Raw genomic sequence first — 72089 nt, forward strand, 5'->3', positions numbered from 1 at the left:
TAAGTTTCTTGTTTCTTGGAACATCTAAATGAACTCAACACCCGATTCATTAGTTCTTTGCTTTATAGTTGTCAAATCTATGATCTTTCTTTCCACTGTCCCAGTGTAGATCACTCCAATTGGTAATAGAATTAACCGCTAGTGATGAAAACCAAGTGAAAGCTGGTCCTGACAGGGACAAAGAGAAAAACAAACTCGATGCGCTTCTTCAATAGAGGCTTCACCCAACTGAGTAAGATATCGACTGACATGTTCTATTGTACTACTTATGATATATTGACCAGTGAACTTAGCAAATTCTGGAAGCTTGTAGTTCATAGGAAGGGCCACTAAATCATACCACTCTAGATATGAACGTTTATTCAAAAAGGTCTACCCTTTTGGTTTTAAACTAAACTTATGTTCATCTTTTCTGTTACTTTGAGCAACAATTCATCAGCATTTGAGTTTGGATTTCTTAACAATTGCTGACCCATCTGCAGATTAAAATTCTAAGTGCCTTGATATCTTGGATTTGAAATCATATTGAGGGTATTATAATATGAACCATAATGATATCCTTTTGGAATATCTACCTATCGAGCCCCTTGCTTGATTTACAGTTTGAAATCTCTGATTAAAAACATTAAGATCTATATTTCTATGAATCCTTTGAACCGATGGTGCTATTTTTTGAGCCGACGGTGGTATTTGGCCTGATGTACCAAAATTAACCATCTGATTCTGAACTTGCCCTATCGGTTGTTGCACATGCTGCACTGATGATCTAGGATTATATTGCATTTGATTAGTAGTAGCACCTTGAATTTGCTCAGATAGATTCTAAATTGTCTGGGCATCATTACTCTTAGCTAGTGCTGCTTCTTGATGGCTAGTACCAGCTTGATTAGTCCCCTGGGTCAACAGATGCAGAATATTGTAATAAGCCAATCCAACCTAATCAAGTGGAAATCCATAAAACACCTACTTCATGGTATTATAGGAATATATTCAAGAAAGTTGTATTTTGATTCAGCATTGCATCATGAACAGATTTGTTGATAGCTTCTACAAAGAAACATCTATCATTAGCTTCAGTCTATATCTGACTGTCCATGCATCAAAACTCTTGGTAGTGGATATTTCTAAACAACTTTATTGTCATGTATTTTGGTGTATGACAACAAGCACTTGTTCTAAAACTCCTCTATAGCCTTACTAATGACATCTTTATCCTCATCAGGTAAGTCTTCATAAGGTACCATAAGAAAGTCCTTGTTGTTGTAAACCGCCATGACGATTGTGGTCCCATTGAATGTGCCAAAAAGTGTGTTGACACAAAAATATGGCTGATATGATCAACACACAGCAAGCCAGATGATCTGAGTAGAACAAGACCAGAGATCTACTTGGCTTCAACACAGAACCAGCCGATTCTGAAAACCCAACAACATGTCAGTCAATTTGACCTGCAATTGACAAGGAAAGAAAAATCTTATCAGTAATTTAAGGTGGAACATGTCGGTGTTGCACCAGACCATTCCAAATGTATGGCTAGATAGCCGATTCAATAAGGCTATCGACTAAATAGTCGATATCTGACGTATCCATGAAATGAAGATATTTAAATCAAGGATTATTGGCTAATATTAAATAATAATGATATGAATCAGAATAACCGATGCTCATGGAACATCAGAAAGCATCATCGGCTAAATGGAATATGATCGATATAAAGCGTCGAGCCAATAAGTTTGCTAAAAAGAGTATAACATGCGAACAAATCGACTGTCTAATATAAATAAATCTATAAACAGTTCGAATCTAATCTATTATTATCACAAGTGATGTTCGATCGGATCGATGCAGCTATGATAATGATAACAAACTAAAGCCAAAGAATCTATAAAACCATCTATATGTTAACAGATTCATGAAAACATGCTATTTGCATGAGAGTATAGGTAAATTGGCTAAAATAGCTGATGGAGTCATAGCAAACAAACTGAGTACATATCTTGATCATGAACAAGATCACTAATTAATAATTTCTAATCTAAAGTCTTACCAGTGAGGTTCAACCGGATCGATGCAACTATGGTAGTGTCATTAGATTAGATCTCATTAACTAGTGAGTTTTATTCAAGATTGAAACATGTCTTTTGATGCATGCTATGTTTGATTGGAATAGGGATAAAATAGCCTATCTAGCAGAATTAAGTTATCGATTATAAGATTTAAAGCGTGACCAGATCGAAGGACGACCAATTAATATGATATGATGTTGATCTATCTTTATCTCAATCAGGTGATTTGTTATAATTAATAAAACATTAATTATAACAAGATAACTGGTGAATCAATGAAAAACAGCAAGGAAAACCTTACTAATCTTAGCAGATTCAATAACTGGTGATATTGTATTAAATAATAAGTTATTTAACACAACATCGATAACTTTAATCTATATTATGATTCAGTAAGAGATCAATCAGCTGATGTAGCCTTACAAGCTACGATACAGATCGATAACTAACTTATATTATGGCTCATAAAAGATCAATCAGCTGATGCAGTCCTTACAAACTACGATACAGATCGATAACTAACTTATATTATGGCTCATAAAAGATCATTCGGCTGATGCAGCTTTACAAGTACATACAAGTCATGACGGTACTCACAAGCAAGCTGGAGGTCGATCAGTCAATGCAACCCTGTTTACTGAAGAAACTCACCGAGACTTATAGTACTCCTACTCCTAATGCGATGGCGAAAGCCAAAAAGAATATATTGATTGAGTGTTCATCTTTTTTTGGTACAATAACTAGGGTCTAATATTTATACCCTGGAATCCAAATATGAATCCTACTCAAATACGACTCATTACAATTCTTAGAATAAAAAAAATTCCTAACTTAAAAATAACTTGGACCCTAATTTTCCTTATCTGTAGAGTCCAACACACCTTCCTGGCGCCATTCAAGCATAGCCCATTGATGCCGTCTTCTGACATCATCTATAAAATAGCCAATTCTAACATCGCATCTAAATCAGTTGATACTGATTCACATCTAATCGATTCCTTGATGGCACAATTCTAGAAGCTTTGAATTCCCACGTTCTTCTTCCTAAATTTTGGTGTAAACTGTATTTTTATATTTTTATGCCTCCACAGTAAATATTTCTTACGAGGTTTTTACGTTCCATAAAAATTATTTACATGGGGCTTGAATTTTTAATATGCCATGATGAGAATTGTTTATTTCATTTTTCTAATATAAGTTTTAAGAAGTAAATATGCCGAAGTAAAAATATAATGCAAAAAGTAAATATGGATAACTACCAAGTTACCTCTAGGCTAGGGTTCGGAATTTTAAGTCCACCGAACCGGACTTCTCCATTTGGGTTTTATTCTTTGGGTGTATCCCATGGTCCCGGAGATGGAGACCTCGATACTTGCTTCTCATGCCACTCCAAATTAGAGCATTGTTTCGATGTTGGCATGAAAGTGAACTGCTCTTCCTTTCATTAATGTGGAATTTAATTTCTCCGGCTCCGACATCAATGTGTGCATTCATAGTACTTAGGAAGGGTCTCCCAAGGATAAGGGGTGTCTTCATGTCCTCCTACATGTCAAGTACCACAAAATCTACATGAATGAAAAAGTTTCATATTTTTACCGTAATATTCTCAGCGATTCCTGTAGGGTAGCGGACCGATTGGTCGGCTAGTTGTGAGCACATCGACGTTGGTGTGAGTGTTGAATAGATGAGCTTGTCGAAGACCTTCTTGGGCATAACATTGACACTTGCTTCAAGATCGCATAATGCATTCTCAAAGTTCTGGCTCTCGATCGAACAATCGATAGTGGGACATCTTGGATCCTTCTTCTTGACAGGTGAAGTGTTTAGGGTGGCCGCACTGCACTCTCCATTAACTTAATTACCTTAGTGGAGGGCAGTGGTCTCTTATTGTTGAGGATGTCTTGGAGATACTTCACATAGGTAGGTACCTATATGGCATCTAGCAACGGAATATTGATATATAACTTTTGTATTACCTCTACAAACTTACCAAACTGCTCATCCATTTTGGCTTTTTGATTTCTGTGTGGAAACAGTAGGAGGGTCGTGTCATGGAAATCTTGTTGTAACTCTCGCTCTTATGGCCCAACTTCTTCAACTTCATCATTTCTCTTCTCCTCCTACACTACCACTAGTGTCTTACCTATCCTTGTCGGATATGGTAGATCATGAGTAGACTTGCCACCTCTTGTGGTTATGGCGTTGACCTTTTCAAGGTTAGTGGCAAAAGGCAGAGCAACAGCCAACTGGGCTAACTGAGATTCTATCTTTTTATTATAGCTAAGTTGGTCTTTTATGGCAGAAGAAAAATTATTCAATTTAATGCTTATGTTTTCTAGGACCTTATCATTAAAAGCAAGCTTTTTTAGAAATATTCTCATTAATCCTGGCTTGTTCTAAGATTAAGTCTCTTAAGGATGGTTGTTTGGAAGAATTGTAGTAATTACCTAGGTACTTACCTTGGTAATTTGACCGTTGTTAATTCCATCCTTGTTTCTATTGTTGTGAACCTGATTGTTGCTAATGATGTTTACATCCTCTTGTGATTTAGGGAGTTCAATCCCCAAATACTCTCCACATATATTTTGAGCATTGAAAGCATCTTGAATGGCCTGACGATCTTTCTTGTAATTATCTCGTTGTTCGAGCCAATTCAACAGTACGTTCATCTTGGTTGACAGTGCACACACCTCTTCTGGTACTTCTTCACTCTTATTGCATGAATATTGCATGATGACCAGCCTTGATTAGAGGCTATCTTTTCTATAAGAGTTTTAGCTTTTCCAAGGGTGAGTGACATAAATGATCCTCTAGCAGTGGCTTCGAGTTGTTCATGGGCTTTTTGAGTTAATCCATGGTAAAAATTTTGCATGAGCAATCAATCTTCCATTCCATGATGAGGGCAATCTGAAACATATTCTTGAAAATATTTCCATGCTTTTGGAATGGTCTCTCCTTTCTGTTGTTGGAAGTTTGAAATCTTTTCTCTTAAGGCATTGGTCTTGCCTATAGGGAAAAACTTTTCTAGGAAGGCCTTTGAACACTTTACCCATGTATTGATGTTATCCTTGTTGGTGTAGAACCATTGCTTCGCTCTTCCCACAAGTGAGAATGGAAAGAGGTGGAGTAGTACGATGTCTTGAGCAACGTCCATGATGACGACCATTCTACTTATCTCCATGAAATTCTGAAGATGAGCACTAGCATCTTCATGTGCCTTTCTGCTGAATGGGGTAGCTTGCACCATGTTGACAAGGCTTGACTTGAGCTTGAACTCAAGATTATCAGTTTTGAGTGTTGGTCCTATGCGAATGTTCTCGGTGCTTGGAGCAGAGAATTCATGTAGAGTCTTGTCAGTCATGGCTTCAGAAACTAGTGTTAAGCTTCCTCTTACTGTGGTCAGTTTTGATTGATGGAATTTGTTGAATCACAACCAATCCTGCAATACCCTATGTAAGATATGAACAAAGACAAACAAGGGTAAGCCTGCTAAAGCAAAGGTTATGATTTTATCAATAAGTATTTATTTGGTCAATTCTCTTAGCCATGTGCCCCTCCCGGCAACGGCGCTAGAAATGCTTGTTGACATTTCTTAGCATCACTCTTAACTAAGTTGTCATCCCTAGCATGATGCCAAAATGTATTGTTGGTAATTATGAGAACACTTGTAAATTATATATATCTAAGGTATCTGCAAGCGCATAGATAATATACCATTGTAGAATTTCACCCGAGAGTATACCGAGTATCGTTATTTATATTTTATCCACAGGGAGGAGCTATGGGGTTGTGTTGTCATGGAGATATTAACAAATATGTATACTTATGATAAAACCACTCTCATGCTATGGCAGGGGTAAGTCAAGTAATAAATAAATGATAAGAGTAAGGTAATGATGGTATTCCAGAGATAGAAATAGATACTCATAAAATGTAGTAAGGCTAAGCAGGAGATTTGTTAAGAGTAAAAGATTCCTAAGTCATTACTTATCTACTAACTTTAGATCTATGCATAAGAAACATTACTAAGGAAGATTAAGAACAGAGTTTGTCTTCCTTCGCAATCACGTTCTACATGCTCTACAAAGGACTCAATGGGAGTGTCACATCCGTGATCTACCACATGACCTAGAGTGCAGAATGCATCCATAGGCAAACAATATCTAACCACCATACTTACATAATGTCAACCACTTAACTCTCTCGAGAACTAAGCTAAGAGCTTTACGAACATATGTATATATTCATCATCAATCAAAACTATATCAAGAATATTACTAGAGCAAACAAAAAACATAATAAATAGCAACATAATATTGAATTAGCACAAAGTCATAAATAAAGAGATACAATGGCTATACCAGTCTCCAGACAGCAGATCCGAAATCCTGAGCGACAGCCCAAACTCGACTTGAACCTTGCTAGCTAGCCTATAATAGAAACTTGAACAATTGGAGCTCTATTCTCTTCTCTCTAAAAACCCTAATTTCTAGTCTACTCTTGACTTGTGGCAGCATGCTCTTGAGGGGGGTAGGGGCAGGTTATATAGGCCAGAGCGTCAATCCTGAGCCCTCAGACCAAACTAACTTGAAAGAACGGCATGGATGCAATCTAGGAGGCGGTGGGGGAACCGACGTCGAAGCGAAGGATGACATGTGGGCCTAGGGGGCTGGGTGGCCTGTAGGTGAGCATCTTGCTCTCTACTTTGATGGCGTGGCTTCTAGTGTCCTCTGGAACCTTCTAGAGCAGTTTTTGCTACGGATAATTGTGATTTAATTTGGTGATTTGATCCTCCTTAACGGTTTTCTGAAATAACCCTGCTGAAAACATAGATTCACCAAAACTCGTGAAAATTGTTAGTTTAAACCCCTACATCTATGTTGGTGATCCTTTTTGTGCATTTATACAAGTAAAGTTGATGGTTTATGCTGGATGATAACTACCGTCAACATTATGAAAATATATTCTATCATTAATATGTTGATATTTGTTTTGGATTATAAATGTTAGTATTTTCTATGTAATTTTGGTCAAAGTTGAAATCCCTTGACTCCTCTGGAAGCGAGAATTGCATTCTTTTTGGGATGGAGGGAGTAACAAATTTTGGCGTGAACACATGCCCCCAATCTCGCGCGTAACTCGATGAACCCACTATAGAGGTCCCCTAGGGCTATAAATTTGGAGGCAAGGCAAAGTAGAAGGAATACTACTTATGTTCATTTGTTGTGCTGTGACTTTCTTCTTCGTTTTCTCCTTCCAATCTTCTTCTGAACAATGGCTCATGGCAAGCGTCCAAGGGAGGAAACTCTAGAAGCCGCGGGTCCACCTCCATGCCTTCGTGTCCCTCTTCATCACCAGGGGTGAGAGGGAATGACTTCTTATCTCTATGGTTGCCTTGCATTAATCCTTTGAATATGCAGGGCTACCTCTCATGCTGCGGTACATCGGACAACTCTGGTGGAGGTTGGACAACAATCGATTGTGAGTGCTATCGAAGCACATCTTGTTGGGTCCATGGTATCTTCATCTTCATCTTCATTTTTATCATCCGAGTCGTGTCAGGATATCTGGAATCTTATCCGTGAAAGGAGGGAGACCAAAAACCTATATTCTGAAGCCATGCTTGAGGTAGGTCGGCTCGAGCAATGTCTCAATGCTGTTAAAACAGCCCTCTTTGCATCTAAAGAAGAGACCAATGTTGCTCAGATGAGGGCTGATGAAGCTCATGCTAGGGCAGCAGGTCAAATTTCTTTGAATAGTCTTTGCTTTTATATTCGTGACTTTATCTGGTAACCCTTCATTTTCATTAGATCTTGAGGAACAACTGGCTGCTTCTCGTCGCGAGATCGAGGAGGCTCATCATCGAGAGATCGACCTGGAGAATCACCAAGAGACCCTCCAACGTGCAGCATTTGGGGAAGTTGCAGCGGTCAACGCCAGAGGTGTTTCTCTTAAAGATCGCCTGCAGGATATCCTGGTTCATGTTAGAGAAGTGGCAACTCATGGGGTCCGCTATGGTTCCAGTGCCGCTCTGGCTACAGCGCAATTGCGTTCAGGGCACGAGCTACGTCACCTGGAACCTAGTTTTTTGAACACTGATCGACTGGAAGATCAAGAGGACCTAATTGGAGACTTCACTGATGCTGTTGAGGCTATCATAGTTATCATCCATGTAGAAGATGTTGTAAACAATGTTTTTCCAAGACCATAGATTATATCTAGGGTCTTATAAGTAAAGAATATACTGTTTGAATGTCACTTTTGATCCTATGTCTTTATTTTTAGTTTTTGTTCTAAATTCGATACTCTAGGTGTCAGCTATTTTGAGCCGATGAGACTCAGCTATCAAGCATCGACCCAAATACTTGGATAGTACTTCTTTACGTATTTTCCATTAAGACCTACGCGATAACAGATCCATATCATATGGTGGTTTGCACATACAAAGCAACAGATCTGCATCTCGATCCTCTAAAGTACAAAGATCATGGAATCTAAAGAACGACGCAGCACATCGCAAAACTTCACCCTTAGTGAGGTGCTCTACCTTCCATCTTGCAACGCTCATGGTCAAGGGATGTGATCTGCTTCTTGACCGTGAGAGCTGCAAGATGTTATATAAGCACCCAATCTTGAAGAACGAGCACCTCACAAACTTGAAGCACCCCAATCGAGTTTGGAGCCCTTGAATAGGAGAGAACCAAATGATCGCAGATCTTCTGTTAACATAAGATCTACAAGAAGATATGCAATCATCAAGGTCAAGCTCCTGTTCAACGGCAGCACCTCGCAAAGGATTGAGAAGGAGCACCTCGCAAAACTTGCACCAGCATCTCAGTGAGGTGCTTTATATTCCATAATCTTACTACCTCTAAGGATCAAGGAAAGTAAATCTGCATCTCGGTCAAAGGCAGCAGGGTTATGGAATCTAAAGCACCTAATCTTGAAGGCCTTCTCCAAACACCCTGTGAGGTGCTTTATCTCCATCTTGCACCTCTCATGGCCATGAGGACGGAGGCCATGAGAGGTGCAAGGATAAAGACAAAGCACTTCTTGGCGATGAGGAAAGATATAGTAGCTCACGAGTGTGTGGATTCAAGAGTGTGTGGATTGAGCCCAAGAGGTGCATCCAAACCCTGTTAAATAAGCCAACCTTGAAGATGGAGAAGTGCAAGTAATGATGATGCAACTGTGTTGTGGGTAGTTGGGAAATAACTCACGTTGACTTTACCGCTGGAAGACCAAACAGTCGTATAGGGCCGGCGGCCATAACACGTATCCCAGTCAGCTTGGCTTTTCATATGACTGAGAAAATACCACTGTCGCATCTATTGTTAACCTGTCGATGGTAGAAGTTTCAATTGTCGGTTTCCTTCCTCAAGAGGCCTCGCTATCGGTCCAACCGGCGGTGGAAGCATAACACAATCGCTTCTATTGCTACGGCAGTGAATGCGGTGATAGTGATAAGTTAATCTGTAGTAGTGAACACCCGATCTACTTTTAAAATATCTAGATAAAACATTTGCAACATACGTCTAAAGAAAGATAAAATACTTTAAACATGCGCATGAAATATTTGCAAAACACCAAAAACACTTGAAAAAACTATTGTAAAACATATGCAATATATAGACAAAACACCTGCAATATATGTGTGAAACATATGCAATATCCAAATAAATACACTTGCAACATACGTTTGAAAAAATAGATGAAAATTTCCGAACAGACGCTTGCAACATATGTATAGCCACTGCAACATATACAACATCCTGATCTACTTTTGCAACATCCATATGAAACAGTTGCAACATACCCTCTGAAAAATTTAAAACACTTGAAACATATACTTGCAACATGCGCTTTCAGCAAAACCCTAGCAGGCGTAGTACTCCACAACAGGATCTGGCTGTGCGGTCGCGGTGGAGAAGGAAGATGGCAACGAGCAGGCGGCTGCGCGAGCAGCGGCGGCTATCCATGCTAGCCGGGGTGTGGCGTGGCATGGTTGGCCCGACGCACAGCTGTAGCACGCGTGGCCAGCGCGGCCCGCCCGACGACTGCCCGGTCAGGGGCGCGGCTGGAGCGAGCAGCGAGAGGCGTGGATGGACCACGCGACGACTGGGGCGAGGAGCAAGCGACGCGAGATGGGTCGCGCGGTAGGGAAGCGAGGCGGGCGTGCAGCGGGAGAAGTGCGGCAAAGTGAGGCGGAGTTGCCGCGTGGTGTCCGGATGGGACAGACGCCCGTGGCCTGTCATTATCGTTTAAGGCGACGTGCCCGTCGACAGCGAGACGTCTGTGGTGACTTCGTCAAACTTAAGATTTGCCGGTCCAACTCAGTTCTTCGGTGGTGTTCATAGGGGTATGGTGTGCGTGCGTCGCTCGTGTATGTGAGTGTTGGTGTCTATAACTGGGTCTCGCAAAAAAAAATGCAACAATTTGTATTCAGCCATTTAATGCGCCACGACATCATATTTTTGGTCGTGCATTGCACCACGGCGTTTATAACTTTGTGGCAGAGTATCAACACTAGACAAGCAGGTCGTGTCAAACTTAGGCAATCAAGTTCATCTCTGACTTAATTGATGGAACATGTGAATTAACGAGTTGAACTATCTCTCCGTGATGGCTCACAAACGGACTATTGTTGCCTTCAATTAATTTCTTGGTCGAAGATGTACTAGTATCTTGCAAGCGGTCAAGGTCAGAATGCCCGCCAACTAAGCGTAGCACGAATCATGCACGGCGCCATGTTTGAACGGTGGTGGTCTTGGTCGTGTGATCGTGTCGCACACATGGTCTGACCCATTTATTTAGCAGTCGTTGATTTGAATCACCAAACGAAAACTCGGCCCGTCAAACGCCCCCGCAGAGACCCAGGAGGAGGACATGTTCCGTGCTTTGAGAAGTCAGGGAGAGGCCTGTGTGCGTGGGGTATTTCGGCCCTGTAGGGAGGACGGCGGCCTGGACAGGGGGCACGGCGTGGGTCGGGCCTGGCTTGTGGGCCGCCAGGCGGGACAGATTCTCGGCGGGGCGATCCGATGCGCCGGCGTGGTCGGCTGCTCGATCAGGTGGCAGCGGCGATGTGGCCACACAGGTCCACGCGGTCGGTGCCTGCCCGCGTGCCGCGTGAGGTCTGCCGACCGGCGACCACCAGTCCACCGGGCGGGCGGTGGTCTTGGTCTCGAGTCGAGTCGAGTCGTCGCTGCAATTGCTTGCTTCGTTTTGTGGGACGGTGACATGCATGGTGCACGTGGGGAGGGGCGTCGCGAAAGCTTTTGGATAGGCTCGGACGTGGAACTGGAATGATTATGAAGCCACGCCAACATTAGGGTGGATGGAATCCGTGTGCGTAGACTTGCAAGTCTAGAGGGATAATTAAGGCAAATAATATAGAGTTATTATTCATGATGTCGTTAATAGACGAAGCATACAGTATAGCCTTATTATTATCTATGCATGGTTACACCATGTTCGCTTGATCGTATGAGCCATGATACAGTGTTTTTCTCTCACAATAAAACAATATTAGTTGGCTTATAAGCCACACGGTGTTAACCATCGGAGCTGAGTGTGGACTCTAGCTAGCTGGCCAGGACGACCAGAAGTCCAGAGCAGAACGCGATGAGCACGGGACGCCGCGCCGGGCCGTGGAGACGACTTGGGCTTGACCAGAACCAGAATAATGCGATGCGCCGGCCGGGCCGTGGCCGTGGCCCGTGGGGCGGCGGCGCTGCAGGTCGGTCGGTGTGCGTCGTCGCCTATCCTCAACAGTCAACATGATGGATGCTGGCATGCAGCATGCATGCTGCTCGCCATGTCGCCCTGATGTCAAAAGCGAAGTCGAGTCCATCGTGTCTCTTGACGATCATGCACCACCCCTGCTGCTGCCGATCACGTACGCCCTCATGCCCTTATCCTTGGGCCTAGCTAGCCTGCATGCCCTCCAGGCTCCAGCAGCCCATAATCAGCCTAGCAGCAGCACCAGGGACGACGTGTCGTCAGTCGTCACCGTGCGTCCGGACCGGCCGGACGCCATGCCCGGGTTCCTCCTGGCCTCCCCGATCGCTAGGGCCACGGACAAGAAGAACCTGGGCATGTTCGATCAGCTCAGCGCCCAGGGAGACACGATTGGAGACCTAGCTAGCTACTCGACCGATCTACTACATCTACTCTTACAAACATAAATAGCCGGTGCCCGTAGGGTAGCAAATTAAAGCATCGATGCCCGCCCCCCTGCAGGCTACCCGGCCACCCTTTCGATTCGTCGTCCTAGTGTCCTACAAGGCTACAAGTCAAAATCCCGGCCCCTCACGGCCTCACCCACTCTAATCCTTCTGGGGAAGGGATTAACTGAAATCTTATTTTTTGTGAAGAAAACGAAAATAAAGGGCTTCCTTCCTGTGTCTCTGACTTGCTTCAAAACCGGAACAAACATCCGGACATCCTAATTCTAAGAGTAAGTACAGGCGACGTGGGCCCACGTGACGAGCGTAGTTCAGAGCCTCAGGTATCTATTTTTTTCCTCGAATAGACAAAAGATTTACGCATCATTATAATTAAGGTAGAATAGTTTGACCATACAAACAACGCACTTTTGGTGAGCGTCCTACAAAGTCTACAAAATTACAGCTGAGGACATACAGATTCAAATTTTGATCGATATTATATAACACAAATGGTAGAAAACCGAGATAATGACAGCTGACACATCCTAGGAAGTGGGCTTGCGCCTCCGCTGTTGCTAGCGCAACTCATTTCTGATGTCTGGAAAGAGCGCTCCTAGCGCTTTGACGTTGGAAGGGTTCGGCGCCCCAGCCTCGTGCAAGAGTGAACGACGGACGACAGTAATCTTCAAGCGTCAGGCGTCAGGTGAACAAAGCTGATCAAAGGGGGCAACGTCCTTTTAGTTAGTTTCCTCGCTCAGGCAGGCTCAGGCTCAGCTCACCCTCTCTTTCTCCCGCAACATGCCGATTGCCGACGCTTTCCAGGATTCCGTGGACAACAGCTTGAGACCACTGCAAGTCTAGCCTAATGCTCCAGTTGGTTCGATTCACTGGCCGCACCCAGTGCAAGTTCCCTGCGACGGTGGCCTGCTGGTCGCTTCTCCCCATATAGCTAAGCTGGCTTCCGCCTGAAGATCTTCAGTTACAAGACAATTATTGTATATAGCTAGCTAGTGTGATGTGCATTGCATGCATTTGTGCTTTCCGGCTGGCTAGCTATGGGGTTACAACTTAGGCCAGTCTCAATGGGGATTTCATAGAGTTTTATGGGCATTAAATATGCTGACATGGTACTGTCTTGATGAAGAGAGAGAAGATAAAAGTTTCATGAGAGTAGAGAGAATTTCATGGGGATAAAACTCTTCTGCACTGTTTCCAAAATATGGTGTGTTGAAAACTGGGAGATGAAACCCCCACTGAAACTGGCCTTAGAAAACGAGCACTACTGCTTACTACTCTTCTATGAATGACCAAGGTAAAAGCAGATCGACACAACAACTTGATGATTTGTTTTGCCCCAAACAACTAAAGGCCTATCGCTATGGTGTGCCTTCCGGTCTTATCTTCTTCTCCGTACAGTGGGCCGGATTCTGTTTCTCATAAGTTAGGGCCTGTTTAGTTTCTAAAATTTTTCATCCCAAAGTGTCATATCGAATCTTGCGGCACATGCATGGAGTACTAAATGTAGATGAAAAAAAATTAATTGTACAGTTGGGTGAGAAATCACGAGACGAAACTTTCGAACCTAATTAGTTCATAATTAGACACTAATTGCCAAATACAAACGAACGTGCTACATTAGCCAAAACCAAAAAATTTCGTCATCTAAACGCGGCCTCAGTAGATATTACAATTTGACAGCCATGATCGCAGATTGCTAGGTTGGTGGTAGCGTACAGTTCGTACAACCCACAATGGTTTGTCCACGTGCACGGTGGCCATTTTTCAGGGGACAGAAAGAAACTGCCAGTACTTTCTAAAGTGCAGAAAAAAGGACTCTCCCCCGTCCACTGCCATCCAAGGCATCCACACAATGGACAATTCCCTGGAAAAGAGAGAGAGAGCGCCCCGAAAGGACGACGCAGCGGCTGTCTGAAACTGAGCCATGGAAAATCTGTCGCCAAGAACGGGGCCCCGGCCCTGCATATTGTGATTATTCTCAAGTCAGGAGCACCAAACATTCCGTGACTAATTAGCTCGCCAGATTCCATAAGCCAAGTTCTACTACTACTAACAGAAGTTACTGGGAAGTTGAGCCTGTAAAAAGTGACAGGGCTTGCCTGAACTATATAAAGCAATATTGCAAGTTGTTGATCAAATAGCATGTGCGTAGCAGGAGAACTATTGAAAATCTTGCATGTAAAATATTCGAAGACCTGGATGATGCTTCTACATACAGCTCTCGGGAAATAAGATGGAATTATTTACGCTTATGTATGTAAAGTAGCATCATTGGGTGAGAGTATCTTATGCAGTAACGCATTGTATTCGCTGGTCGAAAACACTTGCCACTTTGGCCACAATTAGGGTTGAGGAATCACCAGGCCACATGGTCTGCAAAATCCTTCCATATAGTTGCATGCGTTCCTGTGTGCTAGCACTATGCTGTTCGTTTTATTCAGATGCATTCAGAAGCTTGCAGACAAAATATTTTGCACCTATGTTTTACTTGAGAGTCAGAAGAGGAAATAAAGGCACGGCACCAGCATATGCTCCAGATAGAACAGCATTTCAGCAATCTCTCGCAGAACATTTGGATTCGCTAGCTAGCCTTCACTCTTTGGTAAAAACCATGGATTGGGCAGTCAGAAAAACGTATACAAATCAACCTGAGCAAATAATATCTATGCTTCCACTAGTGAGGGCTATCTGCTATGAATCCATCCAATCAGTTAACGGGTGTTCATTTTTTAGAGCGTATTATTCCAAGCATTTGTTTTTTTTTTTCTTTATGTAAACACCAACAGGTCCGGTGAATCTGTGTCACATTGAACGATCGATCGCGCCTTGTTCTTATCTACCAAAAGTGTCATTTGCCATGAAGGAAAAGGAATGAAAGGAAAGGCTCGTTCGCCAGGAGGATTTGATGCTCTACTCTCAGTCCCCCTCAGGGAGTTCTTTTCCACAGAACAAAGAAAGAAAGGACGAGAGTTGAGAGACAAGTTTACGTGACCTGTATAATCTGCCTGGAAAATTGAATCTTGCAGGTCACATTTGGTCACATTTTAGGGATTCATTTCCTTGTAAAAAAAGATTGGGGACTGGGATTCCTTGATGCCAGTGTGGCCGTGTGGAACAAGAATTGTAGGTCTTTTACAGCCTTATGTTTTCAAATTAAAATATGAATTTAAAAAGATAAGCATATTCGAGAAAAAATTTAAAAGAGAAATAGATCAGAGTTCTGAAAAATACATGTAACTCACTAACTAGCTGAAATTAGCAACACATGGGCCAAAATTTACATTTTTATTTGGATGAAATTTGAATGTTTGTTTGTCTGGTAGTAAGGTTTCATTTCACAGGTACACCCTATAAAACAGTTATGGGTGGTAATCTGCAGAAAAATGATGATTAGAAAACTTCCTGCTTCTTTCTATTCTATTGAGATGACAAAGAAGATTGTTGGTTTCTCAGCCATATGTGTTGCTACTTTGAAAAAGAAAATGGCAACTAGGCATCACAACATTAATTAGTTGGCAATTTGGCATGATGATAGTATGAAGCTGCATATATATAGTAAAACTAATGGTGCCATCGCTCTAAGAAACTAAGCAAGATTACTTCAGCATATTTCTGATACGTGGCATTTGTTATATGTATGCCAAGTTGGCGTTAGATACCGGTTGTTTGCCTTTTCTTTCTTATTTTTCTCAAAAGAAATCAAGTTAGATAACAGTTGTTTGCTTTCTTATTAAAAAGAACTAAGAAAGATGTGCCAAACTGTTGATAACTATGCATGAGAACAAAAGTGATATATCAAGTGATGTGCACACAGCACTTGCTTTCTGTTTGTATGTGCAATTAAAATTAGGGTGCCTGAATTTTAGCTTTCTTTCATATGACGGTTCTGAGAATAGGCACAATTTATACTAAAATTTCAGATTTAGTTCATTGCAATTTATATAGGTTCCGAGAATAAAAAAACCGTTTAGACAAAACCGCTACTCGACAAAATCTAATCTATGTTGGCACATAAACAATTAACAATTTACAATTCTTGCTATAGTCAGACATGGACAAAAATTTGATATATCATGATACAAAAGCAAATAACAAATCAGAAAATTAACAATTTATTTTTAGTGTACAAGAGTGTTACTTGGAATCATCTTGAAATTCAGACATGTGAAATATATGAGTGTACAAGAGTGTTAAAATTAAGTATACTTGGGCTAGAAATTCTTGTTTTCATTCCTTTGTCTTGAAAAAAAAGAGAAATTCTCATATATGAGGGGTAGCAATAACTTTTTTTTCTTGAGAAAGAAAAATATCTGCAGACTGATCTAGCTAGGTAGGTATAGCTTGCTATCGATCAGCAGCGAATCATGATCTTCCAGCATAGCCAGCGACTCGAGCGGTAGCATGGCATAGGAGGACAGGAAAGGACTGATAGAAAGCAGGAAATGACACTCGTTGGCTTTTGCACAAGGTTGAAAGTTGAAATGACTCATAATCAGCTCTAGGAATGAGATTTGTGAAAGGATTTGCATTGAACTGTCGGATGCATGCCGTGGAGCTTTCACTGCACAAGCAGGAAAGCAGCTAGAGAACTGTACAAGAAGGCCGAGATGATGCATGGTGCGCAAGTCGGTCGGATCCACTCATCGGCTTCTTTCATTCTCATCGATTTCCAAATTAAAGTGCCGCTCATGTGGCATGCACTTTGCTTGGATCCAACAAATCCACACCGTGCTTCGTACGTGGAAAGGAAAAGTGCTTGTTAGGAAGGCCACATGTAGCTCACATATGAAGTGTGAATTATTATTGTATCATCATCATCTTGTTTCGTTAATTATTAGAGTTTCATGTTGATTCATGTCCTGGTCTGAAACACATATCACAAGTGTAGTAGTGGAGTACCATGCAACAACAAACATGTAGTGGGAGACTTGGAGATGAGAGGATTATTGTTTGAATTGGAGGAAGCATTGCAAGAGAGAATTCGAAAAGCAAGCGCATATCGTCTCTTCACATATGTGTATATATGGAACAAATTTACATGCATACTACACAATCTAGACTAATCCGTCGATATGATTATTCATTAGCAGCTATCTCGATAATCCTACAGAGAAACCAAAGGGAGAAGAAGAAGAAGAAAGAACTGGAAGCGATGGCGGCAGGCAGGCATAACCGATGGGATCGGAATTGGATCCACCAAAACAAGACATCACTACTGAACTCCTTCATCGATCCATCTCAGTCTCAGCTCATGATATATAGGCGGCCGGCCAGCTATCTAGTCGTCACTGGGCGGCAGCCGGTGTCTGCTGCTGCTGGTCGGCGGCGCAGTCGGAGCAGACGACTCCGGACTGGTGGCGGTGGAACTTGTCGATGTAGATGGCGGCCCTGTTGTCGACGTCCCACTCGCCGTCGTCGTCGCTGGGCCACACCTTCCTGACCCTCCCCTCGTCGCCGTAGACGGCCGCGTCGTCGCCCGCCGACCCCGAAGAAGAGAAGCAGCTGCCCATCTCGCTCCTCGCTGGCTCGTGTACTTCTTGGCACGTACGCCCCTGGGCCGACCTGTCGAGCTAGCGCGAGGACCACGGAGAAGCCGGAGCTGATGATGAGCTGCTGCTGGTGTTGCTTGGTTTGGTTGGCTGGCAGCTGGCTTGGCTTCCGATCGATATGTATGATGCCGGGGGTGGGTTGGCGCGAGCGCAATTTATAGCGGGGGCCGGCCTTGGCTGGCGAGGGACGAAGGTGCGGTGCAGTTCAGTGGGCACTGGGCAGTGGCTCATTGGCTCTCAGTCTCAGCGCAGCGGGTGGCGTGGCAGCTCCGACGACGGAGCGCGCGGAACGGAATCGGGAAGGATTCCCGCCCGCGCAAGTTGGCGGGCGGTTTGGACGGTGGGGATGGGCCGAGACCGAGGCCCAGTGGCCCACGCCGCACCCGCACCGCACGCGCCATGGGAACGGGGTGGGATGGGACTGTGGCGCACAGCAACTGCATGCACCTGAGCACGCGTGCGGCCAGACTTCACTCACACTCGCCGCTCACCGCTGGATTCTGCAGGACGGCGGCTGATGAGCAGCAGCTGGTGTCTGGTGGAGCAGCATGCAGCGTTGCTGCCACAGCCGTTCTTTTCTATAGTACTCGCATTAGTGGAGCTGTTCCCTGCTGTTTGACCTTTTATTAAGGATTTCTGCAGTGAAATCCCTGAGTTTGCTGGGTGCTGCTCAAATGATGGTTTCTCATGAATGAATCCTGTTGGTGACCCAGAGTTTTCTAGACTCTTTGTGCATGTTGTGTGGCTCTGATGCTTTGCTTATTATTTGATTTGAATGAATCACACTGGCCGGGGAGGGCAGCCACAAGCCCACAGCCAGTTCAATCTGTTCACTCAGCCTCGGCCCCAGGTGTTTCAACTTTTTTTTTCACCACAGAAGCTACCAGATGCATGCATGAATCTTTTTCTGAACCTCCAGCTCCAAGTGGGAGATTTGTCGGAGAGGAAAACATTGGATGATCGAATCCATCCCTACCTACTACTACTCCGTAGCTTCAAAGAGGGGAGGGAGGCATGCACACAGCCTGGTCCTGACAGGCTACTCACATGCACACAATTTTCAACCCCCCCCCCCCCCTAATCCCTATTACCTACCGGTCTATTAACACCCTCGGTGTTACACCGTAAATCATTTACTAAAACATTTCATGAGCATCATGTTTATGTGTTAATGCATGTAATAAGGTGTGTAGATCAATTTCCGTAACTCGAAACGATCAACTAGAATGCGAAACGAAAGTTAATTCAACAGTAGGGTTTAAAACCAATTTTTATTAAGCAAAAATGTTATAGAACATGTATGTGATACTTAAATAAAGTTTGAAGTACAAACTTTATAGATGACAATGAAATACTTGCGGTCGAAAAATGATACTACTAGCTAATATTTCCACTAGCTTAGAAATCACGAATGGAAATCAAATCCAGCTCAAAAACTTAGAAATTTTCCAGTCTGCCGACAGCTAGACATTGCTATGTTTAGCAATTTATCGTGAGAGATTGGGTTAAAGGGGGGTGTAGTGTTATAGCTCGATTTGGTAGTCTCATGTGCCATCTTGAGCACGATGAAGACGGTTTAGGTTTAGGAGCAACCGTCTGGTCGTGTTGAAGGCTTTAAAATTCGTGTGTGTCACGGTTTCGGGTCGGTTGGCCACGTGGCCACGATCACCATGCTCGGGCGCTCGGCATCGCTATGTTGGTCACGCGTGTGCCTGCGCGCACTGCTGCGCGCAGCCGACCGTAGACGCCTCTGGCCTGGCCATGTCTCGGTTGCCGCTGGCCCTGCCGCGCGAAGCCGCCGCCGCTGCTGCCGACTGCCCCGCACGTGCCGCGATGGAGCCGCTGCCGGCGCCATCAACTCGCCGTCGCGTCCGCACTGCCGACCCGCCTCGCGTCGCGACGCTGCCGCTACCGATGCCACTGCGACGTTGTGCTGCTGCCGCTTGCCTTGTCCTAGTTCGCACGTGGGCTACGGCCGTGCATGCCGCGCCCCCACTTGCCCCCGCACGCGCATGTGGTTTGGCCGCAGTGTCGTGTAGCGGGTGCGCAGATGAAAGCTCTAGTTTGATTTTGGTGAATTGATGAAACCCTAAGTGCTAACCTAGTTTATCAAAGTGATCATGAGATAGGTAGCATATTCCAAGTCGTGAAGCAAATGAAGATCATCACATGATGTTGATGCCATGTTGATGATCGAGTGCTTGGACTTGAAAAGAAGAAAGAGAAAAACAAAAGGCTCAAGGCAAAGGTATAAGTGGTAGGAGCCATTTCGTTTCGGTGATCAAGACACTTAGCAAGTGTGATCATATTTAGGATCGATAGCCGTACTATTAAGAGGGGTGAAACTCGTATCGAAATACAGTTATCAAAGTACCACTAGATGCTCTAACTCATTGCATATGGATTTAGGATCTAGTGGAGTGCTAACACCCTTGAAAATATTTGTGAAAATATGCTAACACACATGCACAAAGGTGATACACATTGTGTTTAGCACTTGGGAGCAAGGGTTCAAAACTTCACCGACGGAGTGTCCGACGGTGCCACCGACGCCCTATACAGAAAAGATAGGGTTTCACAGACTGCACCGGACGCTAGTCACGCAGTGACCGGACGCTGGGGTCCTATGTCCGATCAGTGGCGCATAGTGAAGGCCGCCCTCAGTCTCTTGACCAAATACATGTGACCGGACTCTGGCTGAACACTGTTCAATGTCCGGTCGTGCTGATGTGGCGGCGCACAGAGGAGACGGTGAGTGACCGGACACTGGGCGAGTCCGGTCGGGCATGACCGGACGTGTCTGGTCGGAAATTTCTGCCTCTAGAACCTTACTAGAAGTGACCGGACGCTAGGGTCCTACGTCCGGTCGTGATCGAACTCACACGTCCGATCGAGAGTAGAACCTTACTGGAAGTGATCGGACGCTGGGGTCCTGCGTCCGGTCATACACTGTAGAGCGTCCGGTCACAACTTAAATGTACTGATGACTGTTGAGATCGGGCGATTAGTATTTGAAGTAGGTGCCACGTGGCGTGTATCGCGCGACTAGACGTTGGGGTCCTGCATCCTGTCAATACGACCGGCTGTAACATCCTAATGGGCCAAAGTGGGCCCAATCCAATCCAGTTATGGGACAGTGCTACCACAGCAGAGAAGTGGGCGGGTACTGTAGCTTCCGGGCTTCGGGCTACTGTATACATGACACTGTTCACCCGAAAATAGGCCGGCCAAATTCGGGGGTAATGTTCACTGTTACTGTAACACCGCGAAAAACACTGTGCAACCAGGTTTAGTACCATACTGGAAACTCAGGGATCGCCAGATCAACTTAAATATCAGGGCCAGGGACGCGTAGTAACCTTCGGTTAACCGTTTTGAACGAAGCGAGGACGAAAGTTCAAGCGGGTTGCTACGCGGGTCGGACCACTCCTCAGAAGAGTGGGCTTGGGCCATGTATGTCGGGACTAGTTGTTACACCGGCTCGTCCGATCACCTCAATTTTTAGTGGACTGAGGAGTCAATGGCTCTATTTTGTGGGGGCTTCTATTTAAGCCCCATGGTCGGCTCAAGCTCACTCTGTTGGCCATTTCCATTGACATAGCAATTTTGTGAGCTTAGCCAAAGCCCTCCTACTCATCTCCAACATTGATTCATCATCTTTGTAAGATTGGGAGAGAATCCAAGTGCATTGCTTGAGTGTTTGCATCTAGAGGCACTTGGTGTTCGTGTTTTGCTACGGGATTTGCTTGTTACTCTTAGTGGTTGCCGCCACCTAGACGGCTTGGAGCAACGAGGATCGTCGAGCGGAGGTTGGTGATTGTCTCTGGCTCCGATCGTGATGATTGTGAGGGATTCTTGACCTTTCCCCAGCGGAGAGCCAAAATGTACTCTAGTAAATTGCTCATGGCTTATGTGATCATCATCTTGTGTTGGTTGGGTGGCACCCTATTGAGGGTTTGACGGGTGATGCCAATCAGCGCGTGAACCTCCAAGTGAGTGAATCGCCACAACAAGGACTAGCTTGCCGGCAAAGTAAAAAATCATTGTGTCATCATTTGATTCCGAGGTGATCAGTCTTCATTGATATTCGTTCTTGTGATTGGTTGGTTCATTCCTCGACTCGACGGTATAACCATCTTGCTCTCTCTCTCTTTACATTACCACAAACTAGTTGTCAAGCTCTTTAGTGTAGCTAGTCGTGAGAGCTTGTTAGTTTGGTTAGTGTGGCTCCTTAGTTAGCCTTTAAGAACACACTAACTTTGTGTAGTTACATAGCCATTGTGTGGATAAAGACTATAGAAACTAGAATTGTGGTAGGTGGCTTGCAATTTTAGTAGGCTAGCGCAACACTCGCTTCGCTTCATATTTATCTAACTAGTTTACTAAGTGTTGTTATAGAAATTTTTAATAGCCTATTCACCCCCCTCTAACCATTAGGACCTTTTAGCAAAGGCCACCCTAAGTCCAGTCGGCTGCGTCCCGCCAAGGCGTGGATGAGCCGAACCCACTGTCGCACCTTCTCTCTCCCTTCCTCTGTTTTCCACCGCCGTCGTGTCGTGTCACGGTGAAGCCAGAGACCGAGCAGCTCTCATCAATTTCTCATGCTCATGTCTCCGCCCTCACGCCCCCTCTCCAGCCGACCCCACCCTGCCTTGAGTCGCGTCACGCCGAGCTCCAATTTTGGAGCTTTGCCCGCCGCCGTGCCGTTAAGGCCCGTCACCGCCCGCGTCGTGGCCAGCCTCCACCACTTCACCCCGCTCTAATTCCTCTGCACCACTAGCTCGCCTTGGCTCCCTCTTCGTCATGTGCATGCTAGTCGCAGCTCTGGTGCCGCCTCCTCGCCGTTGACATGGCCGTGCCTTTGTGGTTCACCGTTCACCTCGCAGCACGCACGTGGCTAGCCTCGCTCGGGTCGTCTTTGGCCGAGCCGGCTTTTTAGTAAGGTCGCTGGTGAGTTGTCGTTGCTCACCTGCTACCTCTATCGCCTTGTTGTTGCTGCGGCTCACCTGAACGTCGTCGCCATTGCTGCAAGGTGCTCGCCGTCGTGGCGAGGTCCTTCTACAGCGTCCTGACTCATGCAACCGCCGCCCATCGTGTCACGTCGAACCCTAGGTGAGCGTCGGCCTCGTAGATAGGTCAGCGTGGGTCCCATGTGGCCGGCGCAAGCGCTAGTGCCACCGCTCGCCGCGCCGGAGCGCACGGGGGAGGCCGAGGGCCTTGCCGTTGTAACGAGGAGAAATATCCGAGGGTTCCGTTGCAAAGTCGTTGTCTATAGAAATAGTAACGTGGACTATGGGTTGTTTTGCTCATAGTCCAGGGGCGTTTTTGCAAGAGTGCCGATGCGCGCGGGCTTCCTCGCCGCGGGCCGCCTCCGTGCGTGGGCCGCGTTGGGCCAAAATCAGTTTAGCTTTTTCGTGGAGAATAGAAATAGTTTTTCAATTGTATTTTTGAGCTAATCTTTAGTAAATCATATAAAATCATGTGGGTATCCAAAAATTATGAAACTAATTTTGTTTAGTTCCTAAAAATGTTGTCTATCTGATGATGTAGTTTGTTTATGCATGTCTGAGTTGATACTGAGGCCTATTAAATCAATTGTGAGGTTTAGTAGTATTTAGGTTAATATTTGTAGGAACTTTTGTGACAAATGGGTAATAGTTTTGTCTATGAAATTTTTATAGTAGGTTCATTGTATTATTATGTGCTCATTATAATTTTTGTAGCCTTAGAATATGTTGATATATAGGGTAGCTAAGTACTCCTTGTTTTAGTATATATGAAATCATAAATAAAGTAAGAAATGCATTTTTGGTTGCTAAGATAATACTTGAATGTTTCATACATGTTTAGTGGAAAGGATGGGTAGCTTAGCATCTTAGTCATTAGAGTTAGCTTAGTAGCTTGGTAGATGTATTGTTATTTTAAGGGCTGCTATTGCTAAAATGCTAAGTATTGCATCATCATTGCATGCATGTAGAGAACGCGTTGGTGGAGTTTGTGACTGCTAGAGAGCAGGAATACGAGGAGGTGATTGAGGAGTACGAGGAGAAGGTCTTCATACAGGAGGAAGCCTTGGAGCCACCGACGACTGACATAGCTGACCACCCGCCTGTCCAAGGTAAGCCCCGGTGCATAACCCTTATTTTGAATAATCACTGGAAATATATACGATGTGCATTTATGTTATAGGATTTATATTGAAACTACATACATAGATATACCTACCTATAAGGCCTACTAGCTTAGGTCGAGTAGCTGCTATGCTTAGGCTTTTCGGTAGCGTGAGTAACCTGCCGTTACTCACAATAGATGATTATTATTATCATTCTCATGATAAAATAGTGAAAAGAAAGGAAGACCGGGTAGGGATATGGTACGGGTATTGGTGGGTGTAAGAGGTTGTGTCCCGCGACCAACGGGGCATAGCTTGGTTACACTGTTTTTCCTGTCCGTGTCGGTTAAGGACCGGCCGTTGCATTGGATTCTAGTCAGGTCATAAACTTATTATCCTGAGCACATACTTATTTATGGGAGTAGGGAAGGCTCATTGCTCTCTTGTCATGGGTTTTGGCTCTTTTCGGACCGACTGATTGGAGACGGGGATGGTGGAGGTCTAAGCACCACACTAAGTACGGGACTCAGGTGTGGGGGCTTGGAGTCCAAGTTTGGACGAGGACCTGGACCCCTTGATAGGAGAGTGATGGGTTGGTCCTGCTTGTGCCTGGGGTACAAGCGGGGTGTGTATTTCGGGGTGCCCACATTGATTCGTGAATCACCGGGTAATCCGGTACGACTTGTTTACAATCTAGCACCGTAGTAAGAACTGGAAAATGAAAGATGGTGAAATGGATCTGTTTGCTCAACTCTTGCTTGAAAGTAGAACAGGTGCTTACCTAGAATGGTTAGATAATAAACTAATCATGACTGCTAATAAGAAACATACATAAGGATTCACTACTAGTATTGCTTTTTGCAAAAAGAAAACCCAGTAAACCATAAAGGTTATCATATCATTTGAAGTCAGAAAATTATTCTCACTAGTCGGGTAAGTCTTGCGAGTAAATTGTGTACTCAGGGTTTATTCACCCATGTTGCAGGTGCAGCTTGAAGAGTAGCTGTTATGTGGAGGATTCTTCTGGTGGGCACAAACGGATTCTTGTATTCTACCGTTAGATGTTTATTGTAATTCCGCTGTTTAAATTCTGCACTCTGAACTTAGTATTGCATAATGTATTTCTAAGAACTCTTGTTGTATGAAATTGACTAAGTATTGTAAACTCGTTCTCATTATTGGATCATGGAGGAAAAACGTGGATTATTCGAGTTCTCTCTTGAGGTGTGCTTGATGGAAACCATCCGATGTAGCCAGCTCTCAGGGCGCTTAGTGTCTGGTGGAAGACGTTATTTCGGACGGTTGTGCCACGTCTATCACCGGTCACTTTCCCTCCTTTACTGGCCAATTGGCGGCTTTGAATTATGATTGCCCATTCAGTGAAAACAATCTCTTTCAGCTCCAACTGAAATGCGATGCACGTGCTGCGACACATTTCAGTAAAAATCTCAGTTGCCAAAAAGGATTCTCCAGAGCTTCTCTAGTTGTTCTCAGAACTAATCTAGCTGTCCAGGAATAATAAACCCCTCGCTCAGATAAGAATTGCCATAAATACATATATTACTCTCAATCATAGGAAAACAAAATACAAGTTGAGCTTTCACAGTGGTTCATCGTGCATCAAGTAGAACACTGTCTGAATGTAATAGTTTCAGATAAGGGAATGGAGAATTAATGGAGGGAGGAGGAACTGTTTAGATAAGGAAGCTTATGGGGATAAGCCAGCATCTCATCAGAGTCACTAATACGTTCAGTCACTTCATTCATGGCCATTATTCTAAGCAGGCCCTCGCCAAGATCTTTTTACCCCGGATGCATTCTATCCTACAGGCTACAGCTTCCTGTACAAGAGAAGTCCAGAGAAGCAAACCGTGATTTGCACGCAATTCCGTGATCTTGCATTGCATTGCGCCCTTAATCAGAATTCCACAAAAACAATTCGTGTCATGATAAAAAGTAGCGGGCTTTCACACTGCTCCAATAATCTACCATTTTTCGGTGCCGAACAAGTAGACTCGCATGCACAAGTTTCTTTCTTTCACCAGATCATTCCAAGTTCCAACCCCCTTTAGCACGTATGTGTGCGCGTATCTAACTATCTGTATATAGTATACAATAATTCAAGATTACTGACTAATGAGGATCAGTCAAAAAGGGCATTATGATGCTATGTAAAAGCGATCATATTCTACTCACATAAAAAGATCAGTTCAAGCTGCAGTACTGTGCTGCTGCCTACAGGCTACAGCTCCCACTACCCACAGCTGGGCTTGCCTTTGCCATGTCTCTCTAGACTAGAGGAGGAGGAGGGAAGCTGCAAGGTCTCTTCATTCATTTTTTTGCCTAAGGCCCTGTTCGCTTGTCTTATAATCTGTACTTTTCAGCTTGTTTTTTCAACCGTAATAGTGTTTTTCTCTCACAACAAATCAGCCAGAACAGTGTTTCAGCTTGTTTTTTCAGCGAAGCGAACGGGGCCTTAGTTTAGTCCCTGCCGTACATGTAATGCGCTCTTGCTGTAATCACAACGTGGAGTCGATCATAACAACGAATTTTAGGCAGAATCCTAATGATGGACAGAGGGTTCAGGGATGTTAGGCGAGGAGCTACGAATTAGATATGTTTGGGTCCTAATCCCTGCTAAACTAATTGCATCGATTCTCGGTGCAGTAAAGCTGCATGTCAGTTCTTTTATATGTGTTTATTATGTGCCCATCACCAATTTCTTTTGTGTATGTTTTGTGTCCAAGTGTCATTGGGAGCTACGAATTAGATATGTTTGGGTCCTAATCCCTGCTAAACTAATTGCATCGATTCTCGGTGCAGGCCCTGTTCGGCTTACCCCATATTCGGCTTGTTCGGCTTTTTTTTCAGCCGGAACAGTGTTTTTCTCTCACAACAATTCAGCCGGAACAGTGTTTTTCAGCCAAGTTTCAGACCAGCGAACGGGGGTAGATGGCTTCTAAAGGAAGGCATCGGCCGTACGTACAGAAAAGAGTGTGTGTGTGTGTGTTATAAGATAATCCTAGCTCGACCTTGCGGCTGAGATTTTCATATGCTAAAGATTTACCTCTTTTGATCAAGCTAATATTAGTTTATGACCTATTTCCCTCTCATGTGAGCCAAGCAAACAAATTAAGAATAACAGAATCCGACAAATGGTAACTACTTATATATAGAACCTAGCTAGAAAGCATGTGATATATCCATTTAAAGAGATGTCTCGGCTCCATAGTGCGGGCAGAAGATAGTGATATGATCAATAAAGCAGATTATGATTAGGCTAAAGTTTTTTTGTTGATCCGATCTGTACGTTGCTACTGCACCAACGTCGTCGTAGCGGTTGAAATTCAACCTAATTATATAGAAAACACCTAAATGTGTAGGCAGGCAAAGGCAACATCAATGTTGAATGGCATATATAAATCATAAAAAGCAAAACAGTGGTAATTTTTTTTTCACAGCTATATATGTCATCATTCAGTTGGTTTAATGGATAAGCTCTTATTAAAGCTAGTAAGCTACATATGTCGCGCTAGCAAACATACCGTACGAGTGATTTGACACAAGTTGAATAAACTCTCGCCATGGCCATGGTTCATGCTACTGCAAGAAGACTGCCTTTTGTAAAGATGGAGCACTCCAGAGATAAAAGAGTGATTATTCAGTGAGCCTTTTCCGGCTGGCCAGTTACCTCACGAGCTTCACTTGTACTGCTCCTGTTCTTGTAAAGCCTCCTCTCTTTTTCCGCTTTATACCCTTCCATCAAATCAATACCATCTTTCTTACACCAATTGCAAGTTTAACCTTGGGGCAGGCAGTATAGGGCCTAATATATTCCCCTGTGCGTAGAGCTAGAGTTGGAACCGTTTTGGGTCTTTTTCTGTCCTGCTTTCTGCAAAGGTAGGTCGCATGAATTTATTCTGCTGGAGTCCAGTTAGAGGTTTAGAGCCATCAGACACAAGAGTGCGGCCACCAAGAACTACGGCTGGAATTTCTGTTGGAGGTTTAGAGCCATCGACGTAGTAGTAGTGCGGCCACCAAGAACTACGGCTGTGGTGCGGCACCAACAAGCAAAGGGTCCAAGCTGGAATTTCAGCGACTAATTTCTGTTAATCCATGACCACTGAAATGCAGATTCAAAAGACATTAGTTCACCATGGATTTTTCGTGCACCTCTCTTTTTTCCCCCTGCATGAAAACGTACCCTGGTGTACTGTAAACAATCATGGGTGTAAAATGATGCGTTTCAGTCTGTCATTCTGTTGCAAAGTCATGGATGAAAGGATATGCTTTCAGGCAGACCGCAGGCATCTCCTGATCTTTTGCCAGCAGCTTCTTCCCAGCTCAGATGTTTGCTACAAAGTTGCAGCAACAAGCTAAGACTTAGCACAGCCCCAGTATCTGCAGTGTGTATTTCATATCGTACATGCAGCATTTCAGCCAGGCAATGGGCATAACTTGGTGAAGACAGATATAAAACCAATAGCACGCAACTCAAATCTGAGTTCCCAACTGGCCTACTCTATTGAGCAAAAAAAAATGCACCAGAACTTAAGAAGCATCACGATATGTACAGAGATAATCTTTTTATCGACTGTAACAGATTCCTCTGGCATCTCTGAACAGTTAAACAACAAGGTTTCAGTAGCTACAGAAAGGATTTTAACTCGGTGTACAAATCTCTCTTTTGAAAGTAGCCAAGTATTACAAATTTGCCGTAAATTTATTTACGTCCAAGAGAAGCTTCATAGTTGCCAGCATTAGTGCCTGCTCGCCCAGATCCATATGCTGGAGGCTGTGCAGCCAACCCATAGGGAGAGGACCCCTGTGCAGCAGTGAAGGGGGATTGTGACTGTGCTAGACTAAAGGATGATGGTAGCTGTGTGTGCCCATACGCAGATGGTGCCTGTGTTTGTCCATATGATGGTTGCGCCTGAGCTGAGCCATAGGGACGCACTGCTGCTGCGCCGTAGGATGTGTTTGACCCAGATGCATAAGATGGTGGCACCTGTACAGATCCATAGGTCGATGCAGATTGTCCCCATGCATATGGAACCGATGTTGCTTGATTGGACCCGTAGTAACCAGCAAGGCCCCCATGAGCCGCTGTAGCTGACGCCTGTCCAATTACATGTGCCTTTGAAGCATCATACCCAGAACCCTTCAAAGAGTCAAAGCCAGTGGCACCCCTTGCTGCATCATGGGTCCCGGTTTTTGAAGAACTAAAATTGGCAACATGAGAACCATCATATGCATTGCCTCTTGATGGATCAAATCCAGAACGAAGACCAGTCCCTCCAGGGCTTCCACTTAAAGGGTCTGCCAGACCAGTAGGAGTTGTCCTTGCCTGAATTAACATCAAAATCATATTGTTATCACTAGATAAAGATGAATCCAAACAGAGTTACAATAAGCTGAAGGCAGAAATCATATTATGAGTGCTTTGAAATGGTAGACTAATTACTTTGCGATCCATTTTCTACACAGCAAGATAGCAGCATCCATTAACTTCATGCCAGAAAAAAGGAAGAAAGAAAAGAGAGAATCAAGGGACAAACTTAAAAGTAACCAACTATATAGTCTAGCTTTTTTTTAACGAAACTATATAATCTAGCATTAGTGCAAGTTATTCTGCATTTGTGATCAGCAACTGCTCATGGGCCCATGACTACCCAATATGAGAACAGGGGGCATCCAGATCACTGATTCAATCATTCAATACTAGCAGTAACACGCTATGTACTATGCACACTAGAATCTCGACATGGCGGGTATGTGCCATCTTTAAACTATCTGGCATATTTTTGTATAGCTCTATCAAATGTTAGACATGCAAAGCAAGATGGTCAGATCAGGCAAATTTTGCTGATTTAACAAACTATGGCAGCTGAAAATTTTGAGCATCCTTCATATAAAGCATTGTCCATACAGAGCAAGTAACTGCATGTTAAGGTGACGAAAGAATTTCCGTAAGAATTAGTAGGTTCTAGGTTCCCTCAATGACATGTTGAGGTGGCACTGGAGGGTGGTGTGTGTCACAGGAAGCACTGGCACGAGCAGGACGCCCAGGAGATGGCGGAGAGGATCTAGTATTGAGGCTGAATGCCTGAATGGGGAATGGGATGGAATAAATGAACAGAGAAATGAGGCATTGAAATCAGATGAGGCCATTGTTCATTTGGAAAGTTGGCATTGTTAGACAACAAGGAAGAGAACAATGAGTGGGTGGACTGCTAGGTTGAGAATGAACCCTCTTGAATTCATGTCCTGAAGCGTGGATCAGGACACCTCAACTCCAATTTAAGCATGCACCGTGATACTAAACCATTAAGGTAGAAATTAAATTATGAAAGAATCACAACAAAAGGGCTCAATTGCAATTTGATGAACAGTTTTTCTGATATTGAGGAAACACTTAAGTAAATGCTGTCTTGTAGTGGCAGATAATCACGAATTCATGATCACAACGGTAGGACATATTTATCGTTTGTTTGGTAGGGATCCAGATTCTCCAAGAAATGTTTCAGATTAGTTTCTCCTCAGAAACGTTTCTCCATGAATCGGAATCACTTTTCAAATAGTTTGGCAGGTTGCCCAGATTCAGATTCTCTGAAGAGAGGATGTTGGTTAAATTAATTGATGTATCCCTTTACATATGCTTCTAATGATATAACAAATAAAAAATATATGCACACACTAACCAAACCCTATCAGATCAGATTAATCTGATCATCTGCGGAAGAAGTGAGAATTGGTGGAGTTTATTTTAACAGTGGAAAAAGGCAGTAAATATAAGTGAAGCTAAGGGGGAGGTGGGAACAGAGGGACCGTTTCTCATGTGAAACCAGCTTTGGTCTGTTTCTTGGTGCTTTGTGAAATGAAACGTCCAGTAGAAAACCGTTTGGCAGAGATTCTGGCATTTCTAGAATGAAACGGGCTTCAGAATCACTGCCAAATGGCCTCTTTAAGCAAACAGACATTTAACAACTTTTAAGCTAGGAAGTAAAGAACTAAAGATGCTCACGGCTCACCTGTGCACTTCCGTAGCCACTATCATAAGAAATTTGTCCAACAGAAAGATGGCTAGATATACCATCGGCCTTTTGGGTGGTATTATTGTAGAAAAAACCTACACTTACAAATGTTTCATGGTGAAAAAAACTGAATTAAAAAATCTAGTCCCTATAGATGCTAACATATATAGAGCAATAAAGGAAATAACTGATAAACGACAAAACTCCATACCACTTTTGTCAAGATTAGATGTGTCCCTCAACTCAGCACGGAGTTTTTCAAGCTCTGTAACCATGGAGTCATAATTCCTCTTCATTGTCTGCAAAGACTCTGAGTGATCCACCCTGAGTTTCCTTTCGTAGTCATACGTATTCCTGAAATATAAATAGTGCATGCAAAGGTGGAGCCAATCACATATTGAACAATATATATGCTAATGCTAAAGGATAAACACAGAATCCGCCACAGACCTGATGTACTGATTTTCTTGCCTTGCAGCATCCCGTTCAGCCACGAGTGCTGGAAGCTGCTGCGCCTCACCGAGGTTCCTCTGCAGGTCCTTGCTCAGCTTCTGCACATTGGCCACCATGCTCTGCCTCACAGCCACAAGGTTCTGCGCCTCAGCGTGCGCCTGCTGTAGCTCCACCTTCACGTTTTCGCAGGCCTTCAGGTCGGCCTCCATCTTCCCAACCTTATCAAGGAGGCCCCTCATCTCCAGCTCCTCGTCGGCTTTCGCGGCCTCCCCCTGCGCCTGCAGCCTCTGCAGCTCCTGCTGCGCCGCGGCCAGCTCCTTCCTCAGCGAGGCGTGGCTCACAGCAAGCCGGTCGTTCTCCACGGCCAGCTTCTGCATCTCCCCGCGCTGTGCCACAAGCTTCTGCTCCAGGACCTCCGGCGGGGGCAGCATGTCGTAGGGGAACGGACTGGGCCCGTGCCCCGGCGGCGGTAGGTGCATCCTCGGCCCCGGCGGCCCGTACGGGTCGCGGACCTCCCGGTGCATCATCCCATGTGCCGTGGGAACTGGACCCTGCCCATGGCCGGGTCCAGGACCGGGGAGCGCCCGGTGGTGGTAAGGGGGCAGGCCGGCGGCAGGCTTAAAGCGGGGCATAGGGTTCGACTCGATCCCCAAATCTCCTGGAAAATAATTCTGCGCGAACACCTAGGGCACCGATTCTCTTCTGGCGTCAATTCGGGTTGAGCTTCCGCGATGGAGAAGACGAACCTAGTCGAACCATGGATGGATGGGATGGCTGGAATAGTAGTAAATAGGGCACGAATCCGCAAATGCAGAGTGAGATTTGGATTCGGCTGAGAACGAAACAAACTCGTAGAGCAAAAATCAGGGTTACTAACGAGCAAAGGAAGGAATAGACCAAGGCCGGATGGATGCCCGCTCCACGGTGGTCCAGTACGCGCAGAGGGGGGGAGGAGGATGGGGATGGACAGATTCCGGCGAAAGGAGAACTGGCCTGCTGTGCCCCGTCGCCGGCGGTGAGTTTGGGGGATAAATCAGGGACGAGGGAGAATAGTGAAGCGAAAACGGGAATTTCTTCTGTCAAAGTCTTTGAGACTAGTTAATCTGAAAACAAAAAGGGTGTGTCTAGGCACCAAAACACTGTTTCTAGCACTCCTAGCACTCGATATTTTGTCAGCCAAAAATAACCAATTCTGGACATAGTCTGATGGTCAAACAAATCTTGATTCTAATTTAAATAAATGAACATATAAAACAAAACAAATAGCCAGATTAAATGAACCAAATAATTTTTTCAAAATAATGCAAAAATAATAAATAAAACAACAAAAAGATTAGCCAAATTGTATCTATGGAAGCCAAATTGAAAGATTTCAAAAGAAAACCAAATAAAACATACAGAAAATTAAAAAGCAAAAAAAAATCAGATAATTATTCAAGTAATTCTAAACATTATGATTTACGAACAATAATTTACACCAATTAAACATACAACTTATACCTAAACAGAAATAATAAAATATGTTTTAATGAGATGTAATCTGGGACTACTAATCAAGAAATAAATTAATTGGAACAGGAGCAGGGCCGAAACAAGGAGACAGCGAGCAAGCCCAGCCTACTTCTGATCCTTCCCGTTCAGACGTGACACGCGCACGGGCCAGGCCAAGCCGAGGAGAAAAGGAGCCCGCCTGCCAGGTGCCAACAGAGGCCTGTGGCGGGAGTAAGGCTAAACGAAAAACTCGAAGCTCGTTCGGTTTGTGGCTGGCTCGATTCGGCTTGGATCGGCTCGTTATAATAACGAGCCGAGCCGAGCCGAGTCAACTCAAGATTTTAGCTCGTTAGCTATAACGAGCCAACTCGAGCCAGCTGAAAGGTCCTTGTTTGGTTTTGGTAATTGAGTGACAACTTAGATGGACTAATTGTGTTTATGTGAGATACACAGGTGATTAGTCCACAGGTACATGTGTGTGAGCAACATATGCCATGAAGGTGAAAATGGCTTGGAGATGTTGCAAAGCTCACACATGTGATGGTAAAGGAGCTTAAATGCACATGAGACATGACATTGAGTCATGTGATCAAGGTGGAGAAGATCAAGACAACACTTGGTTTGATGGACTGGTTGCAAGCGTGAAGGGCAAGTCGAAGGCTTTGGAGTGATAGACCGCGTGGCGGTGAAGCTTGAGCAAGACTTGACGCCGATGGGCGATGGCAACGGTGAAGAGCAAGTAATGTCAAGATCGATGAACCAATATGATCACGTGATGATATGAAGTGGATCATATCATTGTTGATCATGTTGGTGTATATGTTGCATCAATATTGGAGGAGATGGAATGGAATGCGCAAGGCAAAGGTATAACCTAGGGCATTTCATTTCACCGGTCATAGGTGTGTAGAGAAGTTTATGACCGGGTTTAGGATAGATGGCCGTACTATCAAGAGGAGCAAACTTGTTTGCATATCGGTCATCTAAGTGCCACTCGAGTGATCTAACTTCGCATCGTCGCTAGGATTAAGTGGCATGGCAAGTTGAGTGGCTAACCCTTGAAAATGTTTGTGAAAATATGCTAACACTTGTGCACAAGGTGATACACTTGGTGGTGTTGGCACATCTACAAAGGAGGTGGTGTTTGCAGGGTTGAGATGGGTTTGGGTCCCTCGCCGAGCTTGCGAGGCGGGATTCGGTGCTTTCGGGAAAATGGAATGCCTATTTTCTATTGCGCCGGATGCAAATTCTTGTGGTTGGCACATTGGAGCAAGGGTGAAGAAGTTAGAAGTGAAAACGAGTTGATCGCGAAGACGCTGACGTCAGTCAACTGACCGGACGCTGGGTCTGAAAGCACCGGACCCTGGCAGCGTGCGTCCGGTCAAACTGACGGGTCTGCACAGTACCGAGGGTATTGCACCGGACGCTGGTCTATGTCCAGTCAAGGTGGACCGGACGCGTCCGGTCGAAGAAATACGCCTCAGGGAGCTTATTGAAAACGACCGGACGCTGAGGTTTCTGCGTCCGGTCAGTTGAAGCTGTTGCGTCCGGTCAGGTCAAGTGACCGTTGGAATCGGGACTTGTGGCCGTCTGCGGGCAACCGGACGCTAAGGTCCAGCGTCCAGTCAACTCGACCGGAGTGTCCGGTTGACCCGACAGTTGCCCAGTGAAGGGGTAACGGCTAGTTTAGCCCTTGGGGCTATAAATAAAAGTGGCATTCAGCCATGGCTGGTGCTGAGCACCTTGGGGGACTTTGTGTCCATGCTTGAGAGTGCTTAGGAGCCCTCCATCTCACACATACTTGATAGTGATCATCCGATTGTGTGAGTGAGCGATTCTAGTGCGATTGCATCGTGAGGTTGCATCGAGTGGCACTAGGTGATCGAGTTGCAAGCCGGTGGTGCTTGTTACTCTTGGAGGTTGCCACCTCCTAGACGGCTTGGTGGTGGTCTCCGTGGAAGCCTGCAAGAAGCTTGTGCGGCGCTCCGAAGAAGTGCTTGTGAGGGGCATTGTGCTCGTCCCGTGGGAGCCGCGAAGAGCAACTCTAGTAAAGCGTGTCATTGAGCTACCCTCACTCAAGGGGTAGGTTCTTGCGGCGCCCAACGTGCGAGCTTAGCGGGTGATGCTAATTAGCCGCCGAACCACCAAGTGAGCGGTCGACACAACGGGGACTAGCGTGTTGGCAAACACGTGAATCTCGGGAGAAAAATCATCATGTCAATCTTGTTCTTCCCGTTGGTTTGCATCCCCATTACACAAGCTTGCCATTACTTTTATACATATTAAGCTTGTGTAGTTGCTCTTGTAATTAGATAGCTTGTGTAGCTTGCTAATTACCTTCTTGCTTGTGTAGCATAGAAGTAGCTCCCTTGCGTGGCTAATTTGGTTTTAGTAACCTTGTTAGTCACATTGCTTAGTTTGTGTAGCTAAGTATTTGCGCTCTCTAATTAGGCATTGGTTGCTATGTTATTGAGCATTACTAGTGAGCTTAGTTAGCTTTGTGCTTTTGCTTACTAGCATGTGTAGGAGCTCCCTTGTTGCTTAAAGTACTAATGGCATAGGTTTATGTAACCTTGCTCGTAGAATTGTTTAGGAGAGCTCTAGCTAGCCCGGCACCTTAGCTGCATAATTAGTATCTTTGCAAGGTGCTAGTGAACATATATAGAGGGGTGTAGTCTTGGCTAGACCGATAGTTTTAATTCCGCACTTGTTTCGGTTAGTCAACGTGATTAAGTTTCAAAAAGGACTATTCACCCCCCTCTAGTCGTCATCTCGACCCTTTCACCAGCTCACGAGTCGCTCGCGAGCTAAACGAGTCAAGCTTCCATAAAAAAGTATCAAAACTTATATTAGTTTTTATATTACTTCATGTCTTGCACTTTACAATTGACTGGTAACTGATCTAGACCCTATAAATTGACTGGTAACTGGTCTAGATGTATTTCTTTTATATTATTATTATTCTCAAACTTTAGATAAATGCAAATATTATATTTTGTGTATTTTTTATACCTGGCTCGCGAGCTTAACGAGCCAATTCGAGCTTTTAACGAGTCGAGCCAAGCTGGCTTTCTGGCTCATTAGGATAACGAGCCAAACCGAGCTAGCTCGTTATCTTAATGAGTCAAATGAGCCGAGCCGAGCCAACTCGTTATCCAGCCTTAGGCGGGAGCCATGTACGGACGGAATGTGCCACGTGAGCGCCGAGCGCCAGAAAATCGATGGCCAGGAAATCTGAGTGTACCGAGCGCTACAAACGCTCGAGCACGATATAGATTTACCCGTGTGTAGAGTTATGTGGTATTAATAGAGTACAAGTGAGGCTTTGCAGCGATAAGTACCCTGTTCGTTTGGGCTTGTTTGGCTGATAAGCCATGGCTGAAAGTACTGTTGGCTGATTTGGTGTGAGAGAAAGATATTGTTCGTTGGCTAAAAAAGAATGGCTTATAAGCTAAACAAGCTCAAACGAACAGGACGAAGAATAGAAGTGCCATAAACTAAATACACGTCATTTACGGTAATTAGTAATCTTGGCATCAATTAAGTCTTGTTTAACTGTACTCATATCAACCTTAACTCATATGTATTGGGTTAGATTGGAATGAAAAATTAATTAATTTTCACTACGATCAGGATGGCGCCGAGCCTCCCGACCATCTAAACTTGTGTTTGAGTCGTTGACTTCAAGTCAGCCCGGGTGATCCCCTAGGGGGAGGCTGCTAGCCCTCTGGTCGCTGCCGAAGCGGCTGGGGATTGATGATCGATCATTAATGGGACGTATGTCGACCAGGCACAGCCGAACTCCACTATGTTACGGGGGACAATCGGGTTCCACTCAAACTACCCATTGACGCTCGACGAGACGCATTGCTCGACCACATGGTTACAGTGGACGGTCTCACCCCTCGTGGGGCGAAAAAACAGACCCGATATAGGGTCACAAACCGAACCAGGGACCAAGGGAGAAATGTTTTAGTGACCACAATCAGGTGGAGACCAAGCCCCGACCAATGTCCTCGACCTCAAAAACTGCCCCGGTCTATGGGACACCGTGCCCTCCGATCATTAATATGATGGGTTGGAGATCCATAGGGCAGGAGGTCGAGGACCCATGGGTCATCCCCCAACAAAATGCTAGCAAAGAGGATTGGGTCGTAGCATGACCACATCCTTAAGTACGACGACCACTCGTCTACCACTACTACAGAAAGAATTTATAGCAACGCCTCCTTTTTTTAGGGGTGGCTCTATATTGAGCAGCCCCTACAAATGGTTCCCAAATGAACCGCCCTTACAAATCCGATCTTATTTGTAGGGGCGACTCTATATCTAGCCGCCCCTACAAATTCTATTTGTAGGGGCGGCTCTATATTGAGCAACCCCTATAAATAGACTATGAATAGTAAATATTAAGTACCAAAATTCGAATTTTTTAAACGACCTCGGATGAAGAAATAACTAAAATAAAAGTTGTAGATCTCGAAAAGTTATAGAACTTTGTTGTTTAATAACTTTTTCATTTGAAATCATTTACTACTTCAAAGTGCTGTTTGAAATTCAATTTTCAAATTGACGAAGAACTCTGATTTCTCTTTTTAATCTCTGGCTAAAACTTATAACTAGTCTTTCTCCCTCATACTAACTTCAAATTTGATGATTCTTTTTGCTAAAATTTTCTAAAATCTTGCTCTATCAATTTATGTTGATAACTTTTTCAGCTGAAATCATTTACTCTTTCAAAGGCCAAGTGCTATGACTGCTGCTCTGCTCTCCGAAAGGATTCATGCCATCTGTACTTAAAGCAAACCTTAAGTTCCTTGCGCCATTTGCAAACTTTGGGAATTCTCTGTCGATTACTCTCCACTAGGACCCATCACCGGGGTGTCTCGACATATCGTCTACCTTACGGTCTTCTTTGTGCCATCGCAGCAACTTTGCATGCTCTTTGTTTCTGAACAAATGTTTCAAGCGTGGTATTATAGGAGCATACCACATCACCTTGGTAGGGATTCTCTTCCTGGGACGTTCACCATCACCCTCAACATCACTAGGGTCATCTCGCCTGATCTTATACCGCGATGCACGGCATACCAGGTATGCATCCAAATTCTCGTACTCCTTGTCACGGTAGAGGATGCAGTCATTAGGATATGCATGTATCTTCTGGATTTCTAATCCCAGAGGTCAGACGACCTGTTTTGCTACGTATGTAATGGCAGGCAATTCGTTTGCCTTCGGAAGCATCTTCTTTGCGATAGTTAGTAACTCCCCAAATTCCTTATCGGATACACCATTCTTTGCCTTCCATTGCAGCAATTCCAGTGTGGTACCTAACTTTTTTTTGCCCCTCTTCAACAGTCTGGTATAGCAATTTCTTATGATCCTCTAGCATGCGCTCGAACTTGATCTTCTCCTTATGACTTTCGCATTCTCTCTGTGCATCATGGATGGCCTGACCAAGATCATCATCGGGTTCATCTTCTGCTGCTACCTCTTCTTCAGTAGCTACATCTTCTTCAACTTCCCCCATTGCAGTATCATCAAAGGCACCATATTCAGCAAAACCATGAATAATCATGTTGTCATCATCCCCTTCTTCTTCATCATCTTCTTCCATTATAACACCTCTTTCTCCGTGTTTAGTCCAACAAATATAGTTTGACATGAAACCCGACGTAAGCAGGTGTTCGTGAATTTTCCTTGAGTAAGAATAATCCTTCTCATTCTTACATAGAACACATGGGCAGTACATAAAACCATTCCGCATGTTTGCCTTGGCCACATTTAAGAAATCATGCATGCCCCTCATGAACTCTGGGGAGCGGCGGTCAGCATTGTACATCCATTGTTGGTTCATCTGCATTGCATACATGACGTACACCATATCAAAAACTTGTAACAACCCATATTATACAACATGCATGGTTAGTTAATTAAAAGATCCAAAATATCCATCAATCAACATGATTAATTAATATTCTATACCACACAGCTGTTTCACGTACTCTCGAATATTTATTTATTAAAGCCTTGATACAATGTAGACAATCCCAAATAGCACTAAACAAACTAAACCTACAATGCACTTCAGCAGAATAAGGATTTTGCGATCAATTCCAACTAAAACGGACAGATCATTCTTCTACTGGTTCACTGCCTCATCATACACAGGTGCACTCTCATCAGCCGCCTCAGTCTCCTTTGCAAAAGATTTTTGGACATGCCCAACATACTCTTTCTCCCAGTACCAACCATCACATAATCCGGTGCTATCCCACTAAAATTACAACAATAAATTAAGAACTTTAATCAAAATCGTCACGAAAAATAGCTATAAACCATAGCAAAACATGACAAAAAACTACTCACTTCACGATCTAGACACGTGTAGAAGATGCGCCCTTGGTTGGACCCTTCTTCTTCACTCTGTACTCCTTCACAATCTTCTGCCCACACTTACTGCACGCAATGAGAGGGAGGTCCGGCCTCAATCTCTTAGGGACCCCATGCGAGGCCGAGGACCTGGAAGCAGTCGCCATCTACGACTCTCTATACTCATTCTCATCAACTACTATAAGTTTCTCATTTTGTGAACCATAAAATTAAATGAGCTGTATACAAAAAAAACCTTTTATTTCTCAATTTACTAAACCATGCATGAAATGAGGCAATGAAAGGTGCATACTAGTTTTGATGAGCTACTATAAGATTCATTCATCTACATATGCAAACTATCAAGTGATTTTGAGCTCAAATGCCATATAAATAAAAAAATATCCACCATTGTTCCCAATCTAGAAAACAAAAAATTTCTCTATTTCTAGACATGAAATGAGGCAATGAAAGGTACATACTAGTTTTGATGAACTACTATAAGCTTCCTTCATCTTCATATTCAAACAAGTGATTTCAATCTCAAGTGGTATATAAATAAAAAAATCCACCATCATTCCCGATCTAAAAAACCATAAATTTCTCTATTTCTAGACTAAAAAATGAGCCATGCTAGTGATGAAACATGGGAAGATGAAGTTGATAACCTTTAGAACCAAACAATGGATGGAGGAATGAAGTCTTCACTAATCCCGCAAGCATGAACTTCTTCCACGAGCAAGAACAGAGAGCGGGCAGAGAGCTTGAAATGGCTCGGGCTAGGGGAGAAAGAAGGAGAAAGTATATAGCCCGGGACATGTAGTCCCGGGTTGTGGTATAAACCCGGACTACAGTAGCGTTCTAGTCTCGGTTGGAGCCACCAACCAGGATTAAAGGTTTAGTCACGGCTGCTAGCACTAATCGGAACTGGAGGGTGACCTTTAGTCCCGATTTGAACCATGAACTGGGACTAAAGGTCCCCTCTTGCTTTCCTCCTACAAAAGTTACGCCTCTAACTATTGGACAGGAGACTTTAGTTCTGGATGGTTGCTCCAACCGGGACTAATCCTGTCTTTAGTCCCGGGCCAAAAAATAATCGAGACTAAAGCCTAGAACTGAAAATTTATTCTCTGCTAGTGATATATATAGACTTAGCTGCTTCAAAACAAAAATTTTCGGGCTATTATTGACCCTGTTCGCTGGTCTGAAATTTGGCTGAAAAACACTGTTCCGGCTGAATTGTTGTAAGAGAAAAACGTTGTTCCGGCTAAAAAAAGAAGCCGAACAAGCCATTTTTAAGATAAGCGAACGAGGCCAATGACTTTTATATATTTCTGTTTCCTCTCTCATCTTTGTTCGACTTTGGAGCAGCACTGCAGTAGCAGCGACAAGGCCCCACCATCAGGTTGCGGGCAGCGGCCAACGGCCATTTTTGTTCCATAGCGAAGCGCACGTGCCTTGCTGCGACACGACGATCTTGGCTTCCTTGGCGCTAGCGTAACATGAGGAGAACGACCTCGAACCCGGCCAGCTGTTTGCCTACTTCAGGACACGTCGCGGCACAGGTTCAGCCCAGCCAGCGTCGGCACGAAGCGTAGCAATGCAAGCTGGAGCTCAAGGACGTTGGATCGGCATGCCGAATGCGTGGTAGAGCTAGCGAAGCGACAGAGGCTGTCATTGCTAGCGTCCGGGCCTGTCCCTCCGGTGGCAACGTCGAGGTCATTGAGGAGTGTGGCCACAGGGTCGTAGGTCCGTGCCGACGGAGCCAGGGAGCGCGCCCGCCACCGAGGATGCCCACGAGGGCGTCCAAGGTGTCCTTCACGCTGATGATGGGCTGCGGCGGCGCGTCGTTCGGTGTTGTAGCAGACAACGATTGTAGATGAGGAAGAGGCTAGCGCAGTCGCCTGTGGCCTAGCCTCGACGACATACAGAAGGGACGGCGGAGAGGATCATTGGAATTGATCCGGGCTTGTGCAAGAGTGAGCATTTTGATAGTCTTGGATCCAGATGACATAGAAAAATAAATTTGAGGACCATACTGAGACCCGATCAAACTGTAGTGAAATCTGAACATACATTGTTTAGGTATTTGGACAAAATTTTTGCAAGTTTAGAGACCAAAATGACATAGCGATAAGCTTAGGGACCTACAGTGCACTTTACTTTATGTTTAACTAGCAAAGTAACCCATCCTTTATATATATATATATATATATATATATATATATATATATATATATATATATATATATATATATATATATATATATATATTACATAAGAGCCAGAAAGGGATAATTTATATTTAAGAAACGCTAGGCTGGGATGATTGCAGAGCGTTAGCAACAGCAACACTCAGCGTGTATATGGCAGTAGCATTTGAAGCGGTCACAAGCGCCATAAATGATCTCGGGTTCTTCAAAAGAGCATGCATCATTGCTATAACCTTTCATGTTAATTATGTTTTATTGATTAATCTGTTTGCTATTGGATTCATCTCTAATTTATCCAACGTTAATGAGCAACAAGAATAGAAGTGTTGCATATTTATTTATGTTTTACCCTTTTATAAAATTTATTTATAGAGCTACAATTTATTTTTATGATAATAACATCCCCAATATAAGTTAATATTAAGAATCAAGAATAATATATATGATAGTATCCAATTAAGTCTGTACTGAATTATAAAAAATAATTTAATAGATTTTCCACTTTAAAGCACAGAAATATTTACTCATAAATTTATTATAACATTAATTTCCAACTATCCATGTGTTTGTAGAGTTAGATATCGAGTTACATGACTTTCTTTGAGGACACATAAAATATGTAATTTAAATATCTGATTACAGTCAGGAGTTCGTCATGTCAAAGATTGTTCTAGTTTATAAGGCATCTTTTGATCTGGCACCATCTTCTAAATTATACTTTGACCATTTTTATTTTATATATTTTTGTATGAGTATGCACTTATAACTATTGAATAATAGTACATTTAATTACAAATCTAATAGTATCAAGTTTGCATTACAATAGTTAAAAGTTGTTATTGAAATTATTTGTAAATAATTATAAAGTTTGACTTTATTTTGACCTATGTAATTGAAATGCCCTTACAAACTGAACCAGAGGGAGTAATCGATATAAGTAAAACTACCGAGAAGGTAGAGTGTTGGACACAAAAATTACTAAGTTGAAGTTAACTTGTTTCACTCACATTCACCGTTCTTACATAGAGCCTTCCTTGTACGGTTGTACCCCATTTCTCCTCTATCATTAGGGTGTGTTTGGCACAACTTCGGCTCGAAATAGCTACTTCACTTGTGGCTTCTCCAATGAAGTAGTTTTTTTCTTCAACTTCTCTATTAGAAAAACGTTAGGTAAAATAGCTTCATTAACTGTTAAAAAGTGTCAAATGTTCTTAGCACTTTTTTCTTTTCTTTCTCATTTTTTTCTCATTCATTTCTTTTTTATTTAAATTCTCTCCCTACCCTATCCTATCTCCTAACGCCTCCACCGTTGGGGACTCCTTGTGTCCTTCGTCACCCACGCAAGCAAATGGCATATCCACGCATGGAATCCTTCGCCGTTGCTCCCTGCGCCGGTCTCTGATCCCTCCCCGCGTCGGCCCAATTCCTGGTTGCGCTGGCCTCCTCACCCCGCTGTGCTGGCCACCTCGTCCGACCTCGCACCTGCCCGCACCGGCCTTGTCGCTCTACCTCGCTTCTCTCGACGCCGGTGGCTCACGGAACGCCAGCCAATGGTCCCCATGCCTTGCGCCTTGATGTATCAACGTCGGCCCCATGACCAAAATTAGGCGACCAAAATCACGATAGAAATTTTGTCTCTTTATTTTTAGGTATAGATTTAGTTTTTTTCTTGTAAATAAGTCATAAAATTACTATTACACTTTCTGTTAATTAGTTTTTTATTGATTAATCTGTTTGCTATTTGATTGATCTCCAATTTATCCAAATTGCTTTAGATTAGGAAATCCATGGATTCTTGTTCATTATTTTTCGTGTAGTTAAATACAATCTTGTAATTTTGTATTGATTCATATAACAAATGACTGTAACCTTTACTGTTAATTATTTTTATTGATTAGTATAACAAATAATTTCTGTCTCAATGTGCGCATAATCATCTCTACTATCTCTACTATAAGGGAACAATTCAAACTATTCTAGGTACACCCAAAATTATGTCTCCTGCTGAGGAGCCTAACCATTGTGCACCAAATAAAATGTACCTAGAATTTCAAGATCATTAAGACCTTGTTTACATGCATGTGTATCCACCTCAATGCACGTGTGTTGCAATAAAATAGAATGAAATTTAGTTCAATTACATTCAATCTACTTCAACACACGTGGATTTAGATAAATACATCCGTATTTAAACCAGGCCTAAAATAAATGTATATGGTCTCTAATTTTCCCACGAAGGCTTCAACTGGATCTACGTCTAGACTCTAGAATTGTTTCTGTCAAAGCTTCAACGCTCCTCCCGCGCCATCCCCAGGCAAGCGCAGACAACCGCGGTTGGATTCCCTCCGTTCGTCCGAAAGAGAGAGGGAAAAAACTGTTGGCCGGACGCCGCCAACGAGCAGATCGATCTCCTGCCGGCCCCCGCCCAGACCACTGACAACGCTGGCGAGCAGACCACCTGTCCGGAACTCCTGCCGGCCGCCGCCAAGAACCCAGCCGCCGGACGCCCCAAGGCCTGCTCGGAACCTCCTGCCGCGCCGTCCGGCTGAGAACCCTTCCTGGCCGGGCACGCCCTTGAACGCCTGCTCCCTCCGCCCTTGGTGGCAGCACGCGACGCCTCCTTGACGGCGCGCCTGGACTGCTCGGGGTCGGAGACGGGAAGACAAGCACGTCCGGCGCGCTGCGCTCCAGGGCGGCCGCGGCCACTCCCTTGAGCGCTTGCTCCCTCCGTGCGGCGCCGATCCTCGTGGCAGCACGCGACGCCTCCTTGACGGATCTGGCATTCTGGCGGCCTGATCCGGTGCTCCTGGCAGGAGACCCGGTAAAACTACAGTGACACCCAAACATTGTTTTGATAGCTGGACGAACGTTTCGCATGTTTAGATAACATAGGGATACAAGTTTATGGATCAGTGGTCCGCTTTATTTTATATTTAACTAGCAGAGGTAACCCTTCTGGTTTTAAGAAAACACTATATATATATTATTACATAATAGCCAGGATGGGACAATTTATTATATTTAAGAAACGCCAAGCTAGGATCATGGCATCATGACTGGATCGGAGCGCTAGCATGTATAGCACCAGCATTTAAAGTCACAGTCACAATAGCCGTACTTGTTCTCGGAGCTTTCAGCTATGCATGTATCACCGCAACTGTCGTCAAAGCCCCAGCACGGTCCTCCATAATTGCCACTCAGGTGCCGGCAGTTACTCGGCTCTGCGCATGCAAATGCCATTGAACACAGGGGACATACTGGCACATGCAAGAACGTGGTTAATTAGCCGAAAGATTAACTAAAACAATATATTAAGTTGCATACACCAGCCAATTCAACGCCAAAACTTAAGTAGTTAGGAGAGACACTTATATTTTCAACACTTCATACATATGCACGAACATACCGGCAGCCACGATGATAATTAGGAGCACGCCTGCACAGAGATTCTTTCTTGAAGGCGTCATTGGTTGTTTTTTTTGGAAGTTTTTATACGTTGAAGAAAAGAATGAGCGAGCAGGCTGGTGGACGATCGAACGAGGAGATGCCTGATAATATATATATCACATGCCTAGTGTGTTCCGCCATAGAAGCATATATGGGTATTATCGAGTCCATCATCCACATTATATTATTGTCAGCATTTCATGACCAGGATGTGGACTGAAGGACAGGTTAACATAGCTTAATATGCTAAAGAAAACATGACACCAAGTTGCATTGGTACTAACGCACGTACCTCGTCCGCTTATACACTCGAAGACTGTTCGTTTGGCGGTGGCTTGTCGTAAACAATCGTAAATTTTCAGCTGGAACAGTATTTTTCTCTCACACAAACTAGCCAGCAGTACTTCTTCACGAACCAACCAACCGAATAGGCTGTCGATCGTTTTTCCACTGCATGAATATCGAATCACACTACTGTGTTTAGAAAAAAAATTGTTGTACGTGTGTTTCAGTTTCAGTTTTTTATCCTTCGTCAGGGGCTAGGATCTATTTCTATTTATTTCAGAATTAAAACATGAGATCTCGAAAAATGAGCGCCCCGAGAGACCCTACTCTGGGCGACGACCCCGAGAGGCGTGGTGATTTTTATATATGTTCTTTTTTTTCTACATGATTTGGAAGGTTTTAGTTGTGGACATAAACTCTGGAGACGCTGGACTCGAGAGAGGACCGAGGTTGGGAGGTTGGGGCTGTACGGGGCAAGTGGGCAACAAATGAAGGTTTTAGAGGAGAGAAATAATTTTACTTTGGCACAATAGTTATTTTAGTCCCTCGACTATTACTCGATGCTCAATTTTATCTCTAAACTTTTAAAACGGTTGTTTATGTTCTCAAACTTTAGTTTTAGGATCGATTTCATCTTACAACTATGAAGATGATCTGTTTAGTCCTCAAACTTTATATTTTGGGATCAATTTCATCCATAAACTATCAAAGTGCATTTAACTTTTATTTTCAACTCAATTTTGTCTATTCAAAAAGAGAACCTTATATTTTAGGCATAATTTCATCCATAAATTATTAAAATTATAGATATGCTATTGTTTCAATATATCCATGTATTCTTAATGAATAAATAGTGTTCGATGCAACTGCAATTGCTCCCGTAATATCATTTAGTCAGATATATATAAATGGTATCATTATAAGGTAACACTAAGAATAATAACTTGAAATTATTAATGACCACGAAAGAGTTTTGGGTGAATATTATTTTTCTATCTCCAATCAGCGATGGTGTTCGAGCTAACCAGGTGCAACAGTACAACGTTCCACGTAGAACGTAGACAACGTTGTGTTGAAAATAAAAGTTTAAAGAACAAAATACACTTTGATAGTTTATAAATGAAATCAAGCCCAAAATGCAAAGTTTGAGGACTAAAACGATCATCTTCATAGTTTTAGGATGAAATTGAGTCTAAAAATAGAGTTTGAGGACTAAAACGGTCGTTTTGAAAGTTCAGGGATGAAACTGAGCCTCGAAAAATAGTTGAGGGATCAAAATGACTATTATGTCTTGCCTCTAGTGCTCACCAAGCCGTCCTTTGAGATTTAGGCACGTACACTGTAGTTCCAACAACCTAGCATATGGGTCCTCGAGCCGCCAATCAAGAACCTCCTTACGCCGGAACGACCACCGCTAAGCGGGACCACCCACCGCCAAAACCACGTAGGTCACCTCAGCAACGCAAATCTGCTGGCCACCACCTCCCACGTTGGCCTCCTCGCCAACTTCATGGGTGCCGCCCACGCCGGCCTCCTCTCCATCTTCGTGGGTGCAACTAGCACATGGTCCCTCCCGAACCGTCGCCCTCCACTAAGCAGATGCCAAGGCCTCCAATCGCTACGCAAACACTCTCTTCGTAGCCATCTTTCGACACCATGGACACTGGACCCCGAATCATCAACTAGGTCTCCACATTGTCGGCAACCGCCATGGCTGGCAAAGCACGAGCTTCCGAAGCGACGCCTCCAATGAGGGGAATGACGCCACAAGTGCCGCCATCGCCTAACCGGTTAAGGTTTTACACCGGGAAGAAAGCGCCATGCAAGGAAAGAGGGCTGATCGATGGAGGCTTCCAACGAAGTAAACTGTGCTCAGAGGCCCCCAACCCCTGCACAGGCCTCAATGCCGCCATTGCCAATCGAGGGTTGCCGCCCGTCATTCCCATCCGGAGCTCAGCCCTACACAAGGCCGAAGCCACAACCAGGCCCCAGGCGGCCTGAGCCCAGGGCAGCAAGGTAGTGCTGCTACTGTCCAACGCCGATGCCGGCCGGCCGTCCTCGCCGGTGGTCTGCCGCCACACCGCCGCCCCCGCCATTGTGCAGAGCACAGCCTTGACGAAGATGTACGGGCCACCGCCGCGAGACTCTGCAGGGCGAGGACCGCCGTCGCCGAACGCGCGCAGTTCCAGCGCAGGGGGACTGGATCCGGTAGCCAGAGGGCCGAATCTGCTGACCTCTGAGCTCCAATCGCCGAGGCCGTGCCCGTAGTCGACAGAGAGCAGCAGCCCCGCGTGGCCACCTCCACCTCCGCGCCAAGCCGCAGGGCGGCCCTGGGCGTACCAGATCTGGCCGCCAGGGCACTGGATGTGCTGCCTGGAACCTCCGCCACCATCGCCGCTGCGCCTAGCATCGCCGCCAACGAGGTTCAAGATGGCGAGCAGCAGGCGCGCGGGCACAGGTGGGTTGGCCCCGTCCTGTCGCTGCCCCGGCAGCCTGCGGGCGCAGACGGGCCTGGCCGGCCGCCGACCCGGCGCCAGTGCCGCCGCCAAGCACCTGCCGCCCACCACGACGTAGATCCGATCTAGGTGGCGCCGGATCCGCATGCGCCATAGCAGGAAATCGGCCGCCGACTGCTGCCCTGCATGGGAGCTCCTTCTAGAGAGAGAGAGGGAGGGAGGGAGGGAGGGACGAGAAGAAGCCCAGCCGCCGCCGTCCTTGCTCTCCGACGGCCTCCGGCGTCGAGCTCCGGCGGCGGCCAGGCGGCGGAGTCGTGGGAAGGGGCTTGCGGCGGCGACGGCGGTGCCGCTCGAGCCGCCCTCTTGAGAGCAACTGTCGTTCAACCCTTATCTGAGAACATCTGGTGAAATTTTGAGGAATTCCTAGCATTAGTTCAACAGGCTTCGAGATGCCCACTGCGGGAGGCCGATATATGCTGAACTGAACAATTGACTACAAGTTGAGAAATACAGCTAAGGTGCTCAAAAGCTGGAGCTCCAAGCATATTGGGAGGATCCAATTGCAGCTAGCTATTCCAACCAATGAGGCAGCTGACACAAACCAGCCAGCAGCGGCTGGCTGGCTGGTGCTGGCCAGCCCCTCACGTGGGCACTGTTCATGTAAATAGTGTCAGCCAACGAAGAAGCCAATAGTTCCGAACAGGTTGTGAGCTAGAACTGAGAGGTAATCTTAAATGTTCTACACTCGGTATAGTGTCGCTTTCGCGGTCCATCGCTTGACAGCGGTCAAGAATTCGGCACTTGAAGGAGGGAGACGCCAATACAAATTTTTTCCACCTATAGGCTTGTCATCGGAGCCGGAAAAATTACATCCCACGTTTAAGCATGATGGCCGAATGATAGGCACTGATGAGGACAAAGCTGACTCAATCTTTGCAGAGCATTGACTTGCAGGTACTGAATCTACCGAGGCTCCAACTACAGGAACTGGACGTCTTCTCTGAACAGGAGATCAGAGGGATCATCCATGAGACGCCCGGCGATCGTGCACGAGGGACGGATGGATTCAATGGAAGGTTCCTTAAGATGGCGTGGGATGTAATCAAAACGGACATCGTCGGTCTCTTCCACGCTTAATGGGCGTTGGATTGTCTATGTCTGCATCTTCTGAATGACGCCCTTATGGTCCTCTTAAGGAAGACGATGGTGCTAGCAGGTCTGAAAGACTACCGACCGTTCAGTCTCATTCACTGCGTGGGAAAACTGATATCCAAAGGTCTGGCTATGAGACTTGCTCCACATCTGTCGGAATTGGTGCAACGTAATCCGTCGGCTTTCATCAAAGGACGTAGAATCCATGACAATTTCAGAGCTGTTCAGTTGGCTTGTCGCTAGCTGCATGCTAGGCGTTGCCCACGCATCCTCCTGAAGGGAGATATTGCAAAGGCCTTCACTCCGTGGCTTGGCCGTTTTTACTTGAGGTCATGGAACGGTGCAGTCTGAACGCACAGCATGGGTAGGCGCTGAAAGGGCTCTCTGTTGCTACACTGTAGCCGCTGCAGGAGTAGACGTCAAAATGCTCCCCTGCCGTATTGTAGCCACAGCAGGGGCAGACGCCAAAGTCAGCCCTGCTGTCACATCTAGTCACTGTAGCAGCATGACAACCTCTCATGTCTGTATACTAGGATTAGATGGGTATAGTTATATATATAGCTTCTCACTGTAACTCAGTAAAGAGAGCAAGTTTAGTTTTGTCATCTCCTCTGTAGAGCTCCGGCCAACGCTGGTGCTTGTGATGTGTGTGTGCGCTCTGTTCTTCCTCCTTTCTTCTACCTCTAGCCATAGTGTGTAGTCGGCAACACCGGTGAGCGGTCGGCTCACCCGTGCGGGAGATCCCGGGGCCAACGGGTGGTATTAGAGCCATACAAACGCTGTCGCTAGACCAATCGCTGGCGATGACGGACGGTTTAAAGATGGACGACAGTAGCGGCGCTGCTGTGGCTGACCAACCACGACAGGAGGTCATCATGCGCACGGTGCGGGAGATCAGCAGCACTAGTTGGCCGACGCTAACTCACACCAACTATGGCGAGTGGGCGGTGACCATGAAGGTCAAGCTCAGAGCCTCACGGCTCCGGAATGCCATTAACAAGGGCACCGATAACAAAGAAGACGATATATCAACGTTGGATGCTATCCTCGCTGCTGTGCCAGCGGAGTACCGAGAGCCGTTGGGGACGAAGAACTCTGTTAAGGAGGCGTGGGAGGCTATTGTAGCGATGCGCGTTGGCTCCGACTGCGCAAAGAAGGTGACAACCTAGCTGCTGAAATAGGAGTACGCCACCCTCAAGTTCAAGGATGATGAGTTGGTGGAGGATTTCTCCCTCTGCCTGCAGTCGCTCATCAGCAAGCTGAGGAGCCACGGCGTCACCATCGACGAAGAAGAGACGGTCTCCAAGTACCTCCACTCTGTGCCGGTGAAGTACATCTAGATCGCTCTCTCCATAGAGACGATGCTGGACTTGTCCACCCTCACCATTGAGGATGTGACAGGCCGTTTGCGAGCTATGGACGAGCGCATGGAGAAGGCCACAGCAACGACAGATAGTGGCAAGCTGCTGGTGGTAGAAGAGGAGTGGGCTGCCCGAAAGAAGCCTCCTCCAGCCGCGGTGGCAAGTGCCGCGGTAAGGCTTCTTCGGAGAAGAAGAAGAAGGTCGACCCTAACGCCTGCCGGCGCTGCGGGAAGACGGGCCATTGAGTACAGGAGTGCCTAAATCGCAAGCAGGAGAAGAAGGCTGAGGCTCATTTAGCGCAGGCTGATAAGGATGATGAGGCCACTCTCCAGATGGTGACGTTATGTACACTGCACAACGTTTAGACGAAGGAGAAGGGAGAGGTGATGGCGGGGGAAGGGAACGGCAAGGCTCTGAAGACTGTCAACCTCGATGAATCACGCGCCCAAGACCACCTCGGACGTGTGGGCGGCGAGCAGGAGCAGCGATGGTATCTGGATTTCGGCGCCAGCAACCACATGACGGGCTCCAAGGAAGCCTTCTCCGAGCTCGATAGCAATGTGACCGACACGGTGAAGTTCGCTGACGGCTCAAGGGTTGTGATCCGAGGGTGCGGCACCATCATCTTCAGGTGCCAGAGCGGTGAGCACCGTGCGCTGACGGATGTGTACTACATCCCACAACTGTGTTCAAGCGTTGTCAGCATCGAGCAGCTAGATGAGCGCGGATGCAAGATACTGATCGAGAGCGGGATCCTGAAGATTCAGGATCGGGAGTGGTGTCTTCTCACGAAGGTAAAACGCTCACGTAATCGATTATACCTGCTCGACTTGAAGGTGGAGCAGCTGGTGTGTCTGGCAGCATGGAACACCGAGGAGCCGTGGCTGTGGCATGCTCGGTTCGGCCATCTTAGCTTCGACGCGCTCGGTCGGCTGGAGAAGATGGTCCGAGGGCTGCCCTACATCAAGCTGAGTGACGGCTGCCTGGCCAGAAAGCAGAGGGTTGCCGTTCTCAAAGGCGGCCAAGTATTGCACGACGGACGCTCTCCAGCTCGTCCACGACGATCTCTGTGGGGCAATCACACCAGCCACAAACGGTGGTTGGCGTTACTTCCTTTGCTCGTGGATGATTGCAGTCGCTATATGTGGCTGCAACTACTGATAAGCAAGGACGAGGCGGCGATAGCGATCAAGTTCAAGGCGCGCGCGGAGGCGGAAAGCGGCAAGAAGTTGCACGTGCTGTGGACTGATCGCGGCGACGAATTTACTTCGGTGGAGTTCGCCGCGTACTGCACGGATTAGGGTGTGGTGCGACACCACACCGTGTCGTACTCGCCACAGCAGAATGGCGTGGTGGAGCGACGGAACTAGACGGTGGTCAGCATGTTTCGATCCATGATGAAGACCAAGAGCATGTCGGCAAAGGTTCTGGGGTGAGGCGATGACTACGACGGTGTTCATCCTCAACCGTGCATCCACCAAGGCCCTGAAGGGCAAGACGCCGTTTAAAGCTTGGTATGGGCCCAAGCCGAGCGTGTCCTTCCTCCATAAATTCGGCTGCATCGGCCATGTCACGAAGACGAAGCCAGTCATCACCAAGCTGGAGGACAGGAGCACACCGATGGTGCTCCTAGGCTACGAGGAAGGTACCAAGGCGTACTGGCTCTACGACGCGGAGGCAAGTGGTTGTCTCGCGCGACGTTGTGTTCAACGAGAAGGCGGTCTAGGACTGGGACAGTCTGGGCATGGCGGAAGCTGGCGGCTTCACCAGCACCTTCATCATCGAGCACTTGGTCATCCACGGTGGTGGAGACACTAGAGAGGAGGTGCCGACCACTCCAGCCACAGAGCCGAGCACTCCTAGGGTGGTGCCAGCACTCCGGGAGGGGTGCCGAGCACTCTAGGGAGTGGTGTCGAGCGGTCCTGCAGTGGTGCCGACCACTCTAGGATGGGTACCGAATGCTCCCGTAGCGGAGCCGAGAGGTCTTGCAGTGGTACCGCCCACTCCAAGACTGGTGCCAAACACTCCTGCAGTGGTGCCAACCACTCTAGGATGTGGTGACGAGCGGTCCAGGAGTAGTGCCGAGCACTGCAGTTGGGGTGTCGAACACTCTAGGTGTTGTGCCGACCACTCCGACGGAACAGGGGATTCCATCGACGCTGATCGAGTTCGCCTCACCTCCAAGCGACATCACCGATTTCATGGATGCCTTCCACGACGGTGAGGAGGTGCGGTTTCGCAGGCTAGACGACATCGTCGGCGGCACAGGGTCCTCAGGCTTGGCGGGTCGGCTGCTCAATGACCTAGAGCTGCTTCTCGTTAGTGCGGAGGAACCACCCACGTTCGCGCTGGTCGAGCACGATGCAAATTGACGACGGCGGTGGAGCGGCTGCTATGCTACGTCAAGGGGACGGTGGATCAGGGATCGTCTTCCCCAAGACCAGCAGAAGTGGGCTACAACTCACTGTGTTCAGCGATGCAGACATGGCGGGGGACATCGATGGACGGCGGAGCACCTCTGGCGTGCTTGTCTTCCTCGGGTCGGCTCCAAACTCATGTCTGTCGTTGAAACAGAAGGTGGTGGCGTTGTCCATGTATGAGGCAAAGTACGTGGCGGCGGCCACATCGACGTGCCAAGCTGTGTGGCTGCGCCAGCTGCTAGGCGAGCTGACCGGTGTGGAAGCTCACCCACCAGCACTGATTGTGGACAACTAGCCCGCCATCGCCCTCGCGAAGAATCTGGTTCTCCAAGACCGGAGCAAGCACATCGACATCAAGTTCCACTTCCTCAGGGACTGTGTCGATGGAGGGCAGATCGTCATCGAGTTCGTCGACATTGGTCGGCAACTCACGGACATCCTCACCAAGCCGCTCGGCCATCTTCTGTTCACGGAGGTGAAGAAGATGATCGGCATGGTGAAGATTCTAGGGTTAGCAGCAGGATTAGGAGAAGAATTTTAAAGTAATCTGCTGCTCTCCCCAGTCTAAACGCGCGGCAGGGGCAGGCGCTGAAAGGGCTCCCTGCTGCTGCATTGTAGCCGCGGCAGGGGCAGGCGCTGAAAGACTCCCCTGCCGCACTACAGCCACAGCTGGGGCAGGCGCCAAAGTCAGTCATGCTGTGACATCTAGTCACTGTAGCAGCATGGCATGTCTGTTTATTAGGATTAGATGTGTAGAGTTGTATATATAGTTTTCCAATGTAACTCAGTAAAGAGAGCGAGTTCAGTTTTGCCATCTCCTCTGCAGAGCTCCGGATAACGCTGATGCCTGTGTTGTGTGTGTGCGCTCTGTTCTCCCTTCCTTCTTCTACCTCTAGCTATAGTATGTGGTCGGCAATGCCGGTGAGCGATCGGCTCACCGTGCGGGAAATCCTAGGGCCAACAAATGCGTGGGGTTCTCTCAGCGCTGGCGAAATTGGATAGCCGCCTTACTGTATTCAGCCAGCGAGCACAGAGATTCAGGTTAATGGCCGTGCAGGCAGGCGGATATGTCACGCCCGTGGACTTCGCCAAGGCGATCAGCTCTTGCCGCTGCTTTTCGTCATTGTCATGGAAGTGCTAAATGCACTAGTGGCGGACGCCGACAGCTGCGATCTTCTGTTGCCGCTGCCTGGGACGGCAATCAAACACCGAACTTCAATCTACGTTGATGACCTGGTAATGTTCCTGCTGCCCATCCTCGACTTGTTCACGGGAGCATCAGGTTTGATCACAAATGTCGACAAGTGCTCTATCATGCCTATATCCGGTGTTCTGACGAGGACATCGCAGCGGTGCAACAGGTTTTTCCATGTCAACTTTCCGAATTCCCGTGTCGCTACTTGGGCGCTCTACTGTTGGTCTCCTGCATGGGCCGCACGGTGGAGCAGCCTCTGGTCGACGCTGTGGCAGCACGCATCTGGACTTGGAAAGCCGATTTGCTTACCACGGCAGGGAGGGTCGCACTAACCAAGGGACGGTCTGCTATCCCCATCCATGTTTCTATATGCTGCTGCCTGTCCAAGTGGGCATTGAAGGAAAGACAGGCGCAGGCGGGCGTTCCTACGGTGTGGAAGGAAGACCGGTAGCAGTGGCGGATCTGCCACCGGGGCTAGGGGTCCCCCCCTACCGCGGCCACGCCCATAGAGCAGCAGCATAGCACGGTAGTAGCCAGCGGCTAGAGCCCAGCACAACGTTCAGCGCCCCCTAGGATTTTGTCCTAGATCCGCCACTGACCGGTAGTGCACTTTACTCTACGTTGAACTAGCAGAGGTAACCTCTAATCTATTCTGTTTTTCTAAAATACATTATATATGTATTATTACATAAGAGCTAGTAAGGGATAATTTATGTTTAAGAAACGCCAGGTTGGGATCACTGCATCATGGCTGGATCGGAGCGCGAGCAACAACAACAATCTCAGAGGAGCATGGGGTATAGCAGTAGCATTGAAAGCTGTCACATTCACCGTAAAAGTTGGAGCTTCGTCAAGGCACAGCTCAGGTGCCGGCATTCATCACTCTGCCTGCATGCAGGCATTGAACATACACTAGCACATGCAAAAATATGGTTAATTAGCCGAAAGATTAATCAAAACATCATACTATTAAGTTACAAGCACCCGCCAATTCAACGCCAAAACTTAAGCTATTAGGAGAGACAATAATATTTCCAAATGTTCATACACGTGCACGTACATACCGGCGGCCACGATGATAATTAGGAGCATGGCTACAGAGAGATTCTTTTCTGAAGGCGTCATTGGTTGTTTTTTTTTTCTGTAGAAGTTTTTGTACAATGAAGAAAAGAATGAGAGAGCAGGTGGTGAACGATCGAGGAGAAGTCCGACAATATATATAAGTTACATGCCTAGCGTGTTGCACCACGTCACATGTGACACACAAAAAAAACATAAAACGAAAATAAAGCTGGGCCCGCACTGGCCATGGTGCCAGGCGCTAGCTGGACCGCCACCAACGCGCCAAAGGTTGCCGCTGGAGACAAATTTGAATGCCGCTGGGCGAGCCATGCATGGAGCTGGAAGCCGGCCGGAAGATAGCTGAGTCGTTCTGAGGATCCCATGCTGCTAGAGGCCAACATCGTGGTGTCGCCTACTGCTGAGCCAAAGCAAAATAGGGTGGAATGGCCGGATCACATGCTTAGTGTGTTCCGCCGTAGAAGCGTAAACATATGATCCTATCCCCTAGTGTTTTCCAACGGAAGCTGGGCCGGCCGGTCGCAAAGCTGGGCCTGCACTGGCCATGGACCCATGGTGTCGGGCGATAGCTGGCCCGCCACACCAACGTGCCAAAGGTTGCAGCTGGAGACAAATTTGAATGTCGCTGGGCGAGCCATGGAGCTGGAAGCCGGCCGTAAGCAAGCTGAGTCGTCCTGAGCTGGATCGTGAGGATCCCAAGCTGTTAGAGGCCAACATTGTGGTGTCGCCTACTGCTGAGCCAAAGCAAAATGGGGTGGAGGGCCGGGATCTGTTTGATCGAAAACTGAATGCCGAAAGAATCATCGCCGAAATTCTACTTAATCTCCGAGAAATTTCAGATCGAGCCAACAACATGAAAAAATCCGAAAAAAACGAAAATCGTCGATTCGTGGTGCTCAAGTGAAGGATTTGTTAGGGGATCACCCTAGCCTTAATCACACATGTCCTAGCACCAAAATCCCTCAAGAAATTTCACCCCAATCGCAGCCAAATCAGGTGAACCAAAAATCACCAAAAATGGCTCCGAAAATCACATAAAGATAAAATCTTCACATTTGGAGAGGGAACAAGTGGTGCACGAATTTGATCCTTGATTAGCTCAAGATGTTGGATTACAAGCCACTCCTAACTAAATCAAAGCTAAGATGGCAAAAAGCTCAAGAACAAGACCCACTTCTCTCTCCCTAGCCCTAACCTCCTCTCAACACCACAAAAATTAGAGTGACCCTCCCAAAGATGGCTGCCCAACTAGCCACTTCACATATATATAGGCGTCCGTCAAAAGACAGAAACACCCTTACATGAAGCACACAACCCAAATACCCTCTAAGGGTAAAACCGTCCAAGTTTTTCTTCGTCGATCCAACGGACCTGGCGTCTTCTCGACTTCGCTTCGCCTCGACGCAAGCTTCGAGATGCCACCACGTATCCGCCGATATGCCACTCCCCGGTTTTGAAGGCCAAACCAGTCAAACCCGCCGCCGATGGCTTTGAGGCCCAAATCACCAAACCGTCCAGGCCTGGTTTTGAGGCCCAAACCAGCAAACCCTCCACCGATGGTTTTGAGGCCCAAACCACCAAACCGTCCATCCGATGGTTTTGAGGACGAAACCACCAAACCCCTCCGATGGTTTTTAGGACGAAACCACCAAACCCCAGTGCACACCCGCCAGGCGTGACTAACCGATGTCGACGCGTGTCCGACCTCTGCCAAGCTTGACGCCTTTGCCTTCCTTCTTGACTTGACCGACACCATCTACATCACCCATGTAGATGCGTGTCCGGCCTCCGCCAAGTGCCACCACGCCATCGTCTTCCTCCTTTACTTGGTCAACGCCATCTTCATCACCCATGTACTCTTGCACTTGTCGATGTCCCCAAGTGTCAGCCACCGTGGCTGGTCACCCAGCGTCCTGGTCCCTCGGTCCAAGCTTTACGTCCGTCCTTCACCACTCCCAGTCCATCGGTACGGCACGTCCCTACTTGACCTTCACCTCGCCATCAACCACCGCCTCCGAGCTCCACACCTGCGCACCACAAGCTAAGAGACATGTTGCACAATACACTTAATGCAACACAACTCAACACAACACCTTTGGTTAGCCATTAGCATAATCAAGCACATATGAAATATGACTCAACCGAAAAAGCGTCAAACCTTTCACACATGTGTCAATCATTCATCACACACACATGGGCACATTTGCACCATGTGTTCACAATCTCCCCCTTGATGAATGCATTGACCAACACTAAAGTCTAACAAAGAAGGTTTGATGGCAAAACGAAAAACTCTCACTCAAGTGCCCCAAAGCCAAGTAAAAGCAAACACAAGGCCACTTGATATGAGGAAAGATCATGAACGCTCCAAGTAAAAACTCTTGGTCCCCAAAGAATGGGCAAAGGCTCAACACAACCGAAGACTCAAATAAGAGAGACATGAGACAAGAGCTTCATGCAATCCCAAAAGCAAAGCACTCAAAGCCATTTCAACAATTGTCAAACAATCATCACAAACAAACCAAGGTTCTTATCAACTTGGTTCCACATTCTCCCCCTAGATGATTGAATTGACAACATCAAAGCACAAGAAATGGTTTGAGATGCAAAAGTCTTGTAGAAGCCATGAAGTGATACCAATTAGCCAAAATCTCATTGAAGTGCTCAAAAGCCACATGAAGGCAAAGATCAAAGTCACTTGGCATGAGAAGACACACAAGGGTTCAAAACCTGCTTGGTAAAGAAAAGCTCTCAAAGCCACTAAAATGAAAGCCCTCGAAACCCATTTACATAAAATCCAATCTTGAAAAGATCTCGGTCCCCAAAGACATGGGCAACGGCTCGACGCAATCAAGAAGAAATAAAAGTGCTAGTCCTCAAGAAGAGGCAAAAAGGCTCAACACCACTAGCACATAAAAGCTCCGGTTTCTCAAGAAGAGGTAAAAGCTCAACACAACCAGATGCAAAAGATACATGCTCCCTCAAAAGATACATGCTCCCCTTGAAGTGTGGACTCTTATGGCAAGAATGCAATACACTCCCTTGTTGGCACATGCACACATCAAGCGAAAACAAGCGCACAACAGGCACTAAAAACTGCAACTCCCCCTCAAAAGATGCCATGAATGCAAAGAGATGCAGAAATGCAGAAGCTTTAGGAGTATAGCAATCAGAGTGAAAAGATGCTCTAACTGGTGTTGTTATGTGTGTGTAGCAACAAATACAAGTGCTAGCAAATGCTCAAACTGATCGAGTGAAACAAAATACGATAATTAAGCACTTTTGAGTAGTTTTAGGCAATTCAAGAAGGGGTTCACCACTGAAGGTAGCACATAGCATATATAAGCAGGAAATCAACCTAGTGCTAACAAGTGTATACAAGGTGAATTACCCCAAGTAGCGGTTGTTGGCATTCCTTAGCATCACCTTAATACTAAGTTGTCATCCCTAGCAATGATGCCAGAAAATGCATTGGTTGGTAATTATTAATGACACTTGTAAACTCAGAGAAATATATATATATATATATTCAGTATCTGCAAGCGCACAGATAATATATCATTGTAGCATTTCACCCCGGAGTATACTAGGTATTGTTATTTATATTTTATCCACAGGGAGGAGCGATGGGCTGGCATAGAGATATTCACAAATATGCATACTTGTGACAAGATCATTAACTCTCAAGCTATAGAAGGGGTAAGTCAAATGATAAATAAATGATAAGTGTAAGGCATTGATAGTATTCCAGAGATAGAAATAGATACTCATAAATATAGTATGGCTAGGCAGGAGATTAGTTAAGAGCAAAAGATTCCTAAGTCATTCCTTATTTACTAAGTCTTTTGTACACCCAAGTATATACACTCTCATCTATAGCATAATTAACTCTGTATCTATGTATAAGGAATATTACTAAGGAAGATCAAGAATAGAGCTTGACTCCCTTCACAACTGGGTTCTACTTGCTCTACAAACAGGGAGTGGACTACAAAGGACTCAACGGGAGTGTCACATCCACGATCTACTACATGTCCCAGAGTGTAGAATGCATCCATAGGTAAACAATATTTAAGCACCACCCTTACATAATGTTGACCACTTAACTCACTTGAGTATTGAGCTAAGCGCTTTGCGAACATATGCATATATTCATCATCAATCTGGACTATATCAAGTATATAACTAGAGCAAACTAGGAACATAATAAATAACAACATATTATTGAAGTAGCACAAAGTCATAAAATAAAGAGGGATACAATGGATATACCGACCTCTAGACGGCGAATCCAAAATCCTGAGCAATAGCCAAAACTCTATTTGAACCTAGCTAGCTAGCCTATACTAGAACTTTGAAGAATTGGAGCTCTATTCTCTTCTCTCTCGAAACCCTAATTTTTTATCTGATCTTGACTTATGCAAATTTGCCGAGGAAGGGGGGCAGGGGCCAGTATACATATAGGCCGGAGCGTCAATCCTGAGCCTTTGGATCAAACCGACTTGAATAAATGACATAGATGCAATCTAGAAGGCGGTGGAGGAACCGACGTCGAAGCGGAGACTGCCAGGTTGGGCCAGAGGCCGGCTGGCCCCACATGTCATCCTCTATAGGTCTGCTTTGGTGGCGTGGCTTCTGGTGTCCTCTGGAACCTTCTGGAGTTGGTTTTGCTGTGGATAAGCGTGATTTACTTTGATGTTTTGATCCCCCTTGACAGTTTTCTGGATAAACCCTGTTGAAAACATAGATTCACCAAAACTCGTGGAAATTGTCAGTTGAAACCTCTAAGTTTATGTTGGTGATCATTTTTATGCATGATTTCAAGTTCTATTGACGGTTCATGGTGGATGGTAACTACCATCAACAAACTCCCCCAAGCTTAACCTTTGCTCATCCCTGAGCAATGCCAAACTTAGCAACGGATCAGGTGTTTAGGATCTTTGAAAACATTGTAGCAACTCCTCAAAAGTACACATGCATTCAAACAAGAATTCTCCTTCGAATTAGAACAAACCAATCTGACTTTCAAACTTACCCATATTACCTTCAACCATGGGGCTTGTAGCCTTTACTTGGATCTTGAGCAATTGAAATACAGAACGATCAAGTCAAGCACTATGTCTCAAGTTCTTTGCTCAACCATTATTCCAAAGTTTTTGCAAGTTTTCAAAATAAAACTCAGAGATTCCATTATATGACACTCTCAAGTCTCTCAATATATATGGTATTTGTGGATCCTCACCAAGACAAAAAATGATGTTATGCCTTTCTTCCTACAACTAAAGCTTATGTGGAGCTCATAGGAATGGTGATAACAAGAAAGAACATACTTACAATGCATATATTGTAAAGTCAAACAATGGATCCAAAGAGAGTTAAGTCATAAAATCAAATCAAGATGTGCATGTGTGTGGATATATGGTGGATATATATGGTGGCTAACCTAATTCTACTATGCTTCTTGAAAACTTATCTCTCCTTTGAAACTAGGAAACATTTGCAAGAAAACATGGGCTATCTTATTCATCTTATTTTTTTAGGCGGGCATCTATGTACCCATTGTTTTAAATCTCTCGGACACTTATCCATTTTTTCAATACTTTCTTTTTCTTTCTCTTTTTTTTATGAATAACTTTTGCATAGCCCATGCTTCTTCTCTGCAATAAAACTTTTGAGAGATAGTAACAAGAACTTGGAGCATTTATTTGGTGGAATAACCTATCAAGGATATTTTTGGTATCTACTCCCAGTGTAGGAGTAAAACATTTTTGGGTGGATCTAAATGGAATGCATGTTTTTATGCCTACCCCCAATGTAGGAGTAGTGCATATGTGGGGTGGTGTGTACGTGATCTTGATTTTAAGAGCTTGACAAACCTCTCATAAAGATCAACAAAGCTTGACCAAACTCAATGCAAAACAAGTAGCATTTATGAGTGGAAGTTTTCCTAGCCTAAATATAAACATGTTTGGCTCTAGTAGGAATTCAAGCTTTGTCATACAGGAACTCATCATGTTGCCTTTTTATGTTTTTTAAAAGAAATCTCTAGAATTTAGCATCACTTGGAACAAGATAAATAGCAGCTCAGATGTTCTCATATCATATCCGTCAATTACCTAGACTTAGATCAAGCATTTGCTACCCACAAGTTTCAAGTTCAGATCAAATTCTCAAGTTAAAACAGTCATATCCAAAACTCGGGAGAATTCAAGGCTAAAAACTAGGTACTTGAAAAGAATTACAACAGACCAACTATTCATCATTTTCATTGTGAATCATCATCTTCAAGTTCTTTTTATTTATTGGCTCTTAAAAATAGAAATTTAAGCAAACTTTATACACTCTTTTTTTATTTGGTTTTCATTTTTTTAGATCACACCTTACTAATATATATTAAAGAAAAAGATAAATTTTTATTTTGTGTTTTTAACAATAATAATATATAACAAGCTAGAAAACAAAGAAATAAAATACTATAAAAGAAAAGAAAACTTACCTACAGTAAATGGGGGCTCCCCAAGATGGGTGTTGCTGTGGTCCTTTAGGATGGTGGGTCTAAGTTGAACTTCTGGAACAGATAGCTCCAGTTCTCATTCTCCTGCTGCTAGTGTTGCTAGATGTTGGTGATGCAGTCTCCCATTTCTGCTTGCCACTGGGAGTGTTGGTGAAGCATTTTCTGGATGTCGTGTTGTGTCTCCTCGATGGTGGTCAACCTGGTGTCGAGGCAGGAATGATCCATCTGCTAGTCATGGTAGCCCATTGGCTGATCATGGTAGCCATAGGCAAAAAAGGACATACGTCTTCCCTTATGGCCGCTCAAGACTTCTTCATAGGACTGCTGTTGATAGTAGTTGAAGTTGTCATCTTTCCATTGCTCACTTGAGCCCTAGTGCCAGGAGCTCTCAGCGTGCTGAGGAGCGGGCTGCTCCCAGCCAGCATGCTTGTGTTGATACATGCGGGAGGATCCCGGCTAGTCCCAGCCTGCCTAGCTGGTGAAAGCCAATCCCTCTGGATTCGGATCAGCACCACGGTATCTGGGTTGCAGGTTGCGCGTGAGTCTCGCAAAAGCGCTCCGGCGAGGCGCTGCCTCCTTCACCTGTAAATCAAAGACAAAAGACAACACCGCATACAGACCAAGGTTTTGGTCTAGTAATGGGATTTTGTCTGTATAATCCATGTACATCATGACAAGTTAATCATTATTGTTCTTTTTTAACATGTGTGCTTGGACAAAATATTCATATTCGATATACCACTGGGGAATGTCATCAATATAAGCAACAGAAGCATTTTCTAAAACACCCAAATTTTTGGCTATGCGGGTGACCAGAGAAGTACACCCAACATATCCCTTAAGTTCAGGAATTTCCTTTCATTGTTTCATCATAAATTTGACCGATGAAACCTTTCTTTTCTTAACCATGGCATAGAGCAGCTTAAGTTCATCATTCCTTATTGTGTGAAAATCATTTTTAGGAAATAAAGAAAATCCAAGCCATTTATACATAAAACACGGAGTAGGTTGATGAATTTCATTTGTACGAGGACGGTAACAAGTAAGTTTTTTAGATATTTCTCTCCAAAATTTTGTCCTATCAAAGTCTTGTAGAGCAGTGTCTACATCAATTAAGCACTGAGCATGGAATCCTAAAAGCTCACTAAAATTCTTCCAGGGAACAGAAAAGTCTTTCCCAAAAAGTCTAAATGAAACTTCAGAATCAGTGGTTTGCAAGGTGCATAGAAATTCAGCAGTTAAAAACTTTGACCCCGGCTCATCAATTTGCCAAACATTTTCCCATCCAATGGTTCTAAATATGATTTCAAACTCAGTGTCCATACATATGGAGTGCAGAAGAGCTGGATCATAAGCAGAAGTGAGAATGAACCTCTAGGTCTTTAGCTTCGTGTAGGTATCCTTCTCCATCTTGTTCCGGAGCTTGAGCTACTTCTCTTTCAGAAGAATGTTCCTCTCGACAGATGATGACCCAGATGGTACTCTAGCAACGGGAGATGAAGTGTCGATCTACATGTCGGTGCTTCCTCTGGAAGAAGAGCTTCTCGTCGAATGGAACGAAGCCGCACGCTTGATCTTGCCTACTCACTTGCTCATCTTCCTACAAAATAAACAGAAGACAACACAACTTGTGGAACGGATTAGGAAAATAAAAGTCAGTGGTTAGCCGTCCAGGAGTTAGTCGTCTGAAGGATAGTCGTCCGAGATTGCCTATTGAATTTTCTAATCAAGATTTTGGTAGGACTTCTACCCTAATTCTTTTTTATTTTCTCACCTGATTTAGACAACACTACCACTCTAAAAACTCTTTTAATCTTTGCTCAAATTTTGGCAGCACTTTCACTCTTAAACTCCTTCACTCTCTCTAATTCCATCAACTCTTCTACTAAAAGAATTTTCAAACTATGAAAGTGTAATTCGAAATTTCAAACTTGGATGCTGGAATTGTAGTTGTGTTGAGGCCGAGATCAACCAGGAAGGAGCGGTATTTATAGCCGGTGTAGTAGCAGGGTGGCCGACCAAGTGGTGGGGCCGGCCGGCCCCACATCATGGCCAAATGGCCTCCTCATTTTCCTAATGCTCTCTTGCTTCGTGGTTAAGCAAAAGATCCACCCCCTAGGTGCTTCTTTTGGTGGAAATACGACCAGAGTGGCTGGTGGAGAGATGATGAAGGTGATAGTGGTGGTTGAGTGGAGATGGAGGTGATGGGTGGTGGTAGAAGCGGACCCCATGTGTCTCCCATAGTTCTACCATATACACATGTATATATATGCAATGCAAAAGTACTTTATGATAATATGAAATATAATAGGATGAATGAATGTTATTTTTGAATTTTTACGCCTCCACAGTAATATTTATTATGGGTTTTTAAGCTTCATAAAAATTAATTACATGGGGCTTAAATTTTTATAATGCTATGTTGAGAATTTTTATTTTCTAATGCAAATGTTAAAAAGTAAATATGCAATATGAAAAGATTAATGCAATGTAAAAAGTAAATATGGATAACTACCGATTTTACCTCCGGTGAGGGTTCGGAATTTTAAGTCCGCCGAACTGGACTTCTCCAGTTGTATTTATTCCTCGGGTGCATCAGTCGATCTCGGAGATGGAGACCTTGATGGTTGTACTGGCTTCTCTTGCCACTCCAAATTAGAGCATTGTTTCGGTCTTGGCTTGAAGACGAATCTCTCTTCCTTGCCATTGACATGGAATTTAATTTCTCCATCTCTGACATTAATGTGTGCATTTGTAGTACTCAGGAAAGGTCTCCCAAAAATGAGGGGTGTCTTCATGTCCTCCTGCATGTCAAGTACTATAAAATCCACAGGAACAAAGAAGTTTCTTATTTTTACTAGAATATTCTCGGCGATTCCGACAGGATAGCGAACCTATTGGTCGGCTAGTTGTAGGCACATTGATATTGGTGTGAGTGTAGAATAGTTGAGCTTGTCAAAAATCTTCTTGGGCATGACACTGACGCTTGCTCCAAGATCGCAAAGAGCATTTTCAAAGCTTTGGTTTCCGATCGAACAGTTTATAGTGGGACATCCTGGATCCTTCTTCTTGACAGGTGATGTGTTCAGGATGTCTCTAAGGTACTTCGCATGGTGGGTACCTGTATGGCATCTAGCAGAGGAATATTGATATATAACTTTTGAATTATCTCTACAAACTTACCAAACTACTCATCCAATTTGGCTTTTCGATTTCTGCGTGGAAATGGTAGGAAAGTGGTGTCATGAAAATCTTGCATCATCTCTTGTGCTTGTGGCTCAACTTTTTCAACTTCATCGTCCTTCTTCTCCTCTTATACTGCTGCCGGTGTCTTACTTGTCCTCGTCGGATATGGAGGATCACGAGTAGACTTGCCACCTCTTGTGGTTATGGCGTTGACCTTTTCAAGGTTAGTGGCAAAAGGCAGAGTAACGGCCAACTGAGTTAATTGAGTTTCTATCTTTTTATTATAGCTAAGTTGGTCTTTTATAGTAGAAGAAAAACTATCCATTTTAGTGTTTATATTTTCTAGGACTTGCCACCTCTTGTGGTTATGGTGTTGAACTTTTTATTTATCTTTTTTAAAAAATAGAGCATAGACATGACACAAGGTCATTAGTGATTGGTATAGTCTTCTAGATAATGTTTGGATAAGATGGGCACCAAACTAAAAGGAATAAGCGTGCCATGTCTCATGGCTAATGTTTCTCTTGGTAACACTGGTACTCTATAGATTGTGGAAGAAACCTCTTTAGCACACCCCTCTATCAGATATGCTTCATCAGGACACTATAGAACCAGCCCAACTTCATTGGTCACCAAGCATCTGTCGCCTAATGCTAGCAGGCACAATGAGACACACTAAGACCCAAAAGTAATACCCGAATGTGTGACAATGACAAAAGCCAAAGCATTATATACCAAGAACGTAACAAATACATGCAAATTGTAGCATTGTAATACCATTTTTGTGACGAAAGTTTTATGAGATAACACAATGTCTGTTATAAAAATTAAACAGTCTTTGTTACATAGGTACAATACATAAATAATTCAAATGAAATATAATGCAGCACCGAGAAAGTTCTACTACAATACAAATACCAAATCTAAAGCATTGAACTAGCACACCTGTACCAATCCTCTACCACACCTATACCAATTCTCAGTCTGAAACATACTGAGTAAGCAACTCATCATCCGAGTACTAGTCCTCTACCACTACCTCGTTGTTGTGGCTAGGCTCACCTGCATTGCCCTGATCTGCCTGTCGCCTGTAGTAAGCTGCCTCCGCTTCACCTGTGGCCTCTACGGCCTGAGTCAAGAACATGTCCTCCTCCATCTGGCTCATGTGGCTAGGATCACCTGCATTGCCTTGATCTATCTATCGCCTATAGTAAGCGACCTCTACGGCCTGAGAGAAGAATGCGTCCTCCTCCGCCTGCAAGCCCGCATCTGCTTGAGCAATAAGCTCGCTAAGTCTGCTAGTGTCTTCCTCTACCTCCTCCGCCTACAAGCCCGCCTCCACTAGAGCGATGAGATCGCTCAACCTAGCAGTGTCGTCCTCATTCTCGTCCCCATCATCCGCCAACACAATCGGAGATTGGACGGTGCGACCAGCTCGCATTCTGTGCTTATCTAACTTGTTTTCCTCATACCTTGCATGGGCCACCTCTGTGGCATGGTCCTCGCTGCATCCAATCCCTTCATGTATAAAATGCAACCAGTTAGCAACGCGTTTATATTACATTTAAAATTAGGCAACGAAAATAAAAAGGCTTTCAAGTACTCACTGGCATACAATGCAACAACATGGTCATTCAAAACCTGCATCTGTACTCTTGTCTCCTCCCTTGCCTCCTTCCTTGCCCTCTCCTCCTCTAATGCCCTCCGTCTCTCCAACCCCCATTTGTCAAGCCTAACATCGATCGGGTTACGAATACTAGCAAACTCACGTATCTTCTTTTTGTGCTATTTAACGAATAGGTTGACGTAGTCAGGTCCATATCCCCTCTTCCGTACAATTACTTGCCTCCCCTTCAGTTCATCCAAGAACTTAACTTGACTATCATAATATTCCCACCTACATTTCCTAGTGCTCCGTTCAAACGAAAAATTATATCATATATGTCTTAGCAAAAGAAACAAAATACGATTTCATGTTTACCACAAAAATAACCAACCTCATCATAGTCAACCATATGGCCCCAATAATGGCCTATTCCAAGCTCCGAAGGGACTAGACCGTAGTTGGATTTAACACCACATTCGCACATGACTAGAGGTGCTTTGTAAATTAACCTTTCTTTCTTCTTTTTCTTTGCCTTTGGTGGCTCTGGCCATTAATTCTTAGGACCGTAGAGCCACTCATTGAAACGATACTTCATAAATCCATAACGCTATAAGAGAATACATTAGTACACGCACACATATAGAGATAAACATTTAAACAGATACACTTTTCACTTACTTCGTGCTTGTTCGGATATATAAACTCCAATGTATTCTCAGGGTTTATCATAGCTCGATCTCCGCATTCGCACAGAGGACGTTCCTCGAGTCATCTAACTGTGGCTAGGTGCTTCTCCTTAGCCATCATTGGTGGGGGTTAAGGGGGGTGGAACCCACCACTCGAAGTGCTCACGTGGATGTCTCCCTCTACACCAATCGTCGAAAAGGAGGTACCTAGGGTCAAACTTGTCTGCACCGTCGATCCACTGAAAGAAAAAGCACATCTCATGGGCCTACACAACAAGATTCCAATAAAATATTAGTAGCCTACTTACACAAATGAAGTAAAAAAGATAGTGGAAATAATTACTTACATTAAAATGACTGTATGTGTAGAAGCAACGCGCCGCTGTGTCTGGATGTCTCGATTGAAACATGTCGGGCGGGAAACCACAGTCATAATTAGGGATAGAGAGGTCTGGAGGGACGGGGCCATCTTTGCTAGATGCGTCGGGATATAATTCTCTAGAATGATCCCGTTTTCGGCAAAACTCCTCCCGATACATGTCTTGCATCTAACAAAACGGTTATAATTTAACAAACAAAAATCAAAACATCACAAATTAATGTCAATGAGAACCATTTGCATTACAACAAATAAAATATAACCTACACTTTGGTGCAAACTCTATCTTAGATGTAAACATGCAAACTATATAAAAACTATACTTTGGTCACTAAAAAATAAAATTGGGTGCATCAACAGTGTGTCCATATATTTATTCACATAAAAAAGTTGAGATGCAAACTCAAACAAGCAAAATTCATATAAAAATTGACCTTAGAATACATGGTAATCATAATTCTAACTGACCAATTAACCTTAACATTGGCAATCATAATCCTAATCCTAATCCTTCAATCCAACGTTCTAATGAACTCATATTTTCCTCCATACCCTAACTACTCATTCAAATCCTTTGATCCACCGTGGAGGCCGATGAGGAGCTTCATTACCATGACAAGGCCGAGGAGGAGCTTCGGGGAAGGTAGGGAGGGGGCCGGCAAGGGAGGGAAAGTCAGCGGCCGGCCGTGGGGGAGCCAAGAGGCAATGGCGCGGGCACCGCGAGCGGCCTCACCTCGAGTCGGGCAGACAGACAGAGGGAGGGAGCTAGCGCCGCAACAGGTAAGTAAAGCCTCACTGCACCATGATGGGTGGCGTGGCACCGCCGTGCCATGATGCACGGCGCGTCGGCCCCGCCACGTTAGCGATCGTCGCGGCCGTGGACCGCCCCATGCCGCGCCGCCATGCATGGCGCGGCAGCGTGAATTTGCCGCGCCATGCAAATAGGCGCGTCCAAAAGTATTACTTTTGAAAAAAAAACAATGTTAGAATTAAAAATAGTTTTAAAAAAGTGTTAAAATAAAAAAAAAATCAATGGCGCTAGGTGCAGGGCGATGGCCACCTCGGCCAGGCAAGCACCGCATAGGTGCTGGAGTGTTGCTGCTGAGCGCTACGCCCTCGCCCTCCAAAAAGACGAGCTCTAGAGCACGAATAGGAGGAACGAACAGAAGGGGGTGCCGACCACAAAATCAAAAGGAACTTGACTAAATCAAAATGATTCGATTCCAAACTTGGCACAGAGGATCACAGAGGAGATAATGAGCTATCCCGAAAGAATCATCGCCCAATTTCTACCCAATCTCCGGAAAATTTTAGATTGAGCCAAGAACATAAAAAATCCCAAAAACAAAAATCGTCGATTCGTGGTGCTCAAGTGAAGGATTTGTTAGGGGATCACCCTAGCCTTGATCACACATGTCCTAGCTCCAAAATCCCTCAAGAAATTTCACCCCAATCACAGCCAAATCAGATGAACCAAAAATCTCCAAAAATGGCTCCGAAAATCGTAGAAAGATAAAATCTTCAGATTTAGAGAGGGGAACAAGTGGTGCATGAATTTGATCCTTGATTAGCTCAAAATGTCAGATTAAAAGTCACTCCTAACCAAATCAAAGCTAAGCTGGTAAAAAGCTCAAGAACAAGAACCGCTCCTCTCTCCCTTGCCCTAGCCTCCTCTCAACACCACAAAAATGAGAGTGACCCTCCCAAGCATGGCTGCCCAACTAGCCCTTCACATATATATAGGCGCTCGTCAAAAGACAGAAACACCCTTACATGAAGCACACAACCCAAATACCCTCTAGGGGTAAAACCATCCAAGTTTTTCTTCGTTAATCCAACGGACCCCACCCCTTCTCGACTTCGCTACGCCTCGATGCAAGCTTCGAGATGCCACAACGTGTCCACCGATATGCCACTCCCTAGTTTTGAGGGCCAAACCAGTCAAACCCACCACCGATGCTTTTGAGGCCCAAACCACCAAACCGTCCATGCCTGGTTTTGAGGCCCAAACCAGCAAACCCTCCACCGATGGTTTTGAGGCTTAAACCACCAAACCGTCCATCCGATGGTTTTGAGGACGAAACCACCAAACTCCTCCAATGATTTTGAGGACGAAAGCACCAAACCCCTCTGATAGTTCTGAGGACAAAACTACCAAACCCCTCCGATGGTTTTGAGGACGAAACCACCGAACCCCTCCGATGATTTTGAGGATGAAATCACCAATACCCAGTGCACACCCGCAAGGCGTGACTAACCGATGTCGACGCATGTCTGACCTCCTCCAAGCTTGACGCCTTCGCCTTCCTTCTTGACTTGACCCACGCCATCTACATCACCCATGTAGATGCGTGTCTGGCCTCCGCCAAGTGCCACAACGCCATCGTCTTCCTCCTCGATTTGGTCAATACCATCTTCATCACCCATGTACTCTTGCACTTGTCGATGTCCCCAAGTGTCAACCACTACGGCTGGTCACCCGACGTCCTGGTCCCTCGGTCCAAGCCTTACGTCCGACCTTCACTCACTACGTGAAATAGTATTTGTAGGGGCGGCTCTAGAGGCTTTGTAGGAGCGGTTTGCCCAGATGCCCCAAACCAAGCGCCTCTACAAATCATGCATTTATAGGGATGATTCCTAGACCTCCCCAATAAATCGATTTGTAGAGGCGGCTGGTGTTATCAGCCGCCCCTACAAATCGATTTGTAGGGACGGCTGTATATTGAGCCGCCCCTATAAATCAATTTCCAGAAATTACGAAAAAGAGGCAAAAAATAGCAATTTTTTTGTAATCCGAGGAGGTCCCCACCCGGCAACCATACACCCACTCTATGGTTGCAGCATTTTTTCATGATTTTTGCACACTTTGTGTCGGCCGGGATTCGAACCCGCAACCTCTCCCTCGCGCACAAACTCCTCTACCACTGCACCTCACGATCACTTGTGTCTACAGTCCATTTTGGTTCCCCACATATTATATAAAACTAAGCATAAATTAATTGTTTGAGGCCCTAAACTAATTCAAATGAAAAAGTTGTCAACTACAAACTTTTATAACTTTTCGAGATCTACAACTTTCATTTTGGTAGTTTCTCCATCCGAGGTCACTTATAAAATTTAAATTTCAAATTGGAGAAATTCGAACGTAGTATTCTATGACAAGATGATTTCAAATGAGAAAATTATCAACTACAAAATTTCATAACTTTTTAAGATCTACAACTTTCATTTTTACTATTTGTCCATTCAGGTCGTTTAAAAAATTAAAATTTTAAATTTTTGAAAATTCAAACGTGGTTTTTCTTGACAAGATGATTTCAAATCAAAAAGTTGTCAACTACAAAGTTTCATAACTTTTTGAGATCTACAACTTTCATTTTGGTTGTTTCTCCGTCCGATGTCGTTTACAAAATTTAAATTTTAGTGCTTAATTTTTAATACTCGGTGTCTATTTGTAGGGGCTGTTTAATATTCAGCCGCCCCTACAAATCTGATTTGTAGGGGCGGCTGGATATAGAGCCGCCCCTACAAATCGGGCCATTTATAGGGCGTCTGATAACACCGGCCACCCCTACAAATCTATTTGTAAGGACGGCTCATTTGTCAATCATTTGTAGGGGCGGCTAAATATAGAGCCGTCCCTACAAACAAAGGGAGGCGTTGCCAAAAATTATTTTTGTAGTAGTGACTGCTCCTAGTCCATCGGCATGGCACGTCCCTACTTGACCTTCACCTCGCCGTCAACCACCGTCTCCGAGCTCTACACCTGCGTACCATAAGCCAAGAGACATGTTGCACAATACACTTAATGCAACACAACTCAACACAACACCTCCAGTTAGCCATTTGCATAATCAAGCACATATGAAATATACCTCAACTGAAAAAGCCTCAAAGCTTTCACACGTGTCAATCATTCATCACACACACGTGGGCACATTTGCACCATGTGTTCACAGTCGGTCGTGGCAGTGTTCTCGTCACACGGGCCTAACATGGTGACACCAGAGATCCTGAAGCCGGATATGATTGTGCCGGGGTTGAACATCCTGGTGGCATGGACGGACAAGGCCGTTCTGACGAGCCTCGCCGCCGACACCCGGCGCGTGGGCATCAACAACAACGCGAGCACGTCCATGTCGTGCCCGCACGTGAGCGGGCACTCGGAGTGGAGCCCTGCCGTCGTGTGCTCGGCGCTGTTGACCAGGCGACGGGCGGGACAACCACGCCGTTCGACTATGACGTGGCACGGGGCACCTAGACCCCGCGTGGCCGCTTGACCTAGGGCTGGTGTACGAGTTGGGCACCCGCGACTACGTGGACTTTCTGTGCGCGCTCAAGTATGGCTCCACAATGATCGCCGCCTGGGATGGAGTACGTGTGCGCCGAGAAGAAGACCTACTCCGTGTGCAGACTCAACTACCCGTCACTGGTAGAGAACCGAGCTTTACTCCCGGTGGGGAACCCCCTCTAGTCCCGGTTCCCCACCCGGGAGCAAGCATCCAGGACTAAAGGGGGGTCCTTTAGTCCCGGGTCAGGAACTGGGACTAAAGGAGGACCTTTAGTCCCGGTGGGTAACACCAACCGGGACTAAAGGTGCCTCCTGACATGCCACGATGGCCGGCACCTTTAGTCCCGGTTGGTAATACGAACCGGGACTAAAGGTTTTTTTCTTTTTTCTTTTCTTTTCATTTTTTTGTTTTTCTTTTCAAAATAGGTTTTCGAAGTCGTATTGTACGCTGCTAATTATACATTTATACGCGCATATAGTATGTTTGGGTTCAAGCACAATGAACGTATTAAATCACACAATTCAAGCATAGAAATATATATATATATATATATATA

At 45.2% G+C, this 72089-nt stretch overlaps 1 protein-coding gene and 1 non-coding gene across 4 annotated transcripts; one reads left to right on the forward strand and one right to left on the reverse strand.

The window, feature by feature from the left end:
- Positions 1-4955: 4955 nt before the first annotated feature.
- On the forward strand, positions 4956-5062 carry LOC136478636 (small nucleolar RNA R71). Its single transcript, XR_010764356.1, has one exon. It is a non-coding gene; the product is annotated as a small nucleolar RNA R71 (small nucleolar RNA).
- Positions 5063-28411: 23349 nt separating this feature from the next.
- LOC136471322 (protein FLX-like 2) lies at positions 28412-32469 on the reverse strand. 3 transcript variants are annotated; one of them, XM_066469051.1, is made up of 5 exons: positions 32276-32469; positions 31396-32144; positions 31157-31299; positions 30943-31040; positions 28412-29258 (listed from the first exon to the last, which is right to left on the reverse strand). In XM_066469051.1, the coding sequence occupies exons 2-5, from the start codon at positions 32028-32030 to the stop codon at positions 28635-28637; spliced, it is 1500 nt and encodes a 499-aa protein (XP_066325148.1). In that variant the 5' UTR covers positions 32031-32144; positions 32276-32469; the 3' UTR covers positions 28412-28634. The 3 variants fall into 3 exon arrangements, with proteins under 3 accessions (XP_066325148.1, XP_066325149.1, XP_066325147.1); XM_066469052.1 differs by having other exon boundaries at positions 31396-32172; XM_066469050.1 differs by having other exon boundaries at positions 31396-32469.
- Between the last annotated feature and the right edge of the window lie 39620 nt (positions 32470-72089).

This window comes from Miscanthus floridulus, chromosome 8 (assembly GCF_019320115.1).
Source record: "Miscanthus floridulus cultivar M001 chromosome 8, ASM1932011v1, whole genome shotgun sequence".
Lineage (NCBI taxonomy): Eukaryota > Viridiplantae > Streptophyta > Magnoliopsida > Poales > Poaceae > Miscanthus > Miscanthus floridulus.

Excerpts from the sequence above, each read along its gene's own strand:
- LOC136471322 (XM_066469051.1), bottom strand. The coding sequence starts at position 32,030 with ATGCCCCGCTTTAAGCCTGCCGCCGGCCTGCCCCCTTACCACCACCGG. Across the intron at positions 31,300-31,395 it reads CAAGAAAATCAGTACATCAG|GAATACGTATGACTACGAAA; the intron begins GTCTGTGGCGGA and ends TTTATATTTCAG. Across the intron at positions 29,259-30,942 it reads GTGGCTACGGAAGTGCACAG|GCAAGGACAACTCCTACTGG; the intron begins GTGAGCCGTGAG and ends ATGTTAATTCAG.